The sequence below is a fragment of the Drosophila mojavensis genome, unplaced genomic scaffold (genome assembly GCF_018153725.1).
Source record: "Drosophila mojavensis isolate 15081-1352.22 unplaced genomic scaffold, ASM1815372v1 contig_49, whole genome shotgun sequence".
In the NCBI taxonomy this organism is placed as follows: domain Eukaryota; kingdom Metazoa; phylum Arthropoda; class Insecta; order Diptera; family Drosophilidae; genus Drosophila; species Drosophila mojavensis.
In genome coordinates, this window is record NW_025318872.1 from 495007 (window position 1) to 566977 (window position 71971).

Genomic DNA, 71971 nt, shown 5'->3' on the forward strand with positions numbered 1-71971 from the left:
ATTATCTGCTGGAGTGATTTTCGGCTGCTGACTCATCCACATTAAAATATTAAATGAATTTTAACTATATTATCGCCAAAAATTATCTAGATTATCTTAGGCAAAAAGCAATTATAAATGAATAATCTATATATTTTTTATTTTAGAGTAATTAAAACTTGAATATCGCATTGACTACAAATATTGTAGTGAAGTGAAGTTGGATATATAAATTATATATCTATAAATATATATCTTTCCCTATATACATATATATTTATTTATATATATATTTCTTTTTACCTATCTCTGTCTTTCTATCTCTGTTTCCTGCCTATATCCTATCTCTATATCATTCCCTCCTCCTGCTTAAATCTCACTCTTTCTCTCTCTCTCTCTTTCTGTCTGTCTGTCTGTCTCTCTCTCTCTCTCTCTCTCTCTCTCTCTCTCTCTCTCTCTCTATCTCTCACCTTCTATCTATCACTCTTTCTCTCTCTTCACTCATTATCTCAATACTTTCTAATAATAACCTAGCTACATTTTAATCTCTATATCCATTCAACTAACCCTATATAATATAAATCTATAATAAAGGCAGAGTACTCAATAGTCTCCCACCGAGTTTCATTTTGCACACAATCAAGTGAAACTTTTCAGTTCTCCTTCTATGTAGAAAATTTACTTTTTCAACTCAAATATTATTTATTGCATTATTTGAGCTCACGAACACAAACAAATTATGAGAAACTTGCTAATGATGCAGAAGCTATATAAGGATTATTTGCCGGCCACTGCAGGAACTGATTGATGGCTCTAATTAAATTTGCACGAGCGTAAAACTTTTATTGTAAGCCATAAAAGTGAAACTTTCTGGAAAATCAGCTATGAAATCGCAGAGCAGCAGGAATAGAAAGCAAAACGAAAAGTGTGTATTACACACATACACATATATGCACACATAATATGTTTTATTTAAACTTTGTCAAGCCACAAAATGGCTTTAAATATACTAACTTAACTTTTATGTCCGTATGTGCGAAGCTGTAGATGTTTATGTTTTCTTGTTGGCCACGTGAGGGCAGGGGTGGCAAGGGGGGCAAGGGAGGCAAGCGGCTGTTGTCGCCTTATCTGGGTGAGCAGGCGACGATTTATGAATGCACACTCAGCATAATCAATTCTTATAAATTATTGTTATTGTTGGCGGTCTGGTTAGCGGTAGAGGCGATTGCTCCAAAGTGTTGAGCGGAGTCAGAGGGCGAATGAGCGAGCGGGCGGGCGGGTAGCAGCAGCAGCTGACAACATTAAACAATCCGCATGACTTATGGGCACGATGAACCAGAAAGAGAGAAAGAGAGAGGGAGAGAGAGAGAGAGCAAGCGAGTCTACCAAAAGCAGCCGCTCGCAAATTCACAGACGCGACTCCCACATAAACACAAGCGAGTCTTTAAATTTAATGGGCTTAAAGCGTGCGAGCCACTGCAACCACGAGAAGGACGGAAATACTGCAAAGGGACTCTGCAGCCGGCATTTGCAATAAACAAAGTCTGGCTGGGAAGATCAATGACTCCATTGAAGTTCAATAAAATGTGCTGGCCCAAAATGAAGGTGCACCGCAGTCGGCGACACAAGCCCGTACAAAACCTATCGGACGAGCGCCAATAACTGCGGCAGACTCAAAGAGCATTGCATGCATAAATAATGCGCTGCATGCGGCGGAATTGTAGAGTGGGTGGGGCAGGGGCAGGGGCTGGGACAGCGAGAGCTAGGCATAGTTGGTGGTGCTGGTCACGGTTCCATTGATGACAGGGAGAGAGCTGCCCGTTCTGCTCGTTCTGCTGCACAGCCTGTGCTGGCATTCAATATTACGTTATGCACAATATGAACACACACACACACACACACTCACCAAAAAAACACGTAAGAGTGCTCAGCTCGAGGGTGATTGACTAACAAGTACCCTAGGCACAGCTATACAGTAGTAATTCACATAGACTGACGCAGCCGGGAGCTGGTTTTTTATATGTATATACAAGAAATGAACTTCATTAACTCTAACACTAAAGCGAAACTTTGGAGTATAAAAGTTTCACTTGAAATATTGTAATATGAGTGGAGAAAAGATGAGGAGGAGTGGGAAAATAAAGGCTGAATATTTTATGGGGAAAACTCTTTTTTCTAATAAATATAATATTAATAGTTTAAATTTATGTAAAATTAAATTTAAACCGAAACTGCAGTAACAAATATAATTAATAAATAGGTAAACAAACATATTATTATATATGTATATGTATATATTTGTTTTGTTTACAAAAGAGCCTAGAAAAATAAATTTAATTACATAGAGCAAAGTTAGAGAAAATCTGAAAGAATAGAAAGTTTTCTACTTGAAATATTCAAATATTTGTATAGACATGTATATAAGCAAGTATATACAGTGTAAATAATTAATTTATCTGAAAAAAAAGAAAATGGAAAATATATTTATTGATAGTTGAAAATATAAGAGAACGCTTCTATTTATAAATATATGTAAATAATAAAATATTTTTTTTAAGGCTTACCTACACAATAAAAGTAAATAGTTAAGCAATTTTAGAGTTAGCTTTCTTGCTAGCAAATCTAGGTTGTTTTCCATATCTATCTCTATATATATACCCATAAACCTATTCACAATGTACATAGCCACTCTCAGCTATTACAGGGTATGCAAAAATACTGCAAATAGCAATGATTCCTGGCCACGGCACAGGGACGACAATGCAAATAAAATCTTTCCATTTTCTCTCGTTTTTCTACTTTTTTTTTTTTTTTTTTTTTTTTGCAAATTTCAAAGGTAATTTTTAGCCGATGCCAGTGACAGTTAAAAGCGAATGCTTGGCGACTTTACTGGAGAGCTATCGATTTTACTCCAATCTCTCTCATTTTTACCATTTCTGTTTACTTAGAGCGTCTGTTTTAGTCGTGCATTTGTGTAATGGCTCAAGCCAGAGCCAGAGCCGGAGCCAGCCCAGTGATGAAAAGTGCGCTGTAGTCCAACTGAAATTGATAATTGAATTAACCGCGCAAACGTCAATTGTTTGCACCTGATGACAGTTTTAATTGAATTTATTTAAGCCGTTGGCAAAGTTTTTGGCCACTTCTGCCGATTGCCACGTGCTGCAGCAGACCAAATGTATAATAATAATAAAAACGGCACAGGATTCGTTGGGGAACAGTTCAAATATTTTATTTAAAACTGAGCAAGCGTCAACTGTGATTGGGTAAATCCAAATTGAATTATCAGGTGCCGGAGTTGAATGTACAGTTGGATTTTAATGTATATCCATATGGAAATTTAACTGTGAATAACTTTTGGTTGTTGTTTAATAAAATATTGCCTCAGATAATATAATAATATATCTATATCAGAATAGAGAGGAACTAAACAGGGATCTGTGCTTAATAAATAAAATGTTAACACATTAATCCAAAAATCCATAACATTTATTTTTGCTATACGAAACAAATTTAAGTCCTGGTCTAGCATATTTAAAGATACTCAAATGATTTAAAGTAAAGATGATTGTGCTAAGAATAATTCTCTAAGTTTCATATAAAGTCGTTGCTGATGCTAATAAAGGCTGACTGACGAAGACTAATGTAATTATGGACAGCTTTTTCTTAGCTGCTGATTAATCAATTCAACTGCTTCAGAATTTAATATTTTGCATTATTGGAAATCTTACGAAGTGTTCTAAATAATTAGTTGTAGGCATAATTTCAACTGAACTATTTAATCATTAATATACAAATCAGAACAGAATAAAATACTCAAAGAAATCTTAATAAACAGTTATGTCAGCCATAAGCCAAACCACGTTGTGTCTTTGCTTCCTACAATAGACTCGTATTTATACAGTATAGATAATAATAAATAAATTAACTATATTTAAGAGAACTTATGACGAATCGCCCCCATAGCGCCACGCCTTCATTTCTAACTTGAACAATCACTGAATATTTTTATACAATTTCCATTTCTCACGCTGCCAAGTCGAGCCAATTCGATGTCGTCTGTCTGCCAACTCGGACAATGATTACCATCTATCCATGTCTAGCTGTTGTGTCATCAACTATTGACCTTAAGATAATATTTGAATTTAGGTGCTGCAAACATAATCATGCTACGTGCATATATTAGTGTTTGCTCAACAGCTCCAGCTCCAGCTCCATCTGCAACTGCAATTGCAACTGTCGTCTCGGTGTCAGTTGCGTGTTGTCGCCGAGCTGTAGATGGATTGTATTAGCATAGCTTGTGCAGTGATTGGTTAGCTGGCACGCAACATATTCCGACTGTAATGCAAGGGGAAATGCGAGGGGCCAGTGTGCAATAAAATACAGCACAGTTAGTATAATTAGACATATAGCAGTTATTAATGTGATATCATTTGTTAGGGGCCAGTGAAAGGCCCAGCCTAATGCACTGGCATTAGCCGACGCCCGGGCATGTGGGGAAAATCTATTAGCAAATTTTACAAGCAAACACTAAATGCCATAACAGCTACACTGTTGTGCCATGAACTTGTGCCATATACAAATACTATAAACTGACTTACGGACCATAAATTTGTGTACGCACCAGCAGAGAGAGGGAGAGAGAGAGGGACAGACTGAGAGAGAGGGTGCCTGGTGCCTCACTGGCTGCACAAATACAAAACGAAGTTAACTAAGAGTTTCCAGTCACACATTTCTGCACTGAATGTAAGATTTGCTCTGGCTCGGCAAATATTGGTTTATGTGTGCTGGCTCCGAAGTTTTCTACCCGCCCAACTGGCAAGAGCATAATCAAAAGTAATTTGGGCCAGGAACAGAGCAAAATACCTATGCCAGCACAAAATATAATTGTGTACCATTGCATCACTCTATATGAGTGTGTGTGTGTGTGTTTGTGTGTGTGCATTAGCTACACGTGCTAAATGTTTGTTAATCAAAAGGGCATTATTTGACAAGTTGATGTTGATATATCCTCACAGAGATATCCATAAATAGAATTTCTCAACAATGTTACATCACAACTGTCCAAAGTAGCATACCCTCCACATACCCTAGTCGGCAATCGACTCGCGAACAGGCGGCCAAATCGTAATATATAAAATTCATTTCTGTGCCTATCAATCAAGTGGCTCCTAATCGAGCTCTGCGGGCTGAGTGCAAGGTCAAGGCTGGGGGCAGTTGGGCAGTGGCTGGGCTGCCTTTAATAAACATGTAAGCGAGTGTGCTTATTAACTGGCTGCCACATTTCATTTTAGTCACAGTGGAATCGAAATACGCCACGCTCCGCTCACGTATTGGTAAAATTTGTGTGAGACGCGTATGGCAAGAGATGCTGTCAAAACTTAAGCCTTGCTGGATGTCCTTCAAAATCTGAAATGTCATATGACTAGAACATCAAGCGGTTGAGTGGTCCATCTCAGCGCCCACTCCCACACACACACACACACACACACACACACATTCACACGAACACATAAACACACACCTACTCACAGACAATGTCAGAGCTTTGCAAATCAACTCGGGCTTAGTCGAGGACTCGCCACGCTTCGCTGCTCAAAGGAGTGTCAGTGTCGTTTGGCACGCATCCGCATCCGCATCCGCATTCGCATCCTCCAGATTCTAACTATGATTGTGTGCGCGTGTGTGAGTGTGTGTGTCGACCTCGATAGTACACAGACGTATGTATGATGCAATGCATAAATGATAAATGACTTGTGTGCCTGAATGAGAGATAGTGATAAAGCAACTGCCGAGCGACCCGCCAGCGAACTACTTTTGACAAATGGCTGACTCCACCCTAGGCCAACAGCGAGACAATGGCTTCCCGTTGAACCCAGAGCCCAGAACCCAGAGCCCAGAACCCAGAAGCCAAAGCCAAAGCTGGGGCTGCTGCCGTAGTCGTAACAATTCCTGCTGCCGTCGCATTCTTTTCCCCCTGGCTTTATTATAAACTCGCATAATCGCTGCCCATTCGGATGAGTCAAGCTGGAAAGGAGTGCAAAGCTTCAAGTTGTCAGAACTTGCTTAGCCGCCTCGTTAGTGAGTTGTTTGCCTCCTCCAGTCCCGGCGACTGTAGTCGTATTTAGTTAGTTGCCTGGCAACAGCTTTTGTTGTATGCAAAAATGATTAATGCGTCGACGGCAAGTCTTCAGCAGCAACTACCTTGCCAAGTGCCAACTTGTAGCCCAGTTAATTGAGCGCTTGATGTGCCTTTAGTATTCCACTCATTTCTTTCTTCTCTATGACAGCTTGTTTTCAATAGCTCTCAATTGTTCAAGCCACAAAAAAAGAGAATTGAGAAAAAAGCTAGCAGCAAAGTCAAACTAAAAGCCAAAACTTAATTACAAATTAAAAATAACTAAAAACCGGAGTTGGATATGTGAAAAAATAGTATGGTAGTTTCCTGTATAAGCAGAAAATTCCAAACATTAATTAATACTTAATATTAAAATAATATATTTTATTACATATTTTAATTTAATTAATAATTTGTATTATTTTTTATTTAATGCAAATTTTATTTTTTTTTAATTTGTAATATTAAAAAAATATATTATTTATTTAAATTTATTTGAAATTATAAATTTTTAAAGTTTTTTTTTAATTTAAATTCATTTTTGTATTTAATTTTAATATTCTTACAATGTAATTATCAATTATTTACTTGTTTTTATTTAATTTAAATTGTTTTATTTTTTATTAATTTTTAATATTAAAAAAAAACATTTCTATGAATAAATTATAAGCAAATTATTAATCTTTTTTATTTGAATTAATAATTAATTAATTAATTTATTTATGTTGATTTTATTCCTCAACAGCAAAGCAAATCTTCCATATTCTGAAAAACTGCACTCAAAGTCTCAAAAAAAAAAAAAAGCTTTTACAGCCTTGCCTAATATTTGTGGTCCCACTGTATCCAGAAAACATATTTCAATAGGGCCGACTGTCCGATGCCAGTGACTACTGCAGCATTGCACTCGTGTTTTTCTGGGTTATAACAATGCGGCACAAGCAGAACTTGACTTTTAATGATTCCTCAATTAGAAGGCACACAAAAGCAGCAGCAGCAGCAGAAGCAGCAGCCAAAAAGGTGAAGTCGTGTCGCTGCTGCTGATCACAGTAAAAAAAAAAAAAAAAAATAGACCAAAGCAAAAAACTTAAATGCGCATTAATAACAAAGTACAGCAGCAGCAGTCGCTCGACCTCGGGGCGGCAAACAAGAACTTGCGCTCTCTATCCCACACACACACACTCTCTCTCTCTCTCTCTCTCTCTCTCTCTCTCTCTCTCTGTTTCTCGCTCTGTCTCTATGAGCAACCACAGCATGGGGCAACACTCACACACTTGCTAAGTAGATGCAGCACAAGAAGTCAACGACTGTCGACGACCACAACATGGCAACTAGCGAGGGCAAAGGTCAGCGCAGGGGGAGAGTGAAGAGCGGGGAGGAGGCAACTTGCAACTTGCAACTGGCAACTGGCAAGTAACAACTTGGCAAGGGGCAGCATAACTCAAAACCGTTGGCAGCATGCGACGACAAAATTGTGAGCAGGAACGGACACAGGCACAGGAGCGGGCCAGGACTATTCCAGGAAATGGCAGCACGTTCGGTACACAGAACTCTGATGCAGTCCCAACGAGTGCGGCTGTCTAAGAAGATTGATGATGTGCAGCCACAGCAGCAGCAGCAGCCACACCAGCCGCAGTCGCAGTCGCAGTCGCTGCTAGAGGTGCTCCAGCTTGACTTCTCCCTTTTACCCTCGGCTGGCAGCTGCTTAGCCCGGGCTTAACTTTATGCTGACAGCGCCTTGGCACTTGGTAAATGCAGAGCTTTCCTTGGCTTGGCTTTGCTGATTTGCTGCTGCTGCTTGTCTGTCTGTCTGTCTGTTTACAGCAGGAGCAAGGGCGTAGCTGCCAGACGGTTTGCACTTATTGTAGCTGATTTTAAATTTGCACCTTTGCCATTGTATACACACACACACACACACACACACATGGACAGAATTAGACATGCACACACACATATCAGTTAGGGCTACAGACTGCTCTGTCTTCGTAACTGCCACGCCTGGCATTTTAAATGGCCTTTGCCAGCCTGGCTGACTCGCCCCCCTCGCACCTCTCGCCCTCAACTTTGAGGCTGCACTTTTGGCCTCAACGACAGCATTCAATTAAATTTCGATTGCATATGGCTTGTTATGAGCGCTTCCAAAAAGGATAACAATAAAACGTTGCATTCTGCATGACTTGGCATATGACTTTATTTACCATTTGTCTTTTCCGTGCAGGCCATTTAGAATCGTTTTCATTTCATGTCTGAAATTGCACATGCAATGCTTCAAATGAGATTATCGAATATGCAGAATTGACATTGGAAATGGTTTCGAATTGCACTTCAAGTTATGTTTAAAAAAAGTCAAATGCAGTTAACAGCTTAATTAAATTAGATAAAATTGTTATAAGATAAATTACAAATATATACATATATGTACATATATTTTTTTAAAGAATTTTATTTTATTTTTATTTTATTTATTTATTTTTTTTTATTTTTTTTTTTTTTTTTATTTTTTTTTTTATTTTTTTATTTTTTTTTTTTTTTTTTTTTTGTAATTCGATTTACAATTGGGTTTATCTATATCAATGCATCTCGCATTTATCGTTTGCTCAGTTTTATTGTATTGCATCCCATATTAAGCTTACATGTCTTTATCCTGCTATTGTCCAGCCAAGTGCAAGTGAAACATTGTAAATTTGCATTTTAAATAGCATAGGAAAGCCAATGGCAGAGCTGTTGCTGAGCCGATAGAAATCCATTTTCCACACAACTTAAATACTTATGAGTGGAGTGCGTAAGATATGAGCAATCTCCCAAGGCAGCAGCACAAAGGCATAAATTGTGCCACAGTCGGTAGTGCGCTTCGGTTCGGCTTGGGGCCCATTGAGGCGGCTAACAATCAGCTCCCCTATAAGTACGCAAACTAAACTAAAACTACCAAATGGCAGACACAACTTTGTAAAAATACACTCGTATACAAGTATCTAAGCTGGGCTAGGGAGAGAACGAGAGAGGGGACGAAGGAGGAAGAGAGAGTAGCTAGCAGTTGGGGAATAGTTGAATGAGTTTGTGTTGCCGGCCACTTGCTATGCACTTTTTCATCCTCTGCTTCTACTACTACTACTGCTGCTTCTTCTTCCTCTTCATCTTTTTTTGCCAGTTGCATTTACAGAAAACCAATAAACTTAAATGGAAAATCCGTAAACTATAAATCATGGCTTAAGTCCATTTCCTTCGTTGTCAATACGTTTCCGCTTTGTTGTGGGTTCTAAAATATAACGCACACAGACAGACACACCAAAAGGGCAAGAGAGGCAGAGAGGGAGAGAGAGCGAGAGAGTGAGAGGGAGGGGGAGAGACAGCCCTAAGTTGAGTCCAGGCCCAGCGTGTAACTGTTGCCGGCACATTTGTTAACCAAAAAAGAATACGGCAAAAGCCGGGCTCTACTTTCAGCTGAATCGAGTCGAACAGCGCTCGAGAAATGGCCATGATTGGACTTGCAGCACAGTGGGTGAGCCGCACCTCCCCCCAGTGCACAGGCCATATGTGACTGCTTTACATTTTTTTGGCATGTCCATTTGCAAAGTCATTTACTCTCACACACAGAGAGAGAGAGAGAGAGAGAGGGGCATTCACATGCAACAACAGCAGCAGCATGCGGCACTCAGTCAATTTCCAAGTCAACGTTCAGAAGTAGCCATCCTCGTTGCTGACCGAGCCTGTCACTCAATATATTTGCAGTTGACTTGTTGTGCGATGTGTACTTTTGTGTGTGTGTGTGTGTGTATGTGTTGGGTTGGATGTGTGTGCAGCGCTTTCGACAACTCATTTTATTAGAGAGTCACACACAGGCGCACACACACTGTTGCATTTCATGTTGTCGCTCGTTTGCGGTCAGCGATAGAAAATTGATGTGACTTTTCATTTTGCTTCGTTTCGTTTATTTTGCTGTTGTTATTGTTGTTGTTTCTGTTACTGCGGGCAGTCAGTGCACTGCAATGCTTCTTGAGCTCAGCGTGCGATTGTGCTTTTCTTCCTTCTTCTAGTTTCGGACACATTTGATGGCAGCGAAATAAGCTAGCAACATAATGTGTAAACGTGATTGCCCAGTTGCCCCAAAAAGCAGGCAACACTTTTCTAGCGACTCAATGCTCCAGAAACTGGAAACCTGTGAGGTAACCGAGCAAACAATCTGATTATCGCTTCAGCTCGCGTTGTCACATATCCTTAGTCACATGATGATGATACGATTGGTTTAAAATTAAAATTAGCGATTAACAAAATACATTCAAGATTTAGCTTTCATTAAACACTATCTGTTAAGATTGAGGGAGTTTTCTTATAAATAAAACCTGTCAATCTCTTGAGAATATTAGGGAAGCGACACATTCTTTACCCTGAACCCAATGGAAACGGGAAATACGAGAGAGAGTTAATTTTTATAATTATTATAATTATTTTTATTGATTTCTATAAAATTCTATAAAAAAAAAAAAAAAAAAAAAAAAAAAAAAAAAAAGTCATTCAAATCACATAAATACATATTTATATGCGGGCTTATTTCTCTTTATTTATTTAAATTGTTTTAAAACAACTTAAAATTATTTATTTCGCTTTTAACTTGCAAATGTTATGAGCATAATTTTTTTTTTATTATATTTATTTATTTTTAATCATATACAATAATATTGAAAGTATATATTTTATTAAATTCTAATTATTTGTTTATTTGTATTATTATTTATTTATTTATTTTTTTTATATTATTATTTTTATTTTTATTATAATAATTAATAATTCAACTTTTTTATAAAATTACTTATACAATTTTTTCAATGTGTTTTCTTCTAAAAAAAAAAAACAATTTTAAAATTATATTTTGTTATTGCTTTAAATGCCTTTAAATAAATAAAAAATATATTAAATAGTTCATTATTAAAATGGATACACTTAATCAAATTTAATGACAGTTTATCCTGGATTTAATTATTTCATGGTTGCACCATACTAAAAATTTAATTAGACTCCGAAGTCATGTTGATTTGTATAAAATATTTATTTATAAATTCCATATTGAATATTAAAATATATGTATAAATATATATTTTTATCAAATTTTGTGTGTGTAAAATATATCCCTCTTGCAGTTTCTTAGTTGCTAATCAAATTTGATATATTTGACGCTCATCAATTAGATTTATATCACGTAGCATTAACTTCTCATAGTTACTAATGCTGGTTTGCTTTATCGATTTTGATTCAAACATTAACTCAACAATCTCTGCTTTGCATCTGAGCTAGTAGAGCTTTGACAGCTCTGTTGAATTTTGGATTAATTTATATGTGATTAGAATCGCATTATGATGAAATCATGCAAACAATCATTCAAATATATTAATAATTTATTTTTAATCAGCGCCAACAAAGCCTCGCCCCGAAAATGACGACAGAGCGGGTCACCGTCGACCATATTAGCTCAGTTATTTTTTTTTATAGCTGTCACTGTCAGCATTCGTGTCCATGAAGTGAACATTAAAGATTAAGAGTGCTGAAAGGCCGCCCAAAGGGCTATACGCCCGACCCGATTGGAAGGCGGGGCAGCAAGAGCTGCACCTTAATACAGCCGAATATGTCTGTAATAAAAATGCTTCACGTTATTAATAACACTTGGGCAGGGGTCTACCGTGGCAGCGGAGGTCGGGACTGCTAAGTAGTGGGCCATTTCAATATCTTATGCATAAGCCGCAGAGCTATGGCCGGCTCCAGTTGGAGGCTTTCGTGCTGCCGACGCTGCTGCTGCTGACTCGTGTATAAATACCACAGAGCAAATAAACACGCTCAGCGCACGGCCAAACAATATGGGATATATATTGAAAACGTGCATAGCGAGGCCTGGGCCACTTAAGGCGACCCGGCGACGAAGAAGAAGACGACGACGACGACGACGACGACGGTGACGGTGACGGTGATGGTCCGGAATGAAAGGCAAACTTTACACGCTAATAAAATGGCAGGCACAAGGAGAATGAATTGAAGATCGGGCGAGTGGGGCGAGTGGGGTTAGTCGAGGGAGTAGGGCGTTGAGCGCAGGGCGTCAGCCGGAGCTGAGCACAGCTGGGCGCCTTTGGCATTTTATGTGGCAACACAAAAGGCTTGGCCAGGCCAAATATGGGTTTATGGCTTGTAAAAATCCATGTTAATAATATTAACAATGCGAAGGCGTGCCACGGCGATGGCGTAGCGTGCCGTAACCTGAAAAGAAAAGGGTAACTAGCTAGCGAATTGGGCCACGTCACTAGCCCTATCTCAGGCTCAAGGCTGCAGCAGCTCTCAGCAAACTTTATCCTTTCATTGTGAATACCATATTTGTGGCCCCACTGTGTATGTGTGTGTGTGTGGGGTTGCAAAACAAAGCAAAAGCAAATAAACCATACTCTAAACTAAAAATAAAATGAAAACCAAAAAGGTAAACGTCAACTGTGGCGCCGCATCATTAGTGTCATGTGGAGGAGCTATTTATATAGATATATTTTATTGATATGCATAATAAATCAAAAATGCTTGCCAATAAATTTATTATTGTAGATTATCTGCACACGCCACACCCGACAGGACGAGCCACACACCTTGACAAAAAGGCAACGAAAAAAGGAGAAAAAAAAAATCTTGCCTCCACCTGCCACATTATTATGGCCTGGCAGTCAACAATTTATCAACATCAACTCAAAAGGAACTATAAATTACCTAAAATGAAATTGGAGATAAAAACCTGCCCCGAGTTTGAAAAGCGAAGACTAAAAGCACACACACCCCAAAAAAAAAAGGGCAAGGCTAAGAGTGCTTTGACACTTACTTATGAACGAGCCCAAAGCAGCTGAATCCGAAGCTGCTTAAGACATAAAAGGTAAAGCACTCGAAAGTTTAGTAGAAAAATTTGTAAATATTTATAATTATATTTGATTTGAGTTTTTTTTTTTTTTTTTTGGTAACTGGATTTTTAAAAGTTAGTATAAAAGAGGACACAAATTTATGTACATATAAATATAAGTTATAGTGTGATCATATATTAGTTTTTTATAATTAATTGAAATTCGTTAATTTGCTTAGCTACAAAATAAAAAACTCACATTTTACTAATATTAAATTAAATTAAATACGAAATAAAAATATTAAATTAAATTAAATACAAAATAAAAATTTTTGAACAAAAATATATTTTTACCTTTCTGATATTGGTACATTTTTAGTTAAAGGAACTAACAGAAATTTAAGTACAATTTACAAATGTTTTTTAAGCCTATTTATATAAACTTAAGTTTATTTGTGCTAGAAAATAATTAAAAAGCCTTTAAATAAAAATTAATTCGATTATCAATTCAACTAAACTTTGGATGGTTTAGTCACTTTTCCCTCTGGTCTGGCCAGAGTAAAAGGACAATTGAATGTCTTGGGTTTCAGCATAATGTACTATTATACTATACTACTACTATTTCTACTATCTGTCACAACACTTATCAATCTTAATCGATAATTCTCTTAAATACAAACGTGATGATTTCAATAATTTATTATAGTTTTACTTTTTAAATATAGCTTGTTGAATGTATTATAAACATATATGGATACAAGTTCTTTAAAGCTGATTTTTTACCTAAATAGTAAGTTGAAGTCAATATGCTTAAGTATAAAATACATACAAATTATTTTTTAATATTTGCAGCATATTTGAAAATTATTTTTAAGATCTACGTTGCTTAAAAACACATTTTTAGAATCTTTTTAAATCATTTTTAACAATTAAATGGAATTAAATATGTTTACATTCAAAATTTTGTAAAATATGTTTGTTTATTTTTAACATCTAAATCTATCTTGCTATTAATATTAACGTATTAGCTTTAGCATTCTAGCCATGCTGGAAAATTAGAGCGACGCCATTGTCGACTTTTAGCCTGCCTACAACTTCTGTTGTTGTTGCTGTTGTTGTTGTTGCTGTTGTTTGTTGTTGTTGTTGTGGTTGGTTTAAAGGCCGAACTTGTTTGGCGCTTAGTCGCCCATTCCCAGTGTCGTGCCATAATCAAAAGCAAATTAACGCCACCTCGCCTGACAAGGTCTAATTTTTTCTCCACTTGTTTTTACGTGCGCCCGCAGCTCGAGCTGCTGCTGGTGCTGCTGCTGTCATCGTCGTCATCCTGGTCGTCCTGTGCGTCCTGGCGCACTGCAACTGTTGACAAATCTCTTTTTAAGAGCGCGCTTAAAACGTCGTTTGAACGTCGTTCTCTCTTATTTTTTTGCACTTTGTTGTTGTTTGTCGCTTTGCCGCTTTGCTGCTTTGCTGCTTTGCCCGCTTTGCAGCGCGTATCAGCGGGCTAAAGCTAAACCAATCAATATTTAACACATTTAACCCTTTTTGCAGCCATGGCGGCTTTCGTTCGCCCCTCGCCCCACGCCTTTCTCTCACACGCTGATCGTTCTGCGTAAAATTAGCATAAAATTTGAATTTTAGAGCCAAGTGAAGCGTATGCAGCGCGTGATTGACAGCAGTCAAATTCAATTGAAGCAAAAAGCCAAACGCAACGAGCCTGACGCGCCCACCCAGCCCCAAATGAAATAAAACAAAATTTAATTCAAATAAAACCAATTTAGAGCGCCCCGTCGCCGTCTAACCTAACCCTTTGGCCATACTAGGTTTTTGGCGACCTTGCGGCCAAAACTTTCTGCAGGGCGCAAAAGTTTTTCGCATTTTACTGGATTGGCTGGGTCCAAAGGATGCGCAGCGCCCACATTGCCAACGTGTCGCAATTGACAAGGAGTCGGATGGCAGGGATGGCGGTATGCCCACCCCCTGATTGCCTAGGGTGATCTAGGGGTGGCCCAGGGTTGCCTTGGCGCGCGTGGCACAGCGCGAAATTGGCTGCAGGGGCTCAGTTGGCTGCGTATCAAATTTACGCTGGGGAAATTTGATTTTAAAATGGCAATTGCCAGCCAGATGTATCCGCATATGAATTAAATCAAATGTTGCAAGCGACAAATGGGCTCTTTAGAAATCGACAAAAACAAGGAAATGTTTTCCACAAATTGATTTAGTATACAAGTTCGAGAAGGAAAAGGATTAACAACAAGTAAGAAGGCTCCAGTCGAGACTGCTCGACTAGGAGATACCCTAAGCCCTCCAAGCTGATATTCTAATCATTCTGCACTTCTTCTATGCACACATACATCCACATGCACGCATAAGCCTGCGCTCTGCTAACTGCGCAGTAAGCAGCGGCTGCGCTTGGGCTGCGCTGCAATGTGGGCAATATTATGACAATTTATTTGTTGAATAATTTCTTTTGTAGACATACAATCTTAATGAAACTTCCAGAACGTAATCATATGGTTAAAATGTGTGTACATTCTAAAGCACAAGTCTCTAGTACTTGCGTTGCGTATGCGTTTTTTACAAATTGTCGACGAAGGGGTCGTGGTATCCAAAATCTGTATATGACAAAATCTTTGTGTCCATTAACTCTATATACAACGCAAATTTGAAGTCTCCAGGTTTAAAAGTGTTCAAACTAGGCTGAAAAAACCAAGTCGATTTTTCGATTATTCGCGATAAAAAAGTTATCGGATGAGTTATCGAAAAAATAAAGCAAACTCGTACTGCGTATGGTACACACGAGTATGCATTTCAGCTCTCTAGCTCTTATATCTTCTGAGATCGTTTTGCTCATACGGACGGACGGACGGACAGACGGACAGGGCTATATCGACTCAGCTCGTCGTCCTGATCAAGAATATATATACTTTATGGGGTCTGTGATAATTCCTTCTGTCTGTTACATACTTTTCACAAAATCATTATACCCTGATTTCCCATTTTCAATGGGTTCAGGGTATAAAAATATATATTTGATTTAATGAAGCTTGAAATGCTCATCAAATAATTATGGCTATAAAATAAACTCTATGGAACAATATAACATTTATGCTGAATTGGCTTATCATCAAAGAAACTATAAATATAAATTCATCTCAAAGGAAAAATGTAAATAATAATATTTAAAATTGCAATTCACTTACAGCATATATTCCTTTTTGCGATTGGCAGCCCAATTAAGTAGCTTCTGGTTACGATTCCAGGCGGAGCAATTGTAAAATAAATATTCTTTTATAATTCAATTTAAGCTGAAGAGCGCACGCAACAGGCTGCCGCTGCTGCTGGTGTGGGCTCCAGAGCACTCGAGTCGTAACAATGAAAATGAAAATAAAAAATAATCATATAACGTAGTTGCGCATACGCACTGTGCGCATCAAATTGAGACGCAGCAACTACAATGGCTGCTTTCAGCGTTCATTCGAAACGAGTTGAGCCCGGGGCGGCGTGGATTGGACCGAGGTGGGAGGCAATAGCAACAGTTGACGTTTATGGCTGACATGACGCAGTTCGCCATTTCGTTTTTATGTACAGATATCTATATGGGGGCACACACACACACCTACACACGCACATACGCGATTTTGTCGGTGCGAGCAGCGTTTTCAACTGATATTCGTTGCAGCTGTGCGACATATGAGTAACTCCCATATTCCATGCTAATAGTAGAGTGACAGAGAGAGAGAGAGAGAGAGAGAGAGAGAGAGAGAGATAGAGATGGGGAGAGGTAAGAGGAGTCAACCACATTTGCCAGTTGCTGTGGTTAAGCCCTGCGTGCAACATTTGCTATAAAATTCATTTGTAGCAGCAAATTGGAATATTTATGAACATTCATGTACATATGTATGCATATTTCAGAGCAGAGCGCATAAATATTATTGTTAATGCCGAAAACGTTTAGAAATAAATTAAATCAAATAAGAACACACACACAAATACATGCAAAAACACGCTTTGTTGCGGCTGCTTTACTGTTTAGTCAAGCTGAGGTAAATTTGGCGAGAGCTTGACAAAAGCAAATGTGAGCTCCACTACTACCAATTCCATTTCCATTTCAATTTAGTTGTAGAAAATTTTAATTGCAAAGGTAATTGAATTATGCAAAAATATATAAAAGGGCTAAGAGCGTTGGCCCATGTGTGATGAGATGAAAATTAATATTTGCTAGTTTTAATTATATATCATATATCGATAGCGAATGCGCCAAAAAAGAAATTCTCCAAAATCTCATTAAAGTGGATGCAATATTAAATAAACTCAGCTGCAAATCTGATTTTAGGCAAGTGTTAGTTTTCAAGATAATCATAAAAAAAACCAAGAGGTTTGCAGGCTACAAAAAAAGTAAGTCGCTTTTCAAATGAACTGTTCAACCTGAAATTTAAGTGAAACCGTAAGTGACAATTTATTACGAATAATTTTGAATTATTAGAAATTGGCACATCTTTACGATGTTTTTTATTTGATTAAAAAATATTGAGTAGTTTTTTTTATTTTTTAGTTTTATCAGGGTCGAAGGTGACGTGTCGAAAGAAACATTTTTTCCACCATACTTTTTTTCTTTTTATTTTTTAGTAATTTTACATGAATAAAAGCATTAGAAATGTTTTTCAATATATTCAATTTATTAATTTTTTTTTTAAATTATAATAAAATAGAGAAAATTCGAAGTAACATATTTCATTGCATAGTGTCTCAATATTTCGAGATGTATTATGATAAAATGTAAAATTGGTTTATATTAGTTAAATTTGATGGATTAGTTATAAAAAATATATTAGCAGAACATGTTTTGGCTGTGGTTGACTTTCTGAAGAAATGCCCATATATAAATGTTAATTTGTAATTTTTTATTTTTTATTCATCATTAAATTTGATAAAATTTACAAAAATCTTATATGGGATAAATTTCTGTAAATTTAAAATTTATAACAAATTATTAATATCTTTTATGACTTTGCTAATTTTTGAAGCTGAGACTTGTCTTTTGTCAAATGATGTATAATCACATCAGTCCAAATGCTGCTACAATTATTTTGAATAAAAAATAATTTGTACCAGGTACAAAGAAAATGCTATTTATTTTTAAAGCAATTTTCCATGGACTTGACTTCAGCTTAAAGCGAACTCGTGAAGCTCAACGCACAAGCTAACTTTTTCTCTTAGTTCGAACTTTGTTGCTTGCGAAACTCTCTACCAATTTTGAAGATAAAAACAATATAGGGAATTCAAGGCGTGCCAGCAGCAATCGCCACAAATCATTTTCCCATGAAGCGTTGCATATTAGCGCGCGTTTTTCCAACATTTTACACACTTTCCCTAAGCACAGCGCTTGGAATTATGAAAATAGTGCGCAGCGAAAGTGGAAAAACATAACGACAAAAAAACAACAATGGCAACAGCAACAACAACTACAACAACTAAAGCTGTATTATGCACTTTGTGAACCCTTTTATTTAGCTTTTTTTGTAAATGTGGGTTAGGGTCGGCAGAAGAAGCGCTGGCTTGAGGGGCTTGAGGTCGCATTATAGGAATGCTTAAGGGGAGAAAATTGGATTTTTCATCTTGAATGGTAACGAAAAACAATGTGCGCATGCCATGACAGCAGGGCAATAACAGTAAAGCCGGCAACAAAAAATAATAAGTAAGCATTAAAAATCACAAAAAAAAAATGAAAACAAAAATATATATACCTATATATGTATATATATGTATAACAACAGGCACCAGCGCGGCAGCAACTACAACAATAACCAACAAAAAATGTTAGATATGCTGACAAAGGTAATACAATAAATACGAAATGACTTGTTGTTGTTGTTGTTACTGTTAATGTGAAATTTTCCGTAGCACACTTTTGGGCTGTAATTTTTGAGCAGCACCCGAGGCGTGGTTGAGTTTGTTTTCATTCTTTTTACTTTCTTTTCTTCGCACTTTTTTTTATTTAGGCATTTAGTTCTTTGTGTGTGTGTGTGTTTTTTTTTTTTTTTTCTTTAATTTCATTTGGCCATTGTTATTTATAAAACATTTGTTTTTATTTTATTAGCCATAAAGCGCATTAGCAGTGCCAAGTTGTCAGCAGTCGCAGCAGAGGAGCAGGTGGGCCCCGGCCAAAGCAATATTACTTTGAATTGTTGCAGAGACCATTTTAATAGCGAACACTTGAAATAATTGAAGAAGCTGTGTCTCTAGCTGTTTGAGCTAATTGGTAGTTATGCATAATCAATTAATTTGAACGGAGATATTGTTTGAAAAAAGATAAGCAATTACGAGAGCTTTGTTTGATAGGAAACGGTAGGAAGAAGTTGTGAAGGGCTTTAGCTATTGCTGAAATAGATTTTTATTGTCAATTTTATTAGAGGAACTGCCAAGAGCAAGAGCAGATTATATTTACTTAACAGGAATATGTCTACATCTCTTTCGAAGCAAACTAAATATTCCAGGTAAGAGCGAGAGCCCTTCAGGCTCAAGGAATACGATAAGGGAACATCTAAGTAGAAGCAGGAGCATTGTCAATGTAAAAATAGATAAGTTGTAGGTTAGAGGTTATTTTTAGTTGGAATAGCTGGAAAGCTGTTCATAGGAAAGTAGATAACAATGGATAATCCAAGTATCTGATGCATCTCGATAATGCAGATTAATGAGAGCATAGATTGCTTAGAAACATATTTAGAGACCAGATTAAATTCCTATTGTCACCACGCTCTAAAGCCCTAATCTCATATATTATAAGGCCAGTCTAGCATCTCTTCAGTTAAAGCAAATCCAAGGCCTTAAATCCAAATGCAAATTATAAAATATTTAAGTAGACTACTACTAGACTACATATCCAATGCTCATAGGTCTTTTCAACCTTGCTTTAATATCTTTACCAAAGGTTTGTACTCTTTCGATTTTATCAACGTTTTATGAGCGAAGCGTATGGAAAGCAATAAAGTGGCGCCTAGGTGAATTCAACAACAATTCCATAACTAGGTGCATCGATTCAACGGAGCGATAATGAAATTCGATTGTTGCCAACAGAGAAGTTTCATTTCGGACGCCAGAGAACAAATAGCCGACCATAGAAATTGCAGCGCTTTTGCACGCTAAGCACATCAAAATCCGATTGGCTGCACACCACTAAAAGGCACTTACGAACCACCAGACCAACAGGCCAACAGACCGACCGACCGCCCACTTCAGCATTTTGTTGCTACACATATTGGCATTAGACTAATCCACACAGCCACGCAACAACTTAGTTATTGGCCACGAGCAGACAAAATGGATACGGCACAGCCACAGCTGAGAGAGGAGCCTCTGAATGGCTTTCAATGCAACTGCAGCAACAGCAGCAGCAACAACATCTGCTGTTGGCCAACAAAACAGACGAAATGGTGACGCACATTAGCTGGCGCTGGTCCGTCTCTCCGTCTGTCCATGCCACACACGGCTGCGGCACAGCATTAAATGTGTGCCAGCACAAAGTTGAACGGGGCATGGACTGGACTCGACTGGACTGCGACTATCACTGGCCTGGCTGCATTCCTAGCTCATCTTCTATTGCGGCAGCCAATTTTGGCCGTGTGCTCGCTCTGCACTCCAGTTGTTGACCATTATCAGCTTCATTATGTGGCATTAGCAGCCGGGGCCAGAGCGGCGGCAAGCTGCAATTTTATGTGCCAAAAAGTTGCATGCAATTTATTTGTGGTCACTCAGACACTCACACATAAGCTCTCTCCTCTCTCTCTCTCTCACACACACACACACTCGTCATTTCATTAGCATAATATACGACGCTTAAGCTCGTTAACTGGAAAATTTTAATGGCTGAAGTGAGCAAAAAGCTCGTGATATACTCGCCTGTTATCAGGCGCTGGCTTATCAGTCAAGTGCCTGCTCAGCTGGAGCCGTACACGCGAAAACTCCTCCACAACTGCATCAGCTTAGAGCAGATAATGCGTTATAGCCGAGCAGCAGCAGCAGCCGCAGGAGGAGAAATAGCAACAGCAGCAGCAGGAGCCACGATTTATTCCATTAAACTGGTTGCCAGCTGCCCGATAAATTTCCATGAATGCAATCTCCAGATACGAGTTCAATTGCTGACGTCAAAGAGGTCGCTACAAATGGCATTTATTTTATGCTTTTATACTCTATCGCCCAAGGCTATTCGAATACATTGATTGAATGGAAAGTTTCATATCTGATGAATGTTTATTTCTATGTATATGGAGTTTATCTATATTTAAACACGCCTTTAGCCTGCGCAGTGTTTATACAAATTATGAATTTATGAGTGTTGCGATACGAGTTTGAAATTCTTGTAACTGTTATTAGATTTAATTTTATTTGGTCTCTTCAATCTAATCTGTCAAAAGAGTATTAAACTGTGTGCCCATTGCGACGGTCGAAATTTGTACCATTTTTATTTCCCCTCTCGTCGTAAACCAGTCATGCGCTGGCAGCAAAGTACAGACATTTGCCATGTCTTTTAATTGCACCGCCAATAAATTTTATGGCTTCATTTCCAAAGTTTTCATACACAGACTACATATAAATATATATATGTACATATACATACTATATGACTATTGGGGAAAAATGCACGTGACCCTCGATAAGCATTGGCATACTTCAGAGTCGCTGATAAACAAAACACTTGAGACTCTAAGAATCGTGAATCGACATCGCATTGTTGTAGGTCTAATGCACAAAATCTTATAAAATGGAAATACTACAGAATGATAACCCCTGAACATTCCACAATCTGCAGCAAGTGCAATCAGCAGCTCCGTAAAATGGGCGCTGAGCCGTAAATGCAATCAGAGTCGAGAAATCCCTTTGTAATAGTAGCACAAATAAACAGCGCTTCGGCTTCATACCTTTTTGATTAACGCATTTATCAATTTCGCATTTTCAATTTTCAGGAAGAAAGAAATTATTAGACACACATAATAAATTACGAAGTTTTCAATAAAATTATCGAATTATAGTTCACAATGTTTACAAAATTCTCGGCTCTCCTGTAAATCATTTTTAAGTTGACCACTCGAATCATTACAAAGTTAACTTTTATTATAAACAATAAAAAAGATTTATAATTCAATAAAAATGTCTTTTAAAATCAAATTTAAATTTAATTCATTGACATTTAATTTAGATTGTTTAGTTGCTCAAATATTTTTTTTTAATAATGGATATCGATCTATTATTTAATTTAATTTATTTATTACATAATTATTTGTATACAAAATAGTTTTTTCATTTACTTATTTAGTTTAAATTAAAAAAAATAAATAAATAAATATTGTTTATATACTTTTTGTTATTACTTGCTAAAAATAACGATTTTTACCTCTTATATTTATTAAATTAATTATTTAATTATTGATATTGTATATTTAATTTTGAAATTATTTAAAGTATTCATTATTGCTTTATTTCTTTTTTTTATTTCAATTATTTTTTCAAAAAGTATTTTTTATTTATTAAGATTAAATATATATATGTTGATTGCTAAAAATATTCATTATGGCTTTATTTCATAGCAACATTTGTATAAAACAAATTTAGCACATTTACTGATAAGCAGGTCATAAATAAACATGCTTAATCTTTGAAATCTTGGAGTAGCTTAAGATAAGCCTAATTAAAAATTGAACTTTCTGCTATAAAGCACATATTTTTAGAAAATGAGAAACAATCTGATCTCGTGACTAATTGATTAGAAAAACAAGTAAGAAGGCTCCAGTCGAAACTGCTCGAATAGGAGATACCCTGAACCCTCCAAGCTGATATTCTACTCATTCTGCACTTCTTTTATACATAAATACATACACATGCACTTATAAGCACACGCGCTCTGCTAACTGCGCAGTAAGCAGCGGCTGCGCTGCAGTGAATAATTTCTTTTATAATTTAATGAAACTTTCAGAATATAATCATAATGTTCAAATGTATGTACATTCCAAAGCACAAGTCTCTAGTACTTGAAATACGTCTTTTACAAAGGTGATGGTGAGGGCATTAATATAGGGGTGGGAGGTAAATTTCAAGAAAAATCGAAATTATATAAAATGCATATAAATATACATTTAAATTTTGGAAGCTCTAGCTCTAAAGGTGTAGAAGATATATTTAAATAGTTAGCTGTCGATGAGGGTTTTAATCGATAACAATATATCGGGAGTAGTTATCGATATATAGAAAAAACTCGATATGCGCGTTATAAAAACGGACCTAGGAAAAAAAATTTCAAGTCTAGCTCTTATATCTTCTAAGATCGACGCGTTCATATATACTTTGTGGGGTCTGCCACGCCTCCTTCTGCCTGTTAGATACTTTTAACAAAACCATTATACCCTGATTTCCCATTTTCAATGGGTTCAAGCAATCAAAACATAATCAGAAAAGAATCTCAAATAAAATTGCTATAGATAATAAATTGTTAAACCAAAATCAAATAGCATTTTGTATAAATGTAATATAACAATTGCATAACAATTGCCGACTATACTTTAAAATATTGTACACAACAAAACTGTAAATAGAATAGAAATTTTCCAAGTAGGACACAAGCTGCATTATATTTATAGAACATTTCCAAATTATCACACTGCCATGATCGATGATATAACAATAATAATAGAACATTTGCTGCTTTCCAGTAGAACACAATTGAAAGATGTCACACTTCAACGCCTGATAGCCGTCACATGATAATAGCCCGGTCGAGCACTTTGTAGTTGGGCACTGCAATTGGGCAGTTGAGCAACTCGAGCTTATGCTCAATCATTGATCCCATTGATATGGCGCTTTGGCATGGCAGCTAGAGTTAGTTAGTTTGGGCCGATTGCCGTATTAGCTTCGGTTAGACGCACCGTAAACCGTTAACTCGTGATAAGTCCCCACCTTTCTCTGTCTCCCTCTCTCTCTCTCTCTCTCGCTCTCTAGCAGTGCCACTCCTTGACACAAAAACAACGACGCGTCTATCAAAGGCTTGTTTAGCAGCGCAATCACTAACAGAAATCGCAAAGTGTTTGCGTTGTTGCGCCGAGATAAAAAGCCGTACAGATTATATGCCCTGGCCTCCAACTGGCTGTGTGTGTGTGTGAGCAGGTGTGTGCGTGTAGGTGTGTACGACAAGTGTAGATTAACCGTTGTTTAATTGGCAAAAGCTACCAGCTCTATGAGCGCTAACTTGATCGAACAGTATACAAAGCGCCGTTGGTCTGGCCAGGTCGCGAACAGTAACTCCGAGAAAAAAGCCCAAAATAATAAGAAACTAACAACAAAATCAATTCGACTCGTGATCTTTAATGTAAGCACTCGCAAATGCTGCACACATGCCACTAAAAATAAATAGAAAAAAAAACAATATTTTAAGCAATAAGTGAAACTGTTTTCCACTACAAATTACCCCGTGACTCATGGGCCACGGCAAATGTGTTTGCTTTAAATTGTTTAACTTGATTACTTCTCCGTTGCGGGTTAAATCTACTACCGGAGGTTATCGCAATTGTTTCCACATAAACCGCAAACACGGTCACAAATTAAACATCGTGCTTTAGTTTACCTAAGTTATTATATAGAACTTCAAGCAGGAATGATATGAACTGTATACATATGCAGCGGAAATAACATTATACAGAGATTTATTTAACTTAAGCTTGATTTGGTAAATATATGAGATTAAGAAGTCAATCTACAAATGGGAACATTTCCAAGCAATAAGAAATTGATACTGTATAAGGCAGATGTAAGGGAAATATATGAGGTCAAAATCTTAATCTCGTAATTTAGAGAAAAAATTCGAAAATTAATGGGTAAAATATTTCAATTTAATTTGAGATATTGAGAATATTTAAACATCTTTTATTTTTAGTTGATTGTCTGCGTATATGTATGTGAAATTTGAAGCAGAAAAAACTAACTTTGAATATATTTTTAGATATTCAAAAATGAAATTTAAATTTTCGTTTTTACTCATTTATAAATGTTTACGGATATATAGGAATGCATATGTATTTTCATCTATAAACATCAAAATCTTTTTCAAAAGTAAATAGTTACTTTAACTGTTTAAAGTATTGCATAAAAGCTTCACATTCATAAATCCAATTCTTATCATAAACAATCCTTGTAGAGCAGTAAACAAAGTTGTAATCCTCGGCAGGGATATAAAAATACTGAGACTGTATTGTCAGTATATAAAGAGCCACCCACAAGGCCATTAGAGTGGCGCGACACACACACACATATATAAATAGACTGCCACACAGGACTCTTAAGCGGCCGTAAGGCGCAATTATTCAAAGCCATATTCTAGACAATTACGTTAATCTTAATAGCGACATGTTTTGCGATAACGTATCTTAATTGATTTTTGATAATTGCCCGAGCAGTTAAACGTCGACTTCGATTTGCCTGAAAGCAAACGCTAAACTACTTCCACACACACATAGATGTATGTATATGTGTACACTCCTGTGTTTGTGTGACGTCAGAGCACGTGATGGATCATGTGAAAGCAACGCCACACACACACACTCACACACATTCACTCACAAAGCCGTCCGCATAAATTGTTGTGCAAATTATTACGTTACCGATAATATTTTTACGGCCAGCCAACGGATTTCTTAATGAGCTAAACACAGCGCCGATTGCTACACATCAACCACCGCCCACCCAACGTCCGCCCGTACCGTAATTATAGCCCACATTCACAAGCTCACAAACTCACTGTCTACATACATACATACATACACATATATATGTATGCATAGGATATGTACCCACAGAATGACAGCCTGAGGCCAGCCAACTAGAGTTTATTGTGCTGTTTCCGCTCCTATGCTCGGCCAAACGATTTATGGCCAACTTTAAGGCATATTCAAGCCCACAGACCTGGGGCTCTGCTCCAGTCAGTTGGTCTCGTACATTCATTTTGATTTACAATAGAAAACCGCAGGCATGGCTAAAACACTAAATCTACCTGAACTGTGAGTGCGCACCAAGAAGTTTAAGTGCTTAGAACAGAATGAAATAGACTAAATAATGGAACTATAATTGTGAACTTTTTTATTTAAATATATAAAATATTTTACAGAAAGAATATTTTTCAGAAAGGAAAAATATATATAGTGTTGAATATACTTACATGGGACTTTAATTTTGCTAGCTTTATTTATTTATTTTATTTTTTTTTAATTCTATGAAAATGAATTTATTATTAGTATATTTTTTTAGATTATACATTTTTTAATTTACTATATTTTAATTCAATTATATATAATTTAATTATATTTATTTTCATTATTATATATTATTATTATTTTTCATAATATATCAAATTTTATTTTAATACTATACAAAACTATCTTATTTGAATTTTATATATTCTTATACAAATTATTTACTTTCTATTAAATATGTTTATAAATTACGTAATTGATAAAAATTATTACATATTTTTTAAGTATATATTTTCAATATATAACATTCCATTTAACTATATGTTAAAATGATTTTTATAAACTACAATAATTTTTATTACTTATATATTTTATAGTAAAAAAAATCAATCAATATATACATACTTTGTATTTTATGTTCTCTAACATATTTTCATTATATTAATATAATAATTAATATATTAATAGACATAATTTCAATATGCAAATTTATTTCTTAGTTAAAATTAATTAAATTTTCCCTATATATTAATTAAGTGTTCAAGATTAATTTTAATAATTTTATAACATTGCTCATTATAATACAGTTCTTTTTCTAAGTACAAAATAAGCAATTGACACAGTTGATTGCCTTTTGATGTTTAGCGAGCACTTGAGCTGGCGTATTATCATGCCCGGCACTATTTGACTTCCTTTTGTGGTAAATTATAAAGTTAAAGTCTCTGCAAGGCTCTTTAATGCCCGAACAGAGCCGATGGCAATCGCAGGCAATTATCGGAGTAGGCACAGACAGCGGCTGCTTATCGCGGCCACTCGCCAAATTGGCTGAATCAATCAAATTTATGGCCCGACATGCGAGACAAAAATCACAGCGCGCCACTGTAGTTAGATTGCCATAAATATCTGCAATCTGTACAACCAAAACGGCTATCAAACAACGTCATTACTCATGTGGCCAAAGAGTCTGTCCCTTGTCCTGCTGCCACTTGTAAAATTATATTTATATATATAGATATGCATATAGCTTATATATTAAGCCAGCTGATTGCTTGGTAATTGTTAATAATTTGAAATTATTAACGCATCGCTTCGCCCCAGCACTTGAGATAAGCCCAGCAGAACTAAAAGCAAAAAGCGAACACGATATCTCGTTTCGGGCCGTGTTATCTTATCTGTGGACATAGCTTGTACACAAATAGTTCAATTTCACATGAATACAATATATACATGGAAATATTCCTACAAAGCAATTGTAGTTACTGATTGATTGGGGCGTTGCATTGAGATCTCCACAGACGTAAACAATGACGTACATTGTTGGGTCTTAGATTGGCTCAGCACCTGCCCAACATTCTGACAAATCGATTGCTATTGAAATAATCTTCAAGTTCAATTATTACAGAGTTTGAATTTATAAAGAAAATGTAATTTATTTATTTATAAAGTGATTTTAGTAGATAAAATACAATAGAATGCATAGTCATGGTGCGACTTGTATAGATAGATTAATATATACATATATAATATTCGAGCATATAAGTGTGCATACCCTTTAAATAAATGAACTACTTCATTCTTTGTATCAAGCAGTATATATTTCTTTAAAAATCCGTGTATACATATATATGTAATTTACTATATAAATATGATAAACCTTTGGCAATAATCAAGTTGATTATATATAAATATCAAGCATTTAAAATTTGCTTAAATGTATAAATACCAGACTGGGTTTACGGATTAAGTTTTGCATATTTTGTATATTTTAAAAAATGTTTAATTAGTTTAGGAATATCGAATTTGGTTTCTTCACATATTATAGACCTAACTGTGATTCCTTTATTTATTTCTTGTGATGCTATCCAGCTGCTTCCTTAAATCCGTGTTGTTCATTTCACTAACCTCTTTGGTTTCGAATAGAAGAATATAATGACAATAGTATTTTTAGATTATTTTTTTACAGATTCTTTGCTCAAAACCAAAAATACAGACGAAAGCTGTGAAATATTTTGTTAAATATTAAAAAGTTCCAGAGCTGTGAATGTCCGTGAGTCAAATCAAGTATCGTAAATACGTAAATCACGTATATACACACCGTATATACCCTCCACCCTCGACGCATTGCAAAACGATTTGTCGCCTACTGTTAAGATAGAGCTCCTCAATAGTTACTTAGAAAATCAATAAATTTAGTCAGATTAAGATATTTTTACAACTGGAGAGCATTTATTTATGGCATCCGAGAAGTGGCTGGAGCCGGGAGCCTTCGTAATTTAACGACTGTCAGGTCCAACAACGCTAATAAATAACACTTCATTTAATCAGTTACTAATCAGATAGTAATCGGCGACTCATTTCGGCTATCGCTTATTTACTTATTATTTTTTGTTTCTTTTTTGCAGATAACGACACGAGGGCTTCATCATGGGCGACATGTTTCGCAGCGAGAAAATGGCCCTGGTCCAGTTGTATGTGCAGCCAGAGGCTGCCTACGCCTCCATAGCGGAGCTGGGCGAGATGGGCTGTGTGCAGTTCCGGGATCTGAACGATCAGGTCAACGCCTTTCAGCGCAGATATGTGAGCGAGGTGCGGCGCTGCGACGAGATGGAGCGTCGAGTGCGCTACATAGAGGGTCAGTTGCGCAAGGATGATATCAAGATGCCACATCTGAGTGCTGAACAGGAGCCGGCGGCGCCAAATCCACGCGAGATCATCGATCTGGAGGCGCAGCTGGAGAAGACTGAGAACGAGCTGCACGAAATGTCATCGAACAGCGCCAGCCTGAATGCCAACTTCCGGCACATGCAGGAGCTGAAGAGTGTGCTGGAGAACACCGAGGGCTTCTTCTCCAGCCAGGAGATCATGAACTTGGACTCAAATCGACCAATGGAGTCCGATGATCCAGCGGCTCTCCAGTCGGCCGCTCAGCGCGGCCAGCTATCCTTTGTGGCCGGCGTCATCAAGCTGGAGCGTTTCTTCAGCTTCGAGCGGATGCTGTGGCGCATCTCGCGTGGCAACATCTTCCTGAGGCGCAACGATATCAGCGGCCTGTGCGAGGACGACGAGGCGGGCCACCCGGTGCTGAAGACCGTCTTCGTGGCCTTCTTCCAAGGCGAGCAGCTGAAGCAGCGCATCAAGAAGGTCTGCGTGGGCTACCACGCCGAAGTTTATCCCTGCCCCAGCTCAGCTGCCGAGCGCGCCGATATGATCAAGGACGTGAACATGCGAATTGAGGACTTGAAGATGGTGATCAACCAGAGTGCCGATCATCGCAATCGCGTGCTGAGCACCGCGGCCAAGCACCTCGCTCGCTGGACCATCATGGTCAAGAAGATGAAGGCCATCTACCACACACTCAACTACTTCAATCCGGACGTAACGGGCAAGTGCTTGATCGGCGAGGGCTGGGTGCCCGTCCGGGACCTGCCCACGGTGCAGCAGGCGCTCGCGCGAGGCGCCAAGATCTCCGAGTCGAGCATTCCGGCCTTCATGAACGTCATCTCCACCAACGAGCAGCCGCCCACGTTTACGCGCACGAACAAGTTCACCAGCGGCTTCCAGAACCTGATCGACTCCTATGGCATGGCCTCGTACCGGGAGGTCAATCCGGCTCTCTACACGTGCATCACATTTCCGTTTCTGTTCGCCGTGATGTTCGGCGACATGGGCCACGCCCTAGTATTGATCGCCTTTGCCGCCTTTCTGATCATCAAGGAACGCCAGCTGGCCTCCATCAAGGAGGAGATATTCACAATATTCTTTGGCGGCCGCTACATCATACTGCTGATGGGCCTCTTCTCGCTCTACACCGGCCTGATCTACAACGACGTCTTCTCCAAGTCCATCAACATATTCGGATCCGGCTGGCAGAATCAGTACAACACCTCCACAGTCATCGACCACTCCACGCCCTACCTGACTATGCGGCCGAAGATTAGCAATTTCAAGACCTATCCAGTGGGCGTGGACCCCATCTGGCAGCTGGCCGACAACAAGATCATCTTCCTGAACACCTTCAAGATGAAGCTCTCGATTATCTTCGGTGTTTTCCACATGATCTTCGGCGTTTGCATGTCGGTCGTGAATTTCATACACTACAAGAAGTATGCCAGCATCATTCTGGAGTTCGTGCCGCAGGTGCTGTTCCTGCTGCTGCTGTTCGGCTACATGGTCTTCATGATGTTCTTCAAGTGGGCCACCTACAACGATAACAGCACGGACCAGTCTCTGTCGCCGGGCTGTGCACCCTCCATTCTTATATTGTTCATCAATATGATGCTGTTCGGGCACCAGGAGCCACTGGATGGCTGCAAGGAGTACATGTTCGAGGGCCAGGACATGATACAAACGGTCTTCGTGATCGTGGCCGTCATCTGCATACCCTGGATGCTGCTGGGCAAGCCGCTCTACATCAAGGCCACGCGACCCAAGCAATTGCCAGCGCCCAACCATGCCGCAGCGCCCTCTGGCGGTCATGGCCATGGCCATGGCGACAATGAGCCCATGAGCGAGGTGTACATCCAACAGGCCATACACACCATTGAGTATGTGCTCAGCACGATCTCCCATACGGCCTCCTATCTGCGACTCTGGGCCTTGTCGCTGGCTCATGCACGTAAGCTCAACATTCTCTCTCAATATTCTCTCTCAGAATTCCGTCTCAACATTCTCTCTGTCCACATTCTCTCTCAACATCCTCTCTCTCAACACTCTCTCTGTCAGCCCTCTAACGCAACATCATCGGTCATATCCTCTCCATTCTGTCATCATTCTTTCTCATTAATTTCTCTGTCTCAAAATTCTCACTCAACATGCTATCACAACATTTTCTCTCAATATTCTCTTTTTTCCTTCTCAACGTTTTCTCTCAAAATTCTCTCTCATCTCTCATCTATCTCAACATTTTCTCTCCCTCCCTCTATCTCTCTATTCTGCTGCTAATTATCCTTTCTCTCTTCTTCTTCACTCAGAGCTCTCGGAGGTGCTGTGGAACATGGTGTTCTCGAACGGCTTCGGCTTCTCCGACTACACAGGCTGCATAGCGGTTTTCATAGTGTTCGGCGCCTGGTCCGTGCTCACCGTGGGCATTCTGGTGCTCATCGAGGGTCTGTCGGCTTTCTTGCACACACTGCGCTTGCATTGGTGAGTTTGGCGAGAATTCCATTCCGTTTTCAGTCTATAACTATTTGATCTATTTGATGTACTTTTAGGGTCGAGTTCATGAGCAAGTTCTATGAGGGCGCCGGCTATGCCTTTGCGCCGTTCAGCTTTAAGCAAGTACTGGAGGACGGGGGCGAGAACTAGGGCGCGGGTCGCACTATCCAAACGAGTTGTCAAAGCTTTTGCAAATTTTGTTGCTTTTCAGTTATTTGGGACAAGAATAAATTCGTTTTTCATATGCATATTTTTTCTATTTGTTCTGCTCGTTTCTGATTTCAGATTTCTGATTTCTGTCTTTCTCAGTCGGACGACAAATGTTTGTCAGATGCTTTCTGACAGTTTGCTTTGGTCAGCCAGCTGGCAGCTGCAGATTGAGTGACCCACACACACACACACACACCCACACACACACAAACTATGGTTATCAGGGACAATCACAAAGCAAATTTGCTTGGCTCTGGCTCTGCTCGATGCGGTGAAAACTTTTTTCTCATTAGAAAAGATGTCATATGCTGAAATTATGTTGTCACTTTTGCTGTCTATTGGACGCATTGAAACGTGAACTCAAGAAACCTTGCGAATGTCTGCTGCGATTCGAGTAATAAGACTAAACCCGGCTCAAATTGGATCAAGCTGTATCGGAAGCATCTTCAAGCATGTGGATATGGCAAATATACTATAAAACATATTCCATCAGCCACACATGGAATAGAGCTACAAAACTATCGACTCGTTGGTTCCATCGGGTGATTTTTTCAGTTTGTTTTTTTAAGTTTATACAGTTGAGCTCAATTAATAATGAATTAAAAATAATTGTACTAGCTAAACTGGACAAAAAAAAAAGCTAAAGAAATAAAGAAAGATTTATTGCAATTTGTGGCTTGGCTGAGCCTCGTCCTGCCTGGCTGACTGCCAAGTGCAGCACCACTCCAGCAATTATACTAATCTACATTTTCACTTTATCTAAATTAAATCCGCATGTGAGTTTACGCAGTTGACGGGGCACTGGAAAAAAAATGGGAGAGGTGTGAGCAAATGTTTATAATACAAATGTATTTTTCTACCAAAGCGAACAGCAAAAGGTGCGTAACGAAACACTTGAGCGTGTTACATAATTAACGGGCGCCACACCTGCCGCCGGCGGCAGGTGTGAGACAAACTATAAAATAAAGCATGCTGAAAGCGAAAGCGAAACCAAAACAAAACGAAGCGAAGCGGAACGAGAGGAAACAAAGGCCCGCAATAAACAGGGTCAAATATCAGCACACACTTGAGAGCATAAAAGCATTTTTATAGCGCCCAGACAGATAGCTGGCCACAGTTGCGCACCTGAATAATAGCCCGCGTGTCACATTGTCCTTTTCCGGTAATAATTTCACATTTTGCGTGACAAACCCCACCTCACCCCCACCCCGACCATGCCCTGTGACTGTGCGGAAATATAATACGTTCGCCCTGGGCTCTGGTTGGCTGACTAAATTAGCTATGATGACAAGTCGTGCTCCTGGCCGGCTGGCTGGCTGTCTGGCTGGCTGGCTGCCCGGCTACTGTTTAGTGCTGGCTCAGCTTGGCAGCGGCTTAAGACGAGCCGTGGCGCGACTCCTTTTGGCCACGTTATCATTTATAATGAGTTAATTACATTTAATGCGCATGTACAACGGCCTGTTGAACATGGCGCTCAATTAAATGTGACCCTGGCACGCAGAGCACAGCACACAAAGACCAGAACAATAATAACACCAACAACAGCAACAGCAGCAGCTACAGCAACAGCAACAGCTACAACAACACTGGCATTGCGGTCAACTGCTCGCGTTAAGGACATATAGAGATGCGCATACACACATACATATATATTAAGTACCTCGGTACACTGGGCTTAATATGTGTTAAGCGACAGCTCAGTGCGAATTGAAGATGTTGTCGCATTAAACAGCCATCTCAGGCTTTATTAGCTGCGAAAAAGCAGAAGAGCTGCTCTACAATGCAGACATACATATATCACGCAGGGGACAACAGCTGTACGAGAAAGAGACTAAATTATGAAGCATACATCTAGGCTGTGGATAAACAAAAATTGGGTTAAGCTAATATTTTGTTGCATAAACTTGTCATTATGACTATTTATTTATTTTTTATAAATACATATTTCTTAAAAAGGTATTTCTGATAGGTTCCCATACCCTTAAAGCAAATATAACTAAACAGAACTAAAGTAAATATAGCATTCTAATATAATCTGATAAGATATACATATATATCTTGCGGAAAGAATGAGATTTTAGGTTACGCTAGTTATGGATAAACATTACATTAAAGGAGCTTAGCTCTAGAGACGATCGAGATGATCTTGAAGCTGTTGGTGCTTTCTCCTAGTGTGCTGAAGTTGCAAGATCTTTTAGCTGCCTACATAGATACTGAAAGCGAATTTACTCTCTCAAGTTACTTTTTTGCTAACTCTTAGATTTTATCTCAAATTTTGGGAATCTTTTTCTAAAACCCAAGGTCCTCAAATTAAATGATGATGTTTTTAAAGAAGTTAACAACTAGATCATAGATCGTAATTTATTATTATTATTATTTTATTTTTTTTTTTTTTTATGAGACATTTATTAGAAAACTTGGAATTCATTTCTACAAGAAACTTTATTTTTATTGAATTTTGATTGCAAATTGAATTCATTTAACCCTTAGCTAATAGTCTGTGAAACTTGAAACAATTCAATTCAATTATAAATGACACTTGAATGGTGTTAAGTGAGTTGAAGTTTTGATTGTTTTTGATTCATTCCACCCCATAATATGAGCCACACATTTCAGCTGTTATACAGTAAAAATGAAATCCAGCTTTATAAATATGCCTTTAGCTCTAGCATTACAAATGTGATATCAAATATTTTGCATATTTAGCTAATATTTAATCCCTTTGATGCTCACACGCAGCGCTTTGTGCTCTAGAGATGATGGTCATTCCACCACAACATTGTTAAAATTGACAAAACTGATGAAAACCGCACTTGCTGTTCATACATGTAAATATACCCTGTTTTTGGTAGATGAATGTAAAGGGGGTGTAATGGGCTAGACAAGAGATTACATACATCACACAAATACTTCGAAAAAAAAAATCCATATAAATTTTATAGATAGGGGATATCTACAATTCGATACATTCACACTAAAAATATGCCTTTATATTTGTATTTCATTCTTTTCATTTTATTGTGGACCATATAAACGTAAGCTTTGTGCCGCCAGCCACGCCTCACTTGGTCCAAGTTCTGTTTTCTGCTTTTGACAGCTGCACAATTTGTGCGCAGCTCTTGTTCATTTGTTTGACCGTCTGCTGTTGTTGTTGTTGCTGTAGCTGTTGTTTTTGCATTGCTGTAGTTTTATTTTTCGTTTGTTTATTGTTATGCCAAAAATTGAACACACAAAGCAATTGCTATGCAACATTTGTGCAGACATGTCGCATCGAATGAAAAACTACAAATAAAATTGCTGTACAATTGAGCATAGGCAGCACACGCAAAGGCCCCTATGCATGTGTGTGTGTGTGTGTGTGTGTGGGTATTTTCATCTCTATTTTCCTTCTTTTGGGCGTGTACAATTTAATATTTTTATAGCTGCCCACTGGCCAGTGTGGAAAGCACATTCGTTGCTTGTCATGTCATGCGGTCAATTGTTTATTGTTAACAGGTCTGGTTGCGCTCTCTGCCAAATTCCAGCTAGAATTTTCAAATATTTATTATTATGCCTGAAAAATCAGTTCAATCTACAGCCCAAACTAGCGACTGTTTGTACGTCTCTCCGTGCGATAGATAAATAATGATAAGTAAAGGGTATTGCGGTAAAAAGCAGAATCAAATGTGAGCTAAAGCGTTTATATGTAGTTTATGCTTGATAAGAGACATTGTTAAAAGTGCTCGAAAATATCGAAACGAATAAATAAACGCATATTTTCTTAAATTTTAATAAATATATAAATGTTTCTCTTATAGTCAGTCATACTAAACTATTAGTTCTCATAATTCAAAAACACATTCGTCTTTTAGCAAGGGTTTTCTTTATATAAGATATGTAAGCAAACAATATTTTTAAAATGCTTAAAAATAGCACAAAATACGAAAAAAAAAAAACAAACTGCATTTTAGAAGGAGTATGCGTAAAAAATGTTAAAAAAAAAAAAAAATAATGAAATAAATAAAATTAAATTTTAAAAAACTAATTGTACTACATACTTCTACTTTTACAAAAAAAAATAAATAAATAAAATAAAAATAAAAAAGAAAAATTAATAATAATAATAATAATAATTATAATGATAATAATAATAATTAATTTTAAAAATTCTAATAAAACTGAAGCTCATTTGTCAATAACAATTTTTTAACCGTTCTTTATATATTTAGACAGCCAAAAAAAATTTAAAAAATGTGCATTGACCAATTTTATTTATCTACCTAACCAATACAATAAAATTGTTCGTTATATATCGCTATCGATATAGATCGATAGAATGTAAAGAATTTCAAAAATAAACAGATCATTCAGTTGACAATGAAAATAAGCTACAAACTAATGCATTGTTGTATATGACATGGTCACATACAAAAGCACAGCATGCTTAAGAAAATCGATAAATATTAATTCAGCAGCTTTTCTAATAAAATAAATTATGTAGATTACAGATGCAAAATGAATGAAATCTTGCAGAAATAACTCTGCCCATAGCACAACAAACAAAGTTTTCGTTTCAAAGACCAAGCTGAGGTATGAATGTAGCTGGGATATCAATAAACTACTGAAATATATGCAAAATGAGCATTCAAGTCTTAAGGCACTTTAGGCACACTCTTTGCTGTCCACAGAGCAACGCGCGGAAAAGTCTCTCAGCTTGAAGAGCGCGAAATGAACTTAAGCCAACTCCAAGAGGCAGATGCAATCTGTCACAGCCAGCAAACTCAACTATCACAGCTAATTCGTGCTCCAAAGATTTTAATATAGTTGTTATATGATTTTCTTGAATGGTCTCAGGCTGCACACACACACACGCGTACACTGGGCGTATACTTTATTAATGCACTGTTAGCAGCGAGCACAATGGCTTGGCAGCTGCTGACCGACTTCATCAACAAAGGCGTCGCCTCGGGGCGCAAATTTCAATGCGTTTGAAGCATTAAATAAATGTCCACTAAAAATGTCTGCGGTTAGCCTGGCCAGCGCGTTGCTGTTTTCCCTGTCGCATGTCCGAGCGTGTGCCTTGTGGGCGTTGTGCAGCTGAGCAGAGCACAAAAGGCGCATTTTATAGAACTGGCACAAACTGCCTCTCACACTCTATCTCTCTCTCTCTCTCTCTCTCTCTCTATCTCTACACTAATAGCTCGCCTGCTCGCTCGCTCGCACTCGTGCGTGTCTCAAGGACATATTCGTGGCCGACGCCTGCCCGACTGGCCAAAATCGCTGCAAGTGCTTTTAAGTCGTTGTCAAATGCAAAAAGCACAATAATTCAAATTTATGACGCGCAATTGTGTTCATCTACACGCACAGCCCACTTTTGAGATTTCCTTTATTTCCAACTTCATCTTTTTTGGGCTCTTTGAATTCGGGCATAAATAAAGTAAAGTTGCCGTAGGCAGGCAGCCGGGCAGGCAGCCGGGCAGGCAGTCGGACAGGCCAGGCAGCCAGACAGCCAGGCAGTCACACAGCGCATCATGAAGTATGTAAATTTACTGCCCACGACTGAACTGACAAAGAAAGTGCCATAAAATTGTTATAATTTGTGGTTCTCTCACTGCACAATTATTTTCTCTGAGTGCTTCACTTGCTGTCTAGGTGTGTCAAGGTCCGCCCACCGCCCCCCAGCACCGTCCTGCGTGTGCGTGTAGCTATTTGGAAAATTATCTGCATTTGATTTACAGACATTTTTGAGTTGAAAACTGTCGTTGAATTATTTGAGCTACATTGAAGTCAATGCACAGACCCAGTCACTATGAAATTGAAATAAGTTCATTTTTAATGGGTTTGAATATACTCAGTAGGCAATTGAATCAGTTGTCGTTTAAGTCTATTTATTGATATGGTTAAAAAATGATTTCTTAAATCTAAAGTAAAAAGTAAAGATGAAAGAGTTTAAAAAGCTGTATCACATATAGGAAAAAATATATTTAAAAAATAAATAAAATATAAATAAAAAATGTTACATATATTAATATCTGAAACAGCTAACTTTGAAGGTAATAAAATAGATATTCCTGAATAAATAATTATTTTTTAAATTTTAAAATACACCTCATATGTGTATACTACATTTATTATGCATTTATTTGTCTTTATTTCTATACATAAATAATTCCGCATGAAGACAGTGCCATATGCCACATCCAACTCCATATCACATATAACATAAAATATTACGAGACAAAAATTAATGAAAAATTGAAAACATTCCACCTAAATTTCAGTTGCAGTTGCACATACGGCGTATCTTTAAATATAAATAATAAATAAATAATATAAATATTTAAAGCGAATTAAGATTGAACGAAAATAAATAAAATACTTAAAAAATACCTATAACAAATATTATATGCTGCAATTAAATGACCACACGGCAGCATATGCTGCCAGTAAAAAAAATTAAATAAATAAATAAATAGGAATGAGAAAAAACTGAATCGAGTTAGTTAGACGAGGCCAACAATTAAAAAGCAATATAAATACGCTAAACTATTATTTAGAGCGTCGTGTATTTGCGGATTTATAAACAAATCCCCAATGCAAATCAACGAGGCGAATTGTGCGCCGAACAAAAACCGATTTGATTTATGTTCATGCATTTGCAGCTAGAGACAACAAAAAATGCATTTAAATGACCAAAATAAAATGCAAATAATTGCGTTGGCCAAATAAATTACAGAAAAAGCAGAAAGTGCATAGCAAAAAAAATTGGCAGACATGAACCGGCAGACACATTGATTAATATGAGGCCAAATGCATTAGGCCAGTGGCCATAATTTATGGGCCAACTCATACATACATATGTATATGTATGTATACCCATCCATGTGTATATCTATTTGCTTAAAGTATTTTACTGCGAATATATATGCTTGTATATCTGCTTTTGCCACATACTCAGTTCCTTTTTTAATGCAGCACAAACTTGACCAAAATGTCAGCTGTGCAAACACGACTAAGCCCTGCCGCGAGCTCAAACCGACGAAAAAATAGCCTAGAGCCACGCCCCGTTAGGGTTTACGCGTTGTAGGCTTTCTTTTTTTTTTTTTTTTTTTTTTTTTTGCTTAGTTTTTTTTTTTTTTTTTTTTTTGAGTAATTTTCTCAGCGCATTTGACATGCGGGCAGTTCGTTTGAATTTCCATTTGGCGCGCGGACAGGAGGCGAGCAGTTCACCTGGCCAGAGCTCACCCAGCTGACCGGCTGTCAACATGCCGCGCGCAGCTCACAGAGAAATATTGAAAGCGAACCAAACCAAACCAAGCTGAACCAAACCGAACCGAACTGAACCGAACTAAACCGACAAAACAAAAAACGTGCAGAGCAAAATGAAGGAAAACACGTTCTATTTTAGCAGCTAGCTAGGCTAGGCTAGGCAAAAGGCAATAAACACAAAACGCAACCAATTGAGTTCGAATGCAAATATTTGAGCACTCGCAGCAGAACGCAGACAACAGAACAACAACAACAGCAACAACAAGAACAACAACAGCGACAACTGCGACGACTACCACAAAATGTTAGAAGCCTACAGCTCGAAATTGAAATTGAAAAGAATTTCGCGCCATTTAACAAGTTTGCAGGCTCCCAGCGAGCGGTGGGCGAACCACGCCCATCCCAAAAGCGTATCGGCGGCTTCTCTCTTTCCGTTTCCACTAAAAAGGGTGTATATATGTGTGTGAGTGAATAAGAGCTAGTCGGTGTGTGTGTGTGTGGGCCAGTGCGCTATATTTGTATTTGTGTTTGCTAGGCAAGACCCAGTACCAGCTGCCAACAGCTATGCATGTGTGTGCGTGTGCGGGAGTGTGTGTACATGTGTGTGTGTGTGTCTATGTATCTCTACTGTGCATCTAGTGTCCAAGCTCTAACTCATCTCTAAAAAGCAAGCGTTATTATTCAAAAGGCAACTTTCCTTCCGGGAAATGGCCAAAAAATATGGAAAATCGAATGATTTTTTAACGAAAATAGAAACATTTTCCGACAAGCTAAAAGTAACAGATTAGCAACAAATCCAACGGAAACTACAGATGAGATTTACATCCTTGGTAATCTCTTCTAATCAGTTCAGAAAATATTCCCTTGATTCAATACATTGTTTTACTTTTAGATTATCATAGAATATTTAAATTTTCCTCTCGCTCTTCAGCTTCAACTGAGAGCACAGCCAATTGACTAAATAATTGCTGTGTATAAAATCTATTACCATATGCTTAAGCACATATATTTAATTCTCAATGCGAGCATGAGTAAACATAATTTAAGCTGCTTTAAGATTATTACCGAGTATTATGGAATTTATGTCATCGCATTCAAATTGCAAAATGCTCATAGAAACCCATAAAATATTTATTTTCACCACACTTTGCACCGGGTCCATGCGATCCATACAAATGTTAATTCAAGCTGAAAACGCCAAAGGGACTCGGCTGCTAACGTTTGCCATCAATAGCCGCATTTTACTCATATCAGGGCAAAGTTTCTTATCGGCAGCTCCAGCAGCAACTTCAATGACAAATTGTGAATGGAAGGCAGTGGGCGGGACGCAAGTACGCAAAAGTTGCAACACCAACACACACACACATACGTAGCATAGCACACTCTTCATGCTGTCAGTGTGCGTCCTTCTCGTCCTTCCCAGCGTTGTCACAACTTGCCACTTTGCACGTAAATTTTTGTCGCCTTCGCCTTTTGCATTGATAAGAAAATTCATAAAATACTTGGCGAACTGAGCAGAGTGAAGAAAATAAAAATAAGAAATAAAAGAAAAATGGAAAAAGCAGCGGAGCAGTGAAATCCAATCGGATTCAACTCGAGTGTGTCAGCAGCCGTGAAAGTGGCATTTGAGCTCTGCAAACTTTACCAACTTGCTAATCTAATGAACAATTGTGAATGCTGGCACTTTGCACCTTGCACCTTTAACAGCAGGTTGCGGCTCGTCCTCGTTCTCGTCCTCATCTGGCTCCTGGGGCCAACTGCAATTGGCAGCCTCAACTTTTGACACACAAATGCATGGAAATGAAAATGAAAATGAAAATGAAAATTAAGCAAAAGTGGAACGAGTGTGGCTGGGAGCAGTGCCGGCTGCTCGTGTCAAAGAACAATTTTTAATCGAATTTACCTGCGCACCACGTGGCGTATGCGTAATGCGCCTGCCAAAAGAATTTAATGCAATTTCCCATTAAATTGCAAGCAAAGTTTGCAGACGGCAGCCGAGCAGCTCAAACAAGCCAACAGTCAACTTAATTGTCATAATTTGTGTTTACAAACTTGACGAATTTACACACACACACACACACACACACACACTCACACAAAACGACAGCTCGGCAGGAGCTGTAAACGGCGGCCTGGGCCTGGTCGGGCACATGTGGCCAGTTGGTCGCAGCCTGAAACTTTTTACACAAAGCTAACAAACAAAAGGCCAAAGTAAATAAAACGAGCGCCCAGCTGAAAAGCACAAGAGGAATGCGGCTATAACAATTTCTGCTGTAGCCGGCGAATGTTGAGCGCAAAAGCAACAAGAAAACTTGCGCAATGCGAACGAAAATCTGATGGGCTTCAGAATACCCTGTATGATTTAAGTTGTAGAAAGAAACAATTAAATTAAATTAAAAATCTGAAAAGTAATTACTTAATATACAATATCAAATTTTTAATTGAAATTTTGATCTGAGAGAATTTGTTTCTTATTTTCTGATTTTATTAAATTTTCTTGTATTAAATAAATTTGTAAGAAAAATATTCATTAAAGAATTTTTCAGTTTTATTTTTGAAATATTATTGCAAATTTATATTTTTGTACTTCAAATTCCCTTTCAGAGCCCTATAGATAATTTCATGTTATTATTATATATTGCTTAATTAATTCTTCTAAAAATAATGATAACAAATAAACACCCTACTAAGTACGCCCTCTAGGTTCAACCAGTACAGGGTATGTAAAAATTATCACACTCTATTGCCGATTGCCCTGTGGCAGGGGTAGAACAAAACACCGAGCTAAAATTGGACACTTAGCACTGGAACGAGAATGACGGCAGAAGACAAATAAAGGCTAAGCAAATAAAATCTAATAAAACGGACGACACAAGAAACCAAGCAAAGCCAGCAGGAGAATGAGCTAAATGCTGGCGAAGACGTGGCTCGACGAGTGGGCGGAACGAGGGGCAGATAGCCAACCAGTCAGGCAGCCCTACAGTCAGACAATCAGCCAGTTGAAGGAAGGATAACAAATGAAATAACAACGTACTAGAGAAGTATGTTTCATTAGCGCCAGCTCCAAGCCAAACGAAACCAAAGCAGACAACAAACAAGGCCAATCGCCTGCCAATGACACTGCCACCAAATCCTTAAAATGAAGTAACTCGCAAACTAACCAAACTAACCAGAGACAAAAAAATAGAAGGAGAGAAAAAGTAAATGCTGGAAACTAGCCTGGTAACAAGAGGAAATCATATCTGGTGGAAGGCCAAAGTTAAACGTTGTTGAAATGCTCTATAAATATTCTAATAATAAAATATGAATTAATAATTAACACAAATATGAGGGATTATTAGCAATTTATATAACTAATAGCTAATACTATAAATAATATGAACTTAGATCAAATTCACTGACTTCTGATCAAAAATGAAAATAAAAATATAAAAAAATCAAAACAAAATATTTTTATTATGCTGCACAAAATACCAAAAGAGATATGTGATTTCTTTCGTCATTTCTATCGCTTGGCATCCAATTAATAACCTTTAATTAGATATCTGCAGACTTGTGTGCATTTCTCCTGATTTACAAAATATCCACAGACAAATTTCGGGCCGACGAGGACGCATCTCCTGGTTTTTTTGTTATAGTAAAATGTTGTTAGCCCACATTTTCCTTTCATTAGACCAGAATTGCACATGCCTGAGCGATAGTTGGTTAAATCGCTATATGATTTTGGTTCTTCACTAATCGCTTACTCATTATTAGCTTAAGGCTTTTATCTTCTGTGATGGCAGAGTGCCAGAACAAAGTGCAAATTAAAACAAATATCAGCTTCATGCTGCAGACAGTTTAAGACTAAATACAGAGTACATATTCTACGCCTTGAATGTGGTGATCGTATCTAATATGCATTTAGTGAGGCATCCATGCGAAATTGGATCGACATAACACAGAGCTAACCGTTGGTTTTTGAGTAATATATTTTCGAAACACACGTTTTTGGTTTTCCATTCCCTTTAAATATATTTATTTTCTATAGTCTATCTGACACAAAATATATAATATTAGAAATATATATATTAAAATATATAATTATCTACAGTTTTTAATTGAACATTTTTTACGAAGGCAATTGCAAATTTTTTGGCATCTTCTTCGAATTGTAAAAGGTCCACAGCGATTATCCGGTTTAGCTTTTACACACCTTTGCTTTTCTTTGTTGAAGTAATATGAATTTCGTTTTCCACATTTTCCGGGCTGAATATCAGTTGAACACATTTCTGAGAATAGTTGATAAAGTTGCTATATATTATTTCGGATGTTGTTCATTTGCTTACTATCAAAATAACTCAAGAATTCTTCCGCGATTGCAAACTCCAAGTACAAAGTGCAAATTAAAACGAATATCAGCTTCATCGTGCAGACTTCTTAAGACTAATTCTACAACGTCATACTTTTTCGCATATTATTGAGATCCATAAAGTTGCGTAACTGATAAACGTATCATTGGAAATTAGCAATTAGTCAAGCTTACATATGTAGCTAATTTATAATATAATTTATTAGAGATTGAGTCAAATCTAAGCAAATGATAAAGTGTAAATATTTCTATATATTTTTTTAATACAGAATCCCAGGTGCCTCTGTTGTCAGTGAAGTATATATATTTCAATAAATTATATTATTATAATTCATTCAGGCGTTCCTTATTGGAGCACCTCAGGCCCAATCTCATTTATTAATGACAAAATACTACTATAATTGCATGGCTGTTTTATAATGATATATATCTACATATTAATATCACATTTACTGTGCTGCATATAGACTGTATGCCATAAATTTGAAGACTCATTCCTATCTATAGATAGGAAAACCATAATCTATAACTGCTTTGCTCAGATCTTCTGTACTTGTCATTCTTCAGCTCCTTTCTGCCCCACGATACTGCCAACAGTCCTTGCCTTCACATATCTAATAATCATTTCTGTTCTTTTACTTTAAAGACAATGCCTTGTCGCTCTGCTTAAGCCTCGCCTTTTATACCTCCGATAAACCTTCTCTAATTCCCACGTAATTAGATTATAAACAACTACTTCTACAAAGCAATCGTCAGTTGTTAACCAATCAAGTTGAGAAGCCGCACTGGGAGCTGTTAATAATTTGTGAAATTGAATTTAAATCGCTTTCAACGGCAGCTACTATCTAGGGATGCGATGCCTGTGAGTGTGCGTGTGCGTGTGCGTGTGCGTGTACGTGGGCAGGTGGTTGCTGTGTGAACAATAAATAAAACTCAGCTGCCTTTTGTTGCTGAAAATCATTAAGATATTTAATTTATCTACAGCCGATGAGTGCGTCGGGAGCGCGCGCTCCTGTCAACTTTATGACAAACTGTTACATTGTATTTCCGTGATTTACGAAGCGCGATAAGAGCAGCAGCATCAGCAGGCTCGTCGCCAGATACACAAGTGTATCGTTATTTAAAGGCACACGCGCTTCCGCGCACACACACACACACATATGCAGAGGCAGGATACGGCGGTCTGCGTGTCGCACATGCAAAGTGACTTACAATTACAGAACACAGCAGCTCCAAGTATCTCTGCGGTATCTGCATCTGTATCTGTATCTGTATCTGTCTCTATATCGCGGCCAATTTGAGCACTTGGCAATTTGACAGAAGCAGCAACACTTCGTGCTTTCTATTTAATATTGCTCACACGCAAAGTTTACAATACATGTGCAACGAAATAAAAGTAGATCAAATATATTTGAAGAAAAGCCTCAAACTGAATCGACTGGCTAATACTCTGCTTGCTAAGCCAGGTTGATATGACTGCTGATTAGACTGCTAAGACTGCTGATGAGGCGACTCTGAGAGCTTCAGCTGGCTTAGTAATTGATTGGTTATACTTAATTTTAATTCTTCAATACTAAGCTTCTCTGATACAGTTTATGTAATTATGTTATTTTATATAAAGAAATCTTGGTAAATGATTTCAAGTTTCCAGTTTCTGTACAGTTCATTTTAAATATAATAATAATATATATTATTTTATTATTTTCTCTGAGGAAATCTTAGTACATGATTTCTAATTTCTAGTTTCATTAAAGTTAATTTTAAATAATATTCTTAAGCTTCTCTGATATAGTTTATGTAATTATGTTATTTTATATAAAGAAATCTTGGTAAATGATTTCAGGTTTCCAGTTTCTTTACAGTTCATTTTAAATATAATAATAATATATATTATTTCATTCTTTTCTCTGACGAAATCGTAGTACATGATTTCTAATTTCTAGTTTCAATAAAGTTAATTTTAAATAATATTCTTACAACCTGGAAAAAGCTAATAAACTCGCTTTGTCTTCTGGCAACACTGCAAAATGAAAGCAGAAATGATGTATATGTATTTATATACATACATATGTATATATGTATGTATCTATGCATGTATTTGAGGCGAGTATCTAGCAAGTGCTATCATAAATTATGTCTAAAATTATAATGGCTCGTGCGTCTAGTTTGCTCATTGTACTCGTTGTTCTGCTCTTGCCCCTTGTCCCTTGCCCCTTGCCGATGCCGTTGCTCTGCATTTAATAAAATTTTATGTGCCGGCCAGAGAGCATAGCGCCAAGTCACGATATTTCAATTATACGCTCCATGTGAATTATGTGCATTGCTTTTGGGTTGCCTCGCCAGCGGCCAGAAGGGGAGGACCGCCATGGAGGGGGCGTGGCCAATAGAATTGGACTATCAAAAAATGTTATTAAAAAATCTAAAATTTTGATGAGTTTATCTTGGTAAGAACAGAGCGTGAGCTATATTCGTTAATAATTACTTTTAATATAGCTGTTATTTTATATTTAAAATAAATAAAATAAAAAAAATGAATTAAATAGAATACATGCAATTAAAAATAATTTTAAAATAATTTTCTATATAAAATTAATGAAAAATAATAATATTTTTAATAGTAATATATTATATATACAAGAAAATATAATACAAAATTAGATTATTAATAATAATATATTATACATATACAAAATAAAATATATTTAACAATTATCTGAAACGCTTTCTATGTTGATTCCGTAAATTATAATGAATGCATATTGAAATTTAAATAGAAAATAAATTTCCAATTGATTGCCTAACTACAATAACTTGGCATATTCAGTGCGTTTTATGGGTTTTCAAATGCCTGTCAGGGCCGGAATGTGTGTTAATTGTCTCATTAAACCCTTTCAGTGGCTCTGAAATGAACTCGAGCATATAAACTGTCGTGCTGTACGTCCGTATTCTATGCACACATCAAACTGGCTTAACAGCGGCAACAATTTTAATCGGCAACGATTTTCCTCTTTATTAACCATAATTAATCACTTTTAGCCACATCCCAGGGCCACAGCAAAATCTATTAACATGTCTTCTGTCTCCCACTGAAGCGCCTGCTGTGTGCTCATGGCTTTGTCATTATTTTGGGCAACGATTAAAATGAAATTTCCAGCCGAAACTATAATTTCCATGAAAGACATACCAAAGGCAAAGTTTATATCAATATATGCACAGTATAAGTGTGCCAGTGTGTGTGTGTGTGTGTGTGTGTGTGTGTGTGTGTGTGTGTTTGCTTAAGCATTCAGCTTATTAGAAATGCTTGAATAAACTTCAACTATAATTTATATTCATAAAATACCCAATTCGAGAATTTTGAATGATTCACTTTGCTCAGTCATTTATGCTTATCTTTACATTTATCTCGGCTACAAATACGCCAAGTTAATATTTACCGAGCTTTATTTAGTCCATGTGATTAGCATGCAGCTAGACAGTTTATGTTTCTAATTTAGTTTCAATTTTACGCATTCCGCATACATATTTTATACTCAATTTATGTGCAAGTTAACCCATCATGCACTTTGGCGACAATTTGGCAAATGTTTTCGCAGCGCTCTCACATAAACAAGACGCATACGCCGCGTTGGCCTGCCCATCCGCCTCGCAATATTGTTGCTCAAATATTCATTTAAATTGTGCCGCGTGCATCCACGATTCACAAAATAGCAATAATAGCACTTTTGCAACATGATTTGTTTTGCAGCCTCTTGTGAAATATTTAATAACACATAAAGCGTGCAAAAAGCGCAAAATTTCTAATTGGATTTGCTCGTGGAAGGGTGGCGGGAGTGAGGGTGCCAGGTGCCTCACACCTTACAACAAAATGCATTAATTAAAATTGGCTCGATATTCCGATCAATTTTCCACAGGAAACAGAAAATATTTTCCCAGCATTGAAATTTGATCCCAGTCGGGGCTCTTCGGGGCTTTCAAATTTACTCAACTTTATTAAAGCTCGAACAGCGATAATCGGTCTGAAAGCAGCAAACCTGATTTTGTATTGTTCCTAATAATTAGCGTTTTTATTATGTCTTACTAATTAGATAAATAAGGTAACTAAGAGTGATTGAGTAATGATATATTAAGGATATATCCGACAAGCAGATACCTCGCAGCAAACATTATAAAGAAAAGACAACTCTCTCACACTCTTCGCAAATTTGTTGACTTCTTCATATTGTTTGCAATGGAGAGCTTGAGGTTTATTATATCTGAGAGTATGTTAAAATAATTATGCAAAAGAAGTGAATTTATAATCTTGACGAAATCTGTTATATAAAAAAATAAATAAATATTTATATAAAAAAATAAATACATATTTATATTATTTATAACATGTTTACATCTGAAACTTATAAGTTCTTAAAAATTAATTCAATTTTTTGCTTAAAATTTGAGTCTATATCAGTTAACATGAATGAATGGGTGCTCTCTTCACTCTCACTATCCCACTCCCTCTCTCTCTCTCTCTCTCTCTCTCGCACACACACACACTCTATCTCTCTGTCGATCTCTCTTTATGAACTGTAATAACTCTAACTTGTAGCCTTAAATATCTCACACTAGAAACTACATTAACGGGATATTATTCCTGATATCTAACATGTATTGCCTGTGTCCTTCCATATAAACATTTATATGACTTTTTTCTCAAAACTGTCACCGTGGCAACGTTTCATAATTCCATTTATAATTTCTATATTCATCCACTAATATATAAACCAATTAATATATATATTTTCTAAATTACTTGAAATTAATATAAATAATAACTTTATTTAATTTTAGTCCCAAGCTGAACTTTATTAAGTTTAATATGAATTGAATGCAGAATAAACAGAAGCGGATGTTGTTGAGCGTGCTTATGGCCTGGTAAATGTTATAGTATTGTTTTTTTTTAGCCGTATATCTAAATCTAACCAAGACCCGCAATATGCAGTGGCAACGGGCAATCTAATTCCCAAAACAAAGGCAAACATTGCCACATGATGTTGAAAAATTGCGGGCATTGTTATTCAATTATTTACAAGGCACGCTAACCAGTTACGACATCATGGCCTAAATCTATAACAACAGCCACGCAACGGGGCACACACACACACACACGGGGGGAGAGAGAGAGAGATGGAGAGTGAGGCATGTTTTTACAGTTACATAATAAACTAAAGCAGCAATGCAACCGGAGGCAGGACCCGCGGGAGCAACGGCAGTCAGGACACTCGATACGCGTACACGGCCAAATGTAGTGACAGTTAACATTAACACCAATACAAGCGTAAACAGATGCTTACACGGGTCGGGCAGGGGTCGGGCAGGAGCCGGGCTGCATATGCAGACGGCATAATGAGGCGTCGCTGTTGTCGTTGTTGAAGTTGTTGTCATTGCTGTTGCAGCAGCAGCAGCAGGAGCAAGAGCAGGAGCAGTGGGCAGCGGGCAGCAGCAGCAGCAGGAGCAGGCAGCCAATTTTAATTGAATTAGAAAAACATACACCAGACGCCAGGGTACCCATAGCAAGTTTCCTGTTTTTGGTACCTAACAGGCATGCCCAGACCCGACTGCTCTCTCTCTCTCTCTCTCTCTCTGCTGCTGCTCTCCTTGTACAGGCCAACAGCAACCAGGCCACAATGTCACTCAAGCAGGTACTAAAGTTAATTATTGCAATTTCCGTTGCAAATTGTTTTATGCATTGACAGCATGTGGGCAAGGAAGGGTTCTGGCTGCGGGCAGCGGGTCGCAAATAGGACGTTTATTTCATTAAGTGCCGCTATTTTTGGGTTATAGCTCGTTTTACAGCCCCAGCACATGGCGTATGAATGCCGACAAGCTGGCAGAGCATACAGCCTAAGTCTCATGCTCTCACTCTATCTCTCTCTCTCTCTCACCCTCTCTCTCTCTCTCTCTAGTCAAAACTGCATTCAGTTAGCCCAACTGCATTTTCCTAGATATTCCATCGACTATTTAGCCTGATTTTATTTCAATTTATTTGTAGAGCATCTGCTCTTCGTTGTTGCTAAGCGTATATTGCTTTTTGTTTTACTTGCTGCTGTTTAGTTAATGGTTTAGCGTGTTGCCCCACGATGTGGCAACACAAATTTTTGTTTATGCGCCGCAAACATTTTCACCACATTATCCCATGGCTGCCGCCTCCTCCGCCATGGCCACCCCCTGCTCCATACAACGCAATCAGAGATTTGCTGCGCCTGTTGATGGCATTAAATTTTATTTCACTCAAAAGTGCGCGCCCATATAAGTATGCTACGGTTTGTATATGTGCTTGGGCCATTACCGTTGCCATTGCTATGGCTCTTGTTGCCATCGACTACATTGTTAACGGGCCCACGGCTGCTGCTGCTGCTATTGCTGCTGTTGCTGCTGCTGTTGCTGCTGCTGCTGCTGCTGTTGCTGCTGCTGTTGCTGCTGCTGCTGGCGCCACTTCTGCTCCCGGCTCGCTGCACATTCCAGCGTATTTCAATAAATTGCGACTCTGGCCATACAAGTGTGGCACAAATTGCGCTAATTTGCTTGATGGTCTAGTTTTATATATTGTTGCTTTTGCCATTTCTATTTCATCGAGAGTATTTGTTTATTTTTGGGTAGTTTGAAATGGTGCCCAGTTACTATTTGCTGCACTATATTGCCACGAATTTCAAATGAATTGTTAATGACTAAAGCAGAAATCAATATTTCATATATGATCGTCAATGCCAAATAATATTGACAATAATAGTACTAAATTGATTATCAGATTTAGACTGAGTTGATTATGATATATTTGCTGTACATATCCTATATACAGCTCGATTTGCTTTCGCCCAAAATGTTTGTTGCAACTGCAGCTGCATTTCAGAAAATAAACTTTTATGGTTAACTGTTATATATTGGAACAGACACAAATTTACCTTGGCATTAACATGAATACATTAAAATAAATGTAAACTATTAGTTCAGGTATACCAAATACTTAACTGTAAATATAATGAATTCGTGGAAATGGGCAAAAATCAATATATTTGAGAATACCTAAAATAAGTCGGTCTTTAATATTAATTTCATTTCATTTTATATACATCTATTCATTCATTTGTATATGAATTTCAACTAATTTATATACAATATTTGCACATTCACATTTATTCGCATATTCGTATGTATGTGTGCATGTTTTTATTCATTTGAGGCTTAATATTTCGAATAGATACCAGAGACTACATACCAGAGACCTCTTTATGTATAGAGAGAGACTCGATCATAAGCAAGCCAGCGTATACCCTGAATTACAACAACATTTAAATATATGCAATTTTCATTTATAACGCAATTCCAGAGCCAAAGAGCAGCTCACTTAACTGACAAAATGAACTGAGAGCGAGAGGGAGAGAGATTTCAACAGAGAGAGGCGAAGGAGAAGGACTGAGTGTACAAAGAGGCTGAGCGTATTAGACATACATTTTAAATAGAATTTTAGTTACTTTTAGACATCTTGGCAAATAAGTTACAATTTCAACTAAGTTTACAAAATTTTCATATAATCTTTATCCATTTACATCTCCATCGCAGCTTGCTCAATTTGCAGACAATTAAAGCTGACGTAAATTATATTGAGCATAAAATAACTGTGAGCTAATCAGACGATAGCACTTGTCCTGCGTGTGTTTTCTCACGCACTTTAGCTCAAGATCATGTGTAATTGACCTTCCGGAGGCATCGATAAAGCAGCAGCAGCAGCAGCAGCAACAGCAGCAGCAGCAGTAATGGCAGTTGGAGGTCGAACGCTGCCAAGGCAACTCAATCCAACAACAAACGCGAGCAGGAACGCCGACGCAGACGCAGACATTGAAGCAGCAGCTTAGCAACTTTCACATCACTAAACCACTGAAAGTTGTTGACTTTATGCAACTTTTTCGTGGCCACAGACAACTACGTGAGCCACCAGCCCCGCCCTCGCATGCCGCCCTACGCTGGCGAGCAAACAAGTTTGTTGTGCCATGCACACTTTTTTTTTTTTTTTTTTGCACTCATGCGACATTTCTTTTGCACAAATATCAACTCGATAGAGTGGGGCGGCAACGGGATGAAACTGCTGGCGTCAGTTGCTTTTAAAATGCCAGCAACAACAGCAACACCATCAATAAACAGAGACAGATAGAGCCAGCAGCAGCTAGAGAGAGAGAGAGAGTGGGAGCGAGAGGGAGGTAAATAGAGTGCATAAGAGCCAGCAGCTTACACACTCTCATAGCGCAGTGTGTACATGGCACGACGACACGTGCTGCAATTGAATTTGTTCGAAAAACGCAATAGAAAACACCCACAGATCCGGATCACAAATGGAAAAACAAAAATAACACAGGGAAAAACGCTAAACATTTCGAGAATGTGCGATATGATTCACTGCGAAATGCTCTGGCTTAAACTGAATTCGATTGATGCATTAGGTTAGTTCATTCACACTGCTTTGCTGCGACAGCTGTAGATGGATGTTGCAAGGAATATGATTATATATAAACATATAGACATTAATGGTTATACTGAAAGCTCTATTAGAGCGGATTAGCTATTCTATAACAAAAGAATTGGTGTGCTATATAATTAATTGTTATAAATTAATTGCTAAAATATTCATACATATATAAAATAATTAATAATACAAATATATAAAATAAAATATTATCGTATGACTAACTACTAAATGATTAGGTAAAGTTTGATATATGATTATTATTTTATTTTATTATTATTAATTATTTATATATATATATATATATATATATATATATATATATATGAATTTAGTTTAACAAGCCATTAAGCCTCTACTCAACACATCCCTTCTAACATTGAAAACAAAGCTTTTTTCTATAAAATTACACGGTATGTGTTAAAAAACAAAAAATTCAGAACACCGCAAATTCTTGTTGAAAAGCAAAAAAAGAAAAATAAATAAATAAAAATAAAAATCTGAGCAGAGACTGAAGCACCCTGGGAGCACGGACCAGCGGACCAAAGGACGACCGGACCGCGGCCCACGCACCACACGTAACGCAGCGTAAATTTGGTGCAGTTTGTCGTCCTTGCATGCACGCAGCAGCAGCAACAGAAGCAGCAGCAGCAACAACAGCAAAAGCTTGTGGCAAGCACTTTTCAGGCAGCCAAGGATAGTCCTCTGGGACTGCAATGTGCGAAGCTGTTTGGTCAGGTCGACGCGCGACCCAACGACCCAACCGAATGGGTATTTATATGCGGCGCAAAATTTCCGCCAACTTCTCGACGAGTGCATTTCATTAGCGTTCTTAGCAACATTAAACTATTAATATTTAGTATGCGCGCTCGTTCGAAACTATAAACAAAACCTGAGCAACAGCAACAAAAGCAGCGGCAACAGCAGCAGCAAGAGCAACAAGAGCAACATCCAACTTAGATAACAAACTTTGCTACACTTTGGCTAAAGCTTAGCCAAAACTTGGAAACATTCGCAGCCTGAGTGAAATTATTTTGAAATTAAGTTTCTCGTTGTTTGTATAGTTGTTGTTGTTATTATTGTTGTTGTAGTTGTTGTTGCTTTTGCTACTGTTGTTAAAGCTGTTGAAATTAGTTATTTATGACCAGCAATGCGCATCGATCGATCTCTTAATGGGCCAAAAAGTGCAACAACAACTTGCTTTAAATGTAATTAAAAATGTCGCCGAACTTATTTACGACTGTTCGCTGCATAGTTTTTCAGTTTGTGCCAAGTTTTTCAGCATTTCAGCCAATTCGCATTGGCTTAAGGTACAAAGCTCGAAATTAAGTTTTTGGATGCCAGCCACAAGCCAGTCAGATAACGGCATTTTGCTATTGAACATGGTTTTCTTATAGTATTTAGCCAAAGTTTCCTCCACCCAAGGCCAGATGAGGAAGAGAAAGTTCCGAGATTATAAATATACGAGTATATATATTTAATTATATTTCAAGACTTGGGTTTTAAAGGTCCATAAAGCAATCATAAGATGTATGGATGCATGCCTAATCTCTTGTGTATGTAATAAATAATTGATGATTAAATGCAAACAAAATAGTATCGAATGAAAGCAGCTTTGCAGCCCTAACAAAATAAACTTGACAGGGGAAAGAAAGGTTGGCCTTCGTTTATTTATATATAATGTCATTTCGACTGTAGAACAACATATCCGATGCCGGGCAACAAACTTAATCTAAGCCATCATGTAACCCTCAATTCCAACTTATCTCTGCACATCAAATGTGAGTGGCGCACAGTGGGGCCAGAGAGCCTCAGAACTAAGCCAAAATGGGGCAGCAATGCGAATTCGATTTGCAGACAATGTTCGCGCTTTATCTCTAGCTTCAACTGTGTCCAACAATGTTCACAGTTCATTTCCTTTTTTCTCTTTTCCTCTTGTTGTTTTAATCTCTTTCCCGCTGATTGTTTGACCACGGTGCATCGCTCATTCATTCGCACTCATTGCAACTTCCATTTTGGAATTGCTGCTGAGCGTTTTGCTCAACCGAAAAAACGTTTTACTTTGTGGTCAAAAGTAGCATGTGCATATTTGACCCGAAACCGGGTCAGGCCCCACAACCGCACAGACCGACCACCCACCGAGCCCTGTACTGCCCCACCCCACCTTTTGCGCCCATCAGCCAACGCTCTGCGGTATGCTGTGAAATAAGTTTTTTTTTTTTTTTTTTTGTATAGTTTCTCTTGTTGTTGTTGCAGCTGTTTCACCCAGTGGCGCCAACGCTCACCCCACCCCCTGCACCCCTTCGCCCCATCCAGGCACCGCCTGCCTCAGCAATTTATGTGTAGTAAATAACACTTTGCCGTGGCTCTGCACCCACGTTCAGCTGCAGCAGCGCATGTTTGACCTTGCGCGAAAAAATAAAACTGAAAATAATGGTAGTTAGCGCTAAATGGACGCAAACTTGCGGCATTAGCGGCCAATACCAACTGCAATAAGGCAGATAGTTGAGCAGCTGAACATTTCAAGGTAGCTGCCAGAGTTCAGTTTAATAGTTTTCCAAAACAGCAAAAGGGCAAAAGGAGAATCGAATTGCTGGATAACTGTAGTTGGTCTTTGAGTTTGGCATGTGAAATGTGTCAGTTCTTAATTATTTATTTCTGTCATGCATTTATCAAATTATTGTTGTTATTTAGTAAGTATAGAAATTTATATTTTATCTATATTATTTCTTTTATAGATAGCTATATTTCTTTAAAAATATTAATATATAATACATGTATAAAATATATACTTATATTAAATATACCGTTTTATTATTACCGTAATTAATATAACTCAAATCTCATCATTCGGAAGAAATAAGCTTAATATAATATTATTTCTCAAGCATTTTCTTAAGCCAGCATATCATCCATTCAAGCTTTCAACCTAAATATTTCTCTCGCCTAGCCTGCATGGCATTCCATTAATTTATTAAACAATTTAAACTCAATTTTTTGCTAATATTTCAAATCTGCTTTGCAGTGCAAAAACTAATCATTGAAATGTTCGTTTGGGCCTGCTTCAAGTTCACTTGTTTCATTTTTTCACACCAAACACACACACACACACACGCTGAGAGCAATTAATATGCCATTTTCTGTGCGTGTATGTGTGCCAGTGTTTTATCCTTTTGTGTGCAGTTTCCGTTTCACTCGCTCCACAGCCACTAATGTTGATTAAATGGCGACGGGCTCACGCACACAGATTGCCACACATGCACTTACTGCTGCTGCTGCTGCTGGTGCTGCTGCTGCTACTCCTGCTGCTGCTCCTGCTCCTGCTCCTGCTGCATCTATAAGATTTAAGCGTGGCAGCACGCACGATGATGACGACAACGGGAATGGCAACGACTGCGCGCCTGGCCAAGTAGCTTTCAAATAAATTGAATTTAAAATCACAAAAAATTGCAGCTAGTTTAGTCCACAGTAAGCGCTATACCCTACAGAGTGGTGTACTTAAGTGCAGATGAGATGTTTAAGCGATAGATACAAATTAATTTCAATGAATAAATAAAATTAAAAAAAAAAATAATTTAAAATAATTGAAATAAAACTCTTGTTAAAATGTTAAAATGTATTAATTTATATATTTTATTCACAAGAATATTGTATAATATTTAATTGTTTTACACGAATATTCGTATAATATTTTATATTTTTTATACGTTCTTTTTTCAAGTAAATTATATTTGCCTACCAGCAAAGGCTTCTATCAAAAACAATTAAAAGCTTGGTCTTCAACTGCTCAATCATAACATTATTGGCTAACTAAACTTAACCAACTATTAACACATATTTCCCAGCAAACAAAGTTCCGTCTTATATGGCAGCTCCAGGCAAAGTCTCGCAAATAATTAGCAATTTACGCGCCATGCAACAATATCACAGGCCAATAGCATTAAGAGTATAGCCAAATCCCTTAAGCATTGCCTTCTTAGCCCAAAGCCGACTTTGTGGCCAACATGCGCCTCGGTTGTTCCAGGCAACCCCAGAAATGCCGGCAGAGCGTAGCGAGTGCTTTTCGGCTTTTGGGCGAAAAACTAGCTAAGGTTTATCAAAAGAAATGCATAGCCGAATTCATGATATGGTTTACCTTTTCTGATGTAAGCTGTCCAGGCTCAGTTAGCAGATGCCAGACAGTTGCCAGTTGCCAGTTGCCAGTTTTCCATTGCCCGTTGCCCGTTGCTGGTTGAGACGGGGGCCAAGTCACTAAGCATTTGTTATGCACATGCCACATGCCTCATGCCTCATGCCGCATGCCGCATGCCGCACACCGCATACACAACAAGAGCAGCAGTAGCAGCAGCGAGTCGTTGGCCTCGCCAGCATCTACCGCGAATACGTACATACGTAGAGATTCCTTACAGCCATTTACCAGGCGATTTACGTAAATCTTTTATTTATACAGAAAACGTATAAGTTGCAATTTATCAAAATCTAAAATGTTTACCCGCACAAGTTATTCACTTGAAATCTCTACAGTGCTGCGCGAAAGTCTACATACAGCTACAAGTATACATATGTGTGTGCTTGTAGCTTTATAGCATTACGTATACGCGCTGTAACACACACACACACATGCAGGGAGAGACCCCAGAGGCAGCTAGGCACCAGCTGTAATACTTGTTCCATGCATATGCTTACGACTCTCTCTCTCCCCCTCTCTCTCTCTCTCTCTCTCTGTGTGTGTGTGTGTGTGTCGGTGTATTTGTATCTGTGTATTATTTTGTGTTTTGCGCGCACAAATTGTCTTGTGACAGACAGTGAAAACTATGGAAACGGCGCCGGGCACACAACGAGCTAACGTGCGGCTGCATCCTGCCTGCTGACTCCTGCCTCCTGCCAGCCTCCTGCCTGCCTCCTGCCAGCCTGCCTCCCGACTCCTGCCTCGTTGCAACACAACAGCCAGTTCCTCATTTCACGCCCCCTGGGCGTTTGGTCATGGTTTTAGTCAATTTGCGGTCGGTGTTGCGTATGTGTGTGCGTATATGTGTCTGTGCCGTTATGTAGTAAAAGTAGTTTATTTTCATCTTATCTCCTAAAGCCAATAATGCGCTCGCAAGCGCACTTAAATGCGCTGCCACCACATTTTTTATGCGGCTGCCACTGTTGTTGTTCTGTACTGGTTGTTGTTGTTGTTGTTTGTGTTGCTGCTCGGCTCTCTGTTTGCCCATGCGGCTGATTTTATTGTTGCTTTTGCTGGTGCTGCTGCCGCTGTTGCGTTAAAGGGTTTGCCCAGCAGCTGCCTCGCTGTGTGCACATATTCTAGCATTTTGTTGTTGTTGTTGTTATTGCTGTTCATAAATGTATGCATGAAATGCCAAATCAGCAATCTTGTTGTTGCTTTTGTTGTTGTTGTTGTTGTATATATGCAGAAGTACAAAATATTTATGACAGGCGTTACATAAGGCAACACATTCGGTTCGAAATTGTATCAACAGCCTTAATTGGCAAGCATTTAAATAACATGCATGTTGTTGCATATATATACACGACTAAAATATACCCTGCTATTTATATATGTACCAATCTTTCTGAGTATATATAAATTATACATAAATATTTGCATTTTATTAAATTTTTTTTTTTTTTTTTATAATAATTTATTTTTTATTTTCTTTTTTATAATAAATAGATACGTATTTACGTATTGGAAACACTGTTCAAAAATTCTGTTAACAACATTTTATGTTAAATTCTTTATGTATAAAATAATATATATAAATAATATATAATATAAAATGTGTCTACACCTCAAAGTAGGCAATTATTTTTTCATTCCCATATTCAAATCATCCACAACTTAAAAAAAAACAAGTATGAAGACTCTAGTCGAGACTGCTCGACTAGGAGATACCCTGAACCCTCTAATCTGATATTCTAATCAGTCTGCACTTCTTTTCGACACACATACATACACACACACGTATTAGAATGCGCTCTGCTAACTGCGCTTGGGCTGCGCTGTAGTGTAGGTAACATTATAAGAATTTATTTGTTGAATAATTTAATTTCTATACGTACAATCTTAATGAAAGTTTTAGGGCGTAATTATATGGTGAAAATGTATGTACATTCCAAAGCACATGTCTCTAGTACTTGAAATACGCCTTTTACAAAGGTGAGGGTGAGGGGGTGGATATAGGGGTGGGGGGTAAATTACAACAAAAATCAAAATTATATAAAATACATATAAGTCTACATTTAAAATTTGCAAGCTCTAGCTCTCAAGGTGTAAGAGATATAATTAAATAACTAGCTTTCGATAAGGTTTTTGATCGATAATAAAATATCGGGAGTAGTTATCGATATATAAAGAAAAACTTGATATGCGCGTGATATACACGGACCTAGGAAAAAAAATTTCAAGTCTCTAGCTCTTATATCTTCTGAAATCGACGCGTTCATACATACGGACGGACGGACGGACGGACGGACGGACAGACAGACGGACAGGGCCAAATCGACTTAGCTCGTCGCCCTGATCAAGAATATATATACTTTGTGGGGTCTGCCACGCCTCCTTCTGCCTGTTACATACTTTTAACAAAACCATTATACCCTGATTTCCCATTTTCAATGGGTTCAGGGTATAAAAAAAAAAAGTTTTTCTTTTAATTCGTTAAAGAGTTAAACGAATTTATTTGAATTCACATAAATTCAATTCATACTTGACAACAATTTTGTCTAGGCAACGAGGCACTGCTTTTTTCTCAAAAAAAACCAATTGCCAAAACTTTGATGTGGTGGACGTACAATCTATCTCAACTTAAGCATTTGTTTATCAGATGCGAACAAAGAAGAACCAAGTTCTATGAATTTGATTTTTAATAATGCCTGTAACTAGAGTTAACAAGAATACCTCAAATTTAATATGTTTGGGCCTTTCGTTGACAGACCGCAAACAGCGCCATAAACTGACATAAAAAATAAAATAAATAAAGAAACGAAATTCCTGGAAATAATTGCCGAGCAATTATTGCAGATGCTGCTGGAAGCATGGATAAACAATTAAAGCTAATTAGCATAATTAATGTTTTGCCACTTAAATATGGTTTTCAAAATTATTTCCAGAGACTCAATTTAATGCGCTCGCTGTTATTTTTTCGTCAAGCATCTCGTAGCCGAAGTGAATTTAAGTTGATGGCGGGCTAAGCCTATTAAGCCAAAGCTTCGCCCCAAAAGCTTTCGCATGAAAGTATTGTATAATATTTAGAAGGAACTGATTTCTAGAGCGAAAGCTTCAGGCAAGGGAGTGGGCATCGTATAAGAGTGTGCAGCGCGCACGAATACGGAAGAGCACAGAGCTAAACTGGGAACAGACTAAATTGTGGGCACACAAACTGTTCCCAGCTAATGGGGAGTTGTTTGTTCCGTTTGAATGAGAACAAAAGTGAATGTTTAGCTTAAGTCTTAATTTTTTTTTTTTTTTTTTTTTTTTTTATGTACAAAACTATAAATACACGAATAAAAGTTTAACAAATATGAAATACAAAATCCTATAAATGCGGCCTACTTTCTCTTAATGACTTTAAATTGGCCTATTCTTTATTTCAATTTCTAAATATTTAACAAAACGCTATATTTCATTTGAACAGCGAAGCTCTGACCGCAAATGAAACTTTCATAATTTATTACCAAAATGATATTCGAATTATAATTTTCCAAGTGCTCCGTAGGGAGTGCCAATTTGTGTTTTAAACAAATGCAAACATGTGCTTAATTAGCTTTTGGAGTGCAAACAGCAGTTGTGTTAACAAGCTAAACACCACGAAACACAATGAAATAAACAATGAGCCAAAATTAGAGAAGTTGCAATGTGGTAATACTCTAAGGCATACAAACCAAATGCGCTGAGGAAATAGATCTATTAAATAAATTAAAAAAAAAAAAAAAAAAGATTTCTGGTTTAAGCAAACCTAAACTAAAACTTAATTTCTGATAGACAAGTTATCTGTTGATGCCTGCATTTCAATTAGATATGAAGACTTCCATCATTTCTTCCAGTTCTTCATTCACATTTCCATTTAGTTCTAATCATAAACACCACTCGAATTCTCGCATGCCCTTCGACAAAATAATTTGGCATTAATTGGAGCAGATGTCAGACAGACCGCATGCCCATAAATTTAAACATTATGAAATGTAATAATCGTTAATTGACAAAAAAAACCACAGAAACTGATTACAATTAAATGTATGCCAAATTACAGAGCTGTTCAAAAATGCCACCGCAGCATAAACGCACAACTTGAAAATGTAATGCCCGAAAAATCGGGCAGACATATTGAACAAATTACAATAAATTCGAAGCGCATTCAACAGAACTGAAACAAACAACAAACCACGGCCACCAAATAAACAGCTTAATGTGGTTGCCAAATTCGGCAAGTTCCAAACAAGTTGGCACAAGTAATGAAAGGGCTTGACTTGCAGATACTCTCTAAGTAGGATCTGGGTATCTGAGGTAATGGAAAATTTTGAGTTTATAAAATGAATATGAATATGTATATGAATATAAATATGAATATGAATATGAATATAAATATGAATATGAATATGAATATGAATATGAATATGAATATGAATATGAATATGAATATGAATATGAATATGAATATGAATATGAATATGAATATGAATATGAATATGAATATGAATATGAATATGAATATGAATATGAATATGAATATGAATATGAATATGAATATGAATATGAATATGAATATGAATATGAATATGAATATGAATATGAATATGAATATGAATATGAATATGAATATGAATATGAATATGAATATGAATATGAATATAAATATGAATATGAATATGAATATGAATATGAATATGAATATGAATATTAATATTAATATTAATATTAATATTATTAATATTAATATGTATAAGTATGATTACGAAAAAAAAAAATTCCACTATTATTAATTGAATTGGTTTTCAAGTACTTAAATAAAGAAATAAATAACTGAATAAATCAAATTATTTAACTAATTATTTTTCGTTATTGGTATTTATTATTTATTGCCACTTATTGTCTTACCACTCTATGACGCATGTTGCTTTATAGTTTAAAATATTTTACTGAACGTACTCAATTTGCTATAATAGAATTATTGTTAAAACATACCCACATCATTAATATGCCCGACGTGCAACATTTTATGTATGTGAAGGGTATTAAAATAATATGAAAGCTCATTAGCTGACAAATGTGTGTAGGCTGAAACTATTTTTAATGCTACACATACGCAGCCGCACACACACACCCACACACACACACACTCACAGAGCGAAAGAGAGAGAGAGAGAGGGAGAGATAGGGAGAGAGATTTGCAGGTAGTGCGTAATCAGCATCTAATAACTAAAATCCAAATTAGCCAATTCAGAAATCAACACGCACAATTGACAAATTATGCCGCAGCAACATTTCCGGGCAATTGAGTACGTGTGCGGGGTGCTCGACGAACACGATCCGATCCGATATATAACGTATATGGGGCAGACTCCGGGCTGGCTTTTTGGGCAACGGCACGTGCGCTGTCAAATGATTGTAATGGAGTTTCGTTGTAATTGCGCGCGGAGCAACCAGTTGTGGTTGAGTTATTCATTAAGTGACATCATTTGCAGTCATTTTCTATACTCATAAATAAAGCTAGACGATGCTTTAAAGTGCAGATAACGGTGGCAGTGGTGCTGACTGTGGCAGAGTGGAGGCCACCTGGCAACAGTCAGCGGCAGGTGGCAACGCCCTCTGCTGACATTTCCAGCTCATTTACAGTTCAAACACGTCGCATGCATTAACCCCAGTCAGCCGCTGGGCTGGTTAAGTGCGACAACGTTGCCAGCCGCACTGGTGTCGTAATTATTAACTAATAACATCAAATTGATTTGCAACAACACAGTGAGGCATAGAAAGAGAGCTAGAGAGAGAGAGAGAGAGAGAGAGAGAGAAAGAGCTGTCGAGAAGTTAGTCAAGTCAACGGGTGGCTCGGCCTGGTTGCTCTTGGTGCGCCTGGCTGGGCTGCAGTAATTAACATGCATTCCACATGATTGCGCCGCGGGCGCATAAATCTCTGACATACACCAAGGCACAACAAACACACACACACACACACACGCATAAGAACACACACAAATGTAAGCAATCAGTTTTGAGTAAAAGTCGCAAGCGAGACGAAAAGAGGAAATTAACATTGTAACATAAAACTGGCCATTGAACGGGCACTTAACTTGCTGCCAAGACCAGGCTGAAACCTAAACCAAACCGCCTGACCGTGGTCCGATGTCCGGCGTCCGACGTCTCCTCTAATGCACGATGATAGATGGCATACGATACGTTTCAGCATTTGTCAGCTTGTCTTCGGCGAAGCGCAACAAAGCCAACGTCCAACCCACAATCCTCAGCCCCCCAACCCTCAACCGCTCAACGCCCATCCCAATTGCCTGCCGGGCAGCTGACAGCGAACGGGGGTGAGTGGGTGTGACGGAGGGATAGCAATTGAACGTGGCAGTGTCTTGCCAGAATCACGAAAAACCATTTTCACGCTCACGCGAATGCGCAGAGTAACTTTTACTGCCAACTATCAAATGACTCACACCTGTCAGTGGAAACGCCCCAAAGATAAGCACAAGACGCCAAGCAAAAAGACGTTCTGAATTTTTTAACAGCGACCAGTCAAATGCATACTAGAGAAAATGAAAAAAAAAAAAAAAACACAGGAATGATGAAACTAGCTGTTGCTACACTGGAGAATACCCTATAAGTGGCTGAGCATTACCACAACTTAATTTCTTAAATCTTTAATCTTTTGAAGGTAAACGAGAAAAAGTTGCTTCACTGACTAATCTAATTTCTGATCGATTTTTATCGATCATGCAATATATATATCAAACAATAGGCACATAATTATATCTTTCATAACTGAGATGAAATATCATCGTAGTTCTCAGAATATTTTCCCAAATTTTGCACTACTAACATTAAAGGCTGAATCTTTTCCCAACATTTTCATTCATTTCAAAGATTAATAAAAAAAAAAATAAATAAAATAAAATAAAATATGAATTTGAATTTATTGCTGATAATCTGACTGAAAATAAAACAGAAATATTACTCTAAATACTTTGCGCATGGAGGAAGAAAACTTGGAAATTTGAAAATTAAATTATCAAATTATTAATAAATTCACTCTGTTACTAGGTACCGATATTTATCGATTTTATGCATTTACATAATTTTTTGAAATATTATTTTTTTGTTTAAGTATAATTTACCAAAGATGACCAAATATTGCTGCTGATTATTTAGTATGCATAAATATAAATATATACATAGATATATTCCTTATATTCCATGTGTACCTTATGAATATTCCAATGGAATCCCTAAATACTTAAAAACTCAACGGTCATTCAACACTTCCAACGGGGTATAAAGCTTGAGCAGAAGAAGAAGAAGAAAAGAAAAAAAGCTGAGACCCTGAGACAAGCCAAAGCTCCGGTTCCGACTCAGAGCTCTGCCTGTGCCGCACTGCAGGGCGGTACGTGCACGTCGCTGTCATAATTTATGTGGCGCTGTCTGCGCCGGAAATGGGTTAATTTGCTATGATTTAAGCGTAAAATTATTGAATTATTGGCCAGCACGAATCGGTGGCCATTTTCGCGCTTCGTTATGCCGAGAGAAAAGGTGCGCCCGCCCAGTCAGAGAGACAAAGAGGAATGCAAAAGCCAAGACGCCAAAATGCAGCCACAAATTATGAGCTCACACTGTTAGCCAGATTAGTCGGGCGCACCCACAAATCGCCTGAGTGCCTGGCATTAGCAATGCAATTATTAGCCATACGTATTAGTCATATACTAATTCGAGTCATATTTAATTTTGCTAATGCATTGCTGCTTAAGCAAATTCGAATCGATTAAGTCTTTTGCCTAATGAATGGCTCAGTATCTAATGAAGTCTCAGCTGGAGTCGTATTTCATATCTTATCAAATTTATGTAGAGAATTTCTCATATAATTTATGATATAGCAAAGAGCATTCATTTTCCACTTTAATTTATATAGAACTTAATTAAATGTTCTTCTATTACTACTGCTGCTGCTGCTGCTGCTGCTGCTGCTGCTGCTGCTGCTGCTGCTAAGGCATGTAAATTTAGTCCAAGCTCAAGGTAAAAGTTCAAAATAGTTTCGGGCCAGTGGCAGAGCTAAGAAAATTGCTGCCATGTGTGCTGCCCAGCCAAATAGTTGACTGAAAGAACTGGACAAGAGCGACTAGAGAACTGCACTGCATAAGTAATGGGAGCAAAGAAATATTTGGTATATTAAAAGGTGCCAGGAAATCTAGAGTAATAACTGTAAGCTATACAAATTATATTGTACTTTCTGTACGAAATAATATGAGCTGGAAAAATGCTGGAAATTTCCTATAGATTCTTTCATCAGCTTTGCCCAATTATTGCTGCTGCTTTTATCTTTGGCAACTTCATTTGAATTTCACGACCAATAAAGCCGAGTTAACTGGAACAATTGAAGCGCACTCAGCACTTCAGCATGGGTCAACGAAATCCTCAGCCAGGGCAGGGGAAGCTGAGCGAGCTGCAGTCGTTGCACTTTGCATGCCAAAAATATGCAGCAAGCTTTTAGAAAATTACAAGTCAAGTGCTTGTCTGCAAGGAATACATGCATATACATGTATATAAATGTATATGTATATGTATATGCATATGCATATATATATATAAATGTGTGCATACGCATACCTATATCTATATACATAAATGTATACACATTTACTTGTTTTATTTATGGCCGGTGCACTTTGCTTTAGTTCTTGGCATACGCAATGAAGATAAACGACATGCAAAAAATGTCGCCGAATTTAAAGTGCAATAAATCAGTCGGCCAGTCAACTGTCTCCAGTTCTCGCTCTCTTCCCCTCTCCCTCTCTCTGTCACTGTCTCTCTCTGTCTCTTTCTCTCTCTCTCTCTCTCTCTCTCTGTCTCTGTCTGCCTTTCAGTCTGTTGCTCTGCGCGTTGACATGCAGCGACATGCTCAAGCGGAAGTTGCGCCATTTTGCGCTGCGTGACAGCTTCCGCTATAAGCATAAATGTCCAGCGCAGTCATATTTTTCACTTAAGCCTGTAAGAGAGCCACAAAACTTAATCCTTCCTCAAGTGCGGCCCGCCAATTAGCCAACTACTCGCTAAATGTCTGCCAAGCGTCACATAAAAATTGCTGCTGCAGATTTATATCTTTTTTGTATACACGCAGCGGCATCTTTTTTGTATTAGTCCCCGTCTCTTTTTCCCCAGATACTTTTTTTATGGCCGCATCATTGGCATGTCGTAAAATGTGAGTGACGTCGCCTCATCTCGCCTCGCCTCGCCTCGCCGCGCACATGGCGCGAAATATTTCATAAGCTGCTGCCACATTTGTCGACGTGGCGCATAACACGAGCCAATGCCAGCCAGCGGCTGCTCGAATTTTTTCTCAAACACACCTCAGCTGAGCGAGGCAAGACGAACGCTGAGCGACGAACGACGAGCTGAGCCAGCTGCACGGACTGTAAACAAGTGATTTAACACACGCATCAACGAGCGAGAGCGCTGCAATAAATTTGTATCTTCAGGTTTGCGGTTTAGCAATTTAAGTTTGGGGCATATCAAATAAGTGGGGATCAGACTCTGAATCAATTTGCCTTGACGGATATTCCGATAAATTTGCCATTGCAGTGGTAAAAACTAGAATCAGGAATAGTCTCACTCTAAGAGAAATCTAGCTCGAGACAATTCTCTGGGAGATCCCTCGATAAGAGAAAACTGAAATTAGGAAATAAGAAAATATTATGGACATATACAAATATACATATACAAATATACGAATAGTGCAATTGCTACAAGATTTTTGTGTATTCTTCAAAGGATGAATAGGATTAATAAGAATAGAAGCGTACGCAACAAAATCTCCATTTATAAATATATACAATATATAATACATATACAATATAAAAATTCATAAAACAACTTTCTTATATTGTATATTGTTGAATAGACTTGACATTTTTGAAAGTTTGAAAAGTTATAACCCATCAACAAAAACTCTAAATAAAATTAATGCAATTTTATTCTATAACAAATTTGTAGAGTTATGATAAGGACAAGTTCCACATCATTTTCATTCAATATGACTTTATTATATTTTTCAACATCATATTCAAAAGTTCATTTTATTGTTTATTCATATGCTTTGGATACTATTTTAATAAAAAAAAACTAAACAATCATAATAAAAAAAAATAAATTACAAGACATAATTGGTACGGCAATAACTTTTCTCTTTTTTTCCATACTTTATATAAAGTATCTAGCGTTTTTTTATTTTTATAAAGTATGCCCGGTTATCCGGTTTATCCTTAATATTAATAATAAATGTCACATTTATTCAACTAGCTATATTTAGTAATAGTTGCAGTAATCGACCTTTGTATACTGCTTACTCAGGCAACTTCTATGGCACACCTCGCACATGTGCCACATAAGCATAACAGAAATTGACTGCAGATTCGTGTAGCTGTCAAATTTAGCCGTGACATAAAACTAACCAAACGACGCAGCGGACCAACAAACAGTTTACAAAGTGAGTCAACACAAATTATGCATGAACAAAGAGTGTATTGACTCCGTGTTAAGTTAATTAATTAACTAGTCACTAGTCAGTAACTAGTCAGTAGCTACTCACATGTAGATTCAAATCTCCATCAATTAAATCCTTGCATATTTCAATTATAGCTTTGGGGCATCTTAAATGTCTAGAGTATTGAATATTGTTAGAGCATGGCACATTGAGTATACGCACAGTTGGCCTGTGGCAGTTCACAGTGCCAATGGGTGAAATAAGTGCAGATTGCGTTACAGCCAAAACATCTAATCCATTTTCGCCTTTTAATGACATTACTTAAGTTATTATTTTCAGTGCTGAAATGCTATGCGTCCTGCCAAGGACAAGCGAAAAGCACAAATTTTCATTCGACTTGCCGCTGTTGCTGTTGCTACTTGTGTTGCAGTTGCAAGACCCTCTCTCTCTCTCTCACACTCACTCCCTCTCTGTATACGAGCATTTCGTGTAATGGACTTTAATGGAATTACAGTTTTATATACATATACAATATATATATAAAGAGCTGAGCAGAGTATAAGCAGCAGGCGAAGCTGAAGTTCTCGCTCTCGTATTTAGTTACAAAGTTTACTCGAGCTTGGGCTATTATATTTTGCTTAAGTGCCAGCGATGCCAGCGCACTTAACAATACCGGAAACACCGGCCAGCGTATGCCAAGCAATTTGGCTAAAATGCATCTCTCAGTTGGCCAAGATGGCTATTGACACTTTGTAGCGTTGTGCTCAACTGGCATGAATCAATGGCCAGCCAATGGCGAGCACGTAAAATATTTCACAACTCTCCCACGATCTCGCTCTCTCGCTCATTCTCTCTCTCTCTCTCTCTCTCGCTCTCGCCTTGAGGTCAGCACGTGCCACTTGCCCATCCTTAATCTTCGTTACGTTTGGCACTTTTCTAAAGCTTTGCATGCTAAGCAAACAGCATATACGACAACCAAACATGTACGACTCGTATTACACAAACACACACACCCAAACATACCCACGCACACACACACACACAAAGAGAACCCCACGCATGCCAGTCACATGCCAAAGACATCAGAAAATCTGCGACATGACGTTGAAAACTGTTTGTGCAAAAGTTCAGCATTTTCCCAGCTGAAATAACTTTTGAAAAAATGCTGCCAGTACAAAGTTATTTTAAGTACATCAAATTTATAAAACAGAAGACTACAAAATATTTCAACTGTTTTCAAAAGTGAGACAAACGAGGTTTTTGTTCATATGCGTAATGTACATAGTTGAGTTGAGTTGAGTTGAGTTGAGCTCAACATAAAAATAAATTTAAATAAAGTGCATTGTTAAATTAGTTTGTTGCACAACTCTGATTAGATAGACAATTATACCTTACAATTATTTTTACAATGTAGATAGAGTGCCTAGCCTGGGGCTTATACTTTCATTTAGTACATACAATGCATTCACTCATTTACAATGTGGGTAAAGTGCTGCTTGCACTAAAAATATTGTGAGCATTCATAAAGGCAGCTCAACGATATTTTGGTGAAATACTAAGCTAATAATGAACTTGATGATAACTAATCAAAAACACGCCATTAGCAACTAATGCAAATGTTATTATTTCCTATTTATTTCCCGATGCGAATAGTTCAAATGCAAAACAAAACAAATTCGTGATATGTATTTTCCAGTATGAATGTGTGTGTGTGTGTGTGTGTGTGTGTGCATGTGTGTAATATGCATGTAACTGCTGTCAACGCGCATAGCTGAAATGTTGTTTGCCCTGGCAGGCAGCTGCTTAAAATGCAACAGCACAAAATATGCAAGCGAATGCGAAGAGGGTGGCGGGACGGGACGGATGTAGGTGGAGGCAAATATGTTTGTTCGCTGTTCACCTCAAAAATTGCATGCGTGTTGCAGTTTTTCAGCTGCTTCCTCTTGCTTTCTTTCGTTTCTGTGTGTGTGTGTGTGTGTGTGTGTATGTGTGTGTGTGTATGTGTGTGTGTGTGTGTGTGTGAGCTGTAACATTATAAATGCAGCCAACAAGCGTGTTGGCAACCGCCGCGCCGCCCCAAACTATGCAAATCAGACGAAGGCAGCCCTGGGAAGCCAGGCAACCCAAGCAGTCCAGCCAGCACTTGCAAGTTGCAACTTGCAACCGCACAATTTCACTCACACACGCCCACATCTTGGCCATTGTTCTCCGCCGTGCAGCATATGCGAGACAACTTTAGCAATATGCGCGTGTTTAAAAATTGGCTGCCTTTCAGCGGCAATTTCTTTCAAGTTTGCACTTACAATACATTGCAAGAGTGTGCGAGTGAGTGTGTGTGTGTGTTTGTGTGTGTGTGTATTGCAAATATCTATTATCTATAAAATGCCCGCAGGTACTTTTCCGTTTGCTTTTGGCCATATTTCAATGCGAGTGGCTGCTGATAGCAAAGTGCAGCAGTTCCGTTCAGCTAACAACGCTTCGCCTCGCATTGTTGTAAATTTTTGGTAATTCAGAAAGGCACACACACACATACACACTCGAACTTTGAAGTGGCATTAATTCGGTGGAAATTGTCGGAGGCACAGTTGCCAATGCCACAGATCCAGACAAGCGACTCGCTAGCTACCACAGCAGCCATGTAGCTGTCTTTATCGCAGCCATTGCCGTCGCCTCGATTCCCCCGTGGATGTTGCCCCTTGCCCGGCCCGTTGGCCGTTGGCCGTTTGCCGTTGAGAGCGTTGCCTTCCGTTTGGCACCATTGTTTTTTGGGTTATGGTGCACAATGGGGCCGTTTAAATTAGTTAGCTTTACGCTCTGTGTGTGTGTGTGTGAGTGTGTGCCTGACACAATTCACAATGCTTGTCGCTGGCAGTGAATGGCTGCCGCCTCGTTAGCTCCTCCCGGCGCACATGCTTGAGCCTGACGCTCGACTGAAAGACGCAAGTCAAGGCGGCAAAGACTCTGAGGCCGCAGTGCCACAGCCATTGTTGCCGTAGCTGTCGTGATTTTGACTATTAAATTTCGCTTCTGCCACACGCGAAATGCAGTGTAAGAGGTTTACATTGAGCTAAGAGCACTCAAGATGATATCGTATAATTTTCTGCATTTTAGTGGTAAGTAGATGTTATAGATGGGCAAAAGCTCAGCAGGAAAACTAAATAACATATCTTTATCGAAATAATTTGAGAAAAGAAAATAAAATATATTATAAGAATAGTTCTGAGTACAGACTAAACTTTTTTACTTTTCCATTAAGTTGATTATTTATCAATATATAAATCTACTTCAATAAATTTTTGTTATTTATTTTTTACATTGCAAAACAAATGTGTTACAAATGTATATAAAATTTCTCAAAATAAATATGACAAAATAAACTTTTATATTTACATACATATTTTAAAAACTTGTTTGTTCATTACTCAATAAAATATTTGATTCTTGTAAAATAATTTAATTTGATTTAATAAATTATTTTATACAATAATTTTGGAAAACCCAATACAAGAAAACTTGTATAATAAAATTGATTGAAAGTAAGTAAATATATTAATATAATAAACTATATATATTATTTTACAATAATTTATAGTAAAAAAATAATTTAAAAAAAATATAATAAGAATTTTGTTTTATCTTTTCGTTTGTTTGGAATTTAAACATGATATTAAACCTTAAAATATTATACTAAATTTACTTCATTTTAAAAAGTTTCCAGTATGAAGACAAATTCGAAGAATATTGAATATAAGAATATGTACAAATATTTGAAACGATTATATTCACAAAGGGTATTTCAAAGTCCATCAGCAATCATCATCTACTTTCCCCATTCAGTTAGCTGCACAAGTTTTCCAGCCATCGAAAGTTTTCGGCCATCGTTTGTTTGGTTCCCTGCTTTACATTTAATAACATTTTCTGTTTGACTATGACTTCTTATTGTGTAAACGTAAATTTGGGGCGTTGGGGCGTATGAGCGTGGGCGTGGCGCCAGCTACTCGTTCTTATAAATATAAATGAACTGCAGCTGGTGGCTGTTAGATCCTTTGTTGCATTTGCCGCATTGTTTGCACCGCGTTGCAAAGGGCAAAGTTGTGCTGCAGGTGATGCACACAAAAACATCGGCATATGTATTCTATATGCATATTCCATGCTTGATTGACTGTCAAATTGAGTTAACACGTGAATAGCTTGTCCAAAATGCAGTTGACTGCGCTGAATAGACACTGGCTGAGCTGGCTGAGCTGGCTGAAGCCTGTGGTTAGCAGTTGTTCTTTAATTGAATTTCCCTTTTCAATAGGAGTATAGCAACAAGGCAAACTGGATTTTCCTCGATTGATTCTATTACTACAGACTCCAAAGGGATTGGCTGCTGTAAAATCATACTTGCCTGATGTAATTAAACTAAGAGCCCCAACTGCAGTTTGTACATGCAATTCGTACTGATAAAGACAATGAAGGAATGCAGCAAGAAGTTGCAAAGTAACATTTGAATAAACTACGAACCAGAAAAAAACTAACTCTAGCTGAAGTTGCACAGCAAAAACTCATTTCAACAATGCCAGGGGAGAGCTGAATATTAATCAGAAGACAGCTCAGCAAGACAAAGAGTGGCAAAATTAGTAAGGGACATGATAGGGAAATATGATGAAATTTTTTAAATGAGAGTAAGCTGACTAAAATAATAATGTAAATAATAAATAATATTATTATGATATAATGAATGAAAAAAAAATTATTTACCTTGTTATATTAATTTAAAACATTCAATACAAACATATTTGAATATTTTTTTTTGTACTCTGAATATAACAAAATTAAAATGATGTATGGCTGCGGCAATGGTTCCCAATTGACGAACACATTCACGATTTCAGTATACTATGAATGTGACTCTAGAGTATGTAACGACCTGATGCAAATTTCTTACACAAATGGATAAATTTTATTTATTTTTCGGCCGTTGTCTTTTTTTTATATATATGTATATATTTATAGCATATATAACTGCAGAACGGTGCTGGTAAAGCTTCAGTCGCCCATAAATGGTAAGTAGGGCGAAAATTTTTGATTGACAGAAGAAGAGCGAAGAGTTAACATAACATATGCCAAGTAACAAACCGTTAACAATGCTATGTTAACTGACTGCTAACTAACATTTGTCTCTCTACTACTCATTTCTGTTCGGCTGGTACTATTAAAATTTTAATAGATAATTTGGTGAAGTACCAGGTGCTCAAAAATGTTCGGTAGGGTGTAAAATAAAAATAATTAACCGCACGGTACTGTTAACACGCTGTTAAGTAACATTAATCTAACATAATTAAATAATATTTTCCACACTATTATCAATTTCTGTTCGCCTGGTACATCTAAAAAGAAAGCCGATCAATTTTATATGCAACGGTATTTTGTATATTTTTGCATTTGATTTTTTAAATAGCCCCAAAGCTGTGCAACGATATTTTGTGCATGGTTTCCAATGATTTTTAAATAAATATTTTCGCTGAATTAAATCCACAATTTTTAATAAATATATATCTAAAAGTGTTTATATAAATCTACGTTATTTTAATTTAAAATTTTATATTCCATTAAATTCTCATCTCTCATTTCTCTAAGCCCAGTCGCACCTTAATTTTGAA

General features: G+C 37.5%; 1 protein-coding gene and 2 long non-coding RNA genes across 3 annotated transcripts; 1 reads left to right on the forward strand and 2 right to left on the reverse strand.

The window, feature by feature from the left end:
• The first annotated feature begins 24191 nt into the window (after positions 1–24191).
• On the forward strand, positions 24192–31578 carry LOC6577805 (V-type proton ATPase 116 kDa subunit a1). The gene is made up of 4 exons (XM_002003702.4): positions 24192–24300; positions 28579–30791; positions 31147–31318; positions 31387–31578. Exons 2-4 carry the CDS (start codon positions 28601–28603, stop codon positions 31478–31480), a joined length of 2457 nt encoding a protein of 818 aa, XP_002003738.1. The 5' UTR covers positions 24192–24300; positions 28579–28600; the 3' UTR covers positions 31481–31578.
• A 10647-nt stretch (positions 31579–42225) lies between these two features.
• On the reverse strand, positions 42226–42626 carry LOC116803956. The gene is made up of 2 exons (XR_004363987.2): positions 42535–42626; positions 42226–42478 (listed from the first exon to the last, which is right to left on the reverse strand). It is a non-coding gene; the product is annotated as an uncharacterized LOC116803956 (long non-coding RNA).
• A 228-nt stretch (positions 42627–42854) lies between these two features.
• Positions 42855–43431, reverse strand: LOC116803953. The gene is made up of 2 exons (XR_004363984.2): positions 43117–43431; positions 42855–43059 (listed from the first exon to the last, which is right to left on the reverse strand). It is a non-coding gene; the product is annotated as an uncharacterized LOC116803953 (long non-coding RNA).
• Positions 43432–71971: the final 28540 nt, after the last annotated feature.

Bases quoted from the DNA above. Each gene is read 5' to 3' on its own strand.
- LOC6577805 (XM_002003702.4), top strand. From the start codon at position 28,601: ATGGGCGACATGTTTCGCAGCGAGAAAATGGCCCTGGTCCAGTTGTAT. The intron at 30,792-31,146 runs GTAAGCTCAACA...TTCTTCACTCAG, and splicing joins CTTGTCGCTGGCTCATGCAC to AGCTCTCGGAGGTGCTGTGG. The intron at 31,319-31,386 runs GTGAGTTTGGCG...ATGTACTTTTAG, and splicing joins CACACACTGCGCTTGCATTG to GGTCGAGTTCATGAGCAAGT.